The sequence below is a fragment of the Miscanthus floridulus genome, chromosome 1 (genome assembly GCF_019320115.1).
Source record: "Miscanthus floridulus cultivar M001 chromosome 1, ASM1932011v1, whole genome shotgun sequence".
Lineage (NCBI taxonomy): Eukaryota > Viridiplantae > Streptophyta > Magnoliopsida > Poales > Poaceae > Miscanthus > Miscanthus floridulus.
Window position 1 is genome coordinate 48769882 of NC_089580.1, and position 70066 is coordinate 48839947.

General features: G+C 43.0%; 6 protein-coding genes, 1 long non-coding RNA gene and 1 pseudogene across 13 annotated transcripts; 7 read left to right on the forward strand and 1 right to left on the reverse strand.

The window, feature by feature from the left end:
* Positions 1-3069: 3069 nt before the first annotated feature.
* On the forward strand, positions 3070-5422 carry LOC136456397 (uncharacterized). The gene is made up of 2 exons (XM_066456249.1): positions 3070-5283; positions 5333-5422. The coding sequence occupies exons 1-2, from the start codon at positions 3070-3072 to the stop codon at positions 5420-5422; spliced, it is 2304 nt and encodes a 767-aa protein (XP_066312346.1).
* LOC136514896 (DEK domain-containing chromatin-associated protein 4-like) lies at positions 5324-11011 on the forward strand. 4 transcript variants are annotated; one of them, XM_066508631.1, is made up of 11 exons: positions 5324-6008; positions 6095-6128; positions 6915-6991; positions 8137-8196; positions 8296-8406; positions 8489-8578; positions 8713-8793; positions 9054-9495; positions 10056-10168; positions 10536-10566; positions 10653-11011. In XM_066508631.1, the coding sequence occupies exons 1-11, from the start codon at positions 5448-5450 to the stop codon at positions 10748-10750; spliced, it is 1698 nt and encodes a 565-aa protein (XP_066364728.1). In that variant the 5' UTR covers positions 5324-5447; the 3' UTR covers positions 10751-11011. The 4 variants fall into 4 exon arrangements, with proteins under 4 accessions (XP_066364728.1, XP_066364782.1, XP_066364835.1 ...); XM_066508685.1 differs by having other exon boundaries at positions 8501-8578; XM_066508738.1 differs by having other exon boundaries at positions 8296-8391.
* Positions 11012-29248: 18237 nt separating this feature from the next.
* Positions 29249-31656, forward strand: LOC136483065 (uncharacterized). Of its 2 annotated transcripts, XR_010765299.1 has the most exons (4): positions 29249-29655; positions 29821-29935; positions 30024-31132; positions 31274-31656. It is a non-coding gene; the product is annotated as an uncharacterized lncRNA (long non-coding RNA). The 2 variants fall into 2 exon arrangements; XR_010765298.1 differs by having other exon boundaries at positions 30024-31656.
* Positions 31657-32120: 464 nt separating this feature from the next.
* LOC136483076 (large ribosomal subunit protein eL24-like) lies at positions 32121-35016 on the forward strand. Of its 2 annotated transcripts, none has more exons than XM_066480189.1 (6): positions 32121-32213; positions 33330-33371; positions 33546-33621; positions 33702-33803; positions 34351-34499; positions 34667-35016. In XM_066480189.1, the coding sequence occupies exons 2-6, from the start codon at positions 33361-33363 to the stop codon at positions 34812-34814; spliced, it is 486 nt and encodes a 161-aa protein (XP_066336286.1). In that variant the 5' UTR covers positions 32121-32213; positions 33330-33360; the 3' UTR covers positions 34815-35016. The 2 variants fall into 2 exon arrangements, with proteins under 2 accessions (XP_066336286.1, XP_066336291.1); XM_066480194.1 differs by having other exon boundaries at positions 32160-32217.
* Positions 35017-36420: 1404 nt separating this feature from the next.
* LOC136456405 (factor of DNA methylation 1-like) lies at positions 36421-40822 on the forward strand (annotated as a pseudogene).
* A 1038-nt stretch (positions 40823-41860) lies between these two features.
* On the forward strand, positions 41861-46209 carry LOC136483093 (acyl carrier protein 3, mitochondrial-like). Of its 2 annotated transcripts, XM_066480201.1 has the most exons (3): positions 41861-42230; positions 43316-43501; positions 45729-46209. In XM_066480201.1, the coding sequence occupies exons 1-3, from the start codon at positions 42003-42005 to the stop codon at positions 45924-45926; spliced, it is 612 nt and encodes a 203-aa protein (XP_066336298.1). In that variant the 5' UTR covers positions 41861-42002; the 3' UTR covers positions 45927-46209. The 2 variants fall into 2 exon arrangements, with proteins under 2 accessions (XP_066336298.1, XP_066336303.1); XM_066480206.1 differs by lacking the exon at positions 43316-43501.
* A 183-nt stretch (positions 46210-46392) lies between these two features.
* On the forward strand, positions 46393-47276 carry LOC136483110 (uncharacterized). The gene is made up of 3 exons (XM_066480214.1): positions 46393-46625; positions 46718-46784; positions 46866-47276. The coding sequence occupies exons 1-3, from the start codon at positions 46490-46492 to the stop codon at positions 47008-47010; spliced, it is 348 nt and encodes a 115-aa protein (XP_066336311.1). The 5' UTR covers positions 46393-46489; the 3' UTR covers positions 47011-47276.
* An 847-nt stretch (positions 47277-48123) lies between these two features.
* Positions 48124-49804, reverse strand: LOC136483121 (uncharacterized). Its single transcript, XM_066480221.1, has 3 exons — positions 49607-49804; positions 48675-48769; positions 48124-48532 (listed from the first exon to the last, which is right to left on the reverse strand). The coding sequence occupies exons 1-3, from the start codon at positions 49683-49685 to the stop codon at positions 48254-48256; spliced, it is 453 nt and encodes a 150-aa protein (XP_066336318.1). The 5' UTR covers positions 49686-49804; the 3' UTR covers positions 48124-48253.
* Positions 49805-70066: the final 20262 nt, after the last annotated feature.

The window sequence follows — 70066 nt, forward strand, 5'->3', positions numbered from 1 at the left end:
GTTTCTTTCTCATTTTAAATGAGTTTTTATATTTAAAGTATTCAATTATTTTTTTTAGTTTTATTAGTTTTAGTTTTTAGTCTAATTTTTTTTAGTTTTAGTTTTGAGTCACCCTTTTAAGTTCGAATGCATTCCAAAATTTTGCAATTTTTTTCGTTTTGTCGTCTTTTGTTTTCAGTTTCCATTTGTCGATTTTAGTTTTATTTATTGCTTATCAATTTTAGTTTTTTTTTTTCATTTTGTCTACTTTAGTTTTTATTTTTATTTTTTTATTTTAGTTTTCTGGTTGTCAATTTCATTTTTAGTTTTATGCTTCAGTTATTTCTTTTTCATTGTATCTACTTTATTTTTTAGTTTATATACCTCGTTGTTAATTTCAGTTTCAGTTTTATATTTTGTTTTTGTTTTTCATTGTGTCTACTTTAGTCTTAAGTTTCTTTCTCATTTTAAATGAGTTTTTTTATATTTTAAGTTTTCAGTCATTTTTTAGTTTTATTAGTTTTAGTTTTTAGTCTAATTTTTTTAGTTTTAGTTTTGAGTCACCCTTTTAAGTTCGAACGCATTCCAAAATCTTGCAAATTAGTTGTATAATAACTTACCTTCTAAGTTGGCACCTTATGCAATGTTTTTTTAATAATTTGCTCCTCATGGTGCATCTTATCTTATTTTGGGTCGCTAGTCTTGTCTTTTTAATAAATGTACCTTCAATTTGTCAGCCACTCATGGATTTTATAATAACTTGCCCCTCTAGTTGGCAGCTTATGAATGCTTGTTCTTGCAATGTGCCTCTAGGTTGCAGCTTGTCTTGTTTTATGCGGCTACCCTTGTTTTTTAATAAATGCCTTCAGTTGGCTGCAAGTCATGTTTTCTGACTTTTTCTAATGTGTTGTATAATATATGATTTGCCCCCCTAATTAGCGGCTTATGCAATGTTTATTTTAATAATTTGTCCCATCATGTTGCAGCTTGTCTTATTTTAGTCCGCTACTCTGTTTAGGGGTTAGTACATTTATATAAATACTATATAATAAATTTATTATATTTTGATAGTAACAATTGATGTGCATACCACGTAAAAACTTTAGTTTATTTTTAGAGTAGCAAGTTTAGTATTACACGGTAGCAACTTATTTTATAAATCTCCTAACATATTTTTACACATAAATTGCTATTAAAATAATATTTTTTGAAACATAGGTAAGTGTGGTCTAGTTTTATTCGCCTCGTCACGAACATACCAGTGCAAACCGAATTGAAAACGGATACGCCGTTCAAAAATTATAGCGATAAAAAAATATTTTGATTTTTTTGTTTTGCGTCAGACTGACGTCAGCATAGCAGGCTGGAAGTTGGTCCCGGGCGTGTGTGTGTGGCTGGGGCAACGGCGTGTGTCTGAAACTCTGAGTTGCGCGCGCGTGGCTTGGAGGTCGCAAGCTACGCCCCGTGCGCGACCGGTCGCGGGTTATCCGTGTCCATTTGGCTTGGGGGTAACGGTGGGGATGCTATGCTAGTAGAAACAAAAAGATCACGGTCTCGTTCGTTGTGACTGAAACTGGCTGAAAAATACTATTTCAGCTGAATCGTTGTGAGAGAAAAACACAGTTTCAACTGAAAAAGAAGCCGAACAAACCGAATATGGGATAAGCCGAACATGGCCCACGTGTTTCTCAAAAAACCTAACTTGAAAAATATTATATAGGTCTAAAAATATAGCCTGATGTCACAGCCCCCACAGATACCGGAGCAGTGGAGTCTCTCTAGAGCCCCATGAATTTTTAGGCAAAGTTCTATGGTATAGGTGAGGCTGAGACTTAAGATCGAGCAACAGTTGGAGGTATGTGAAGGATCAACCCCCTAAAATTTTTCATGGGTTTGGATTAGGGAGAGGGAGAGGGGCCTAGGATTAGGTATAGACCTTATTAATAAAAGAAATGCAACAAATGATTAGTTAGCATTTAAGCGTGTTTGGTTCCACGTCCATGTAGCTTTACCTACTGAGCAAATGTCGTAAGCCATTGAGTTTTGGTCGTCTGACTGTTAAGATTTCTCCGTGGGAGACAAGTCGTTTGGCAGGTCGCAAAGGCGCAAACTAAAAGCCCGAGTGGCTGTTTGATTTACGGCCTCCTAAATAAGCTCTCTGTCAGCCACATCAATTCGGATCCAGGTGTCTAAAATCAGACGTGTGTGAGTTTTTTTTTCAATCAGACGTGATACCTGTGCGTGCTTGTTAAATTTGCTCGGGGCAACCAAACAGCCCCTTGGGGCTTGTTTGCTTTGAGATAAACCTGGCTCGCGTCTGATTTTGGACGGGATCACGTGCCTGGCCGGCACCAACCAATGAACCAAAACACGCCCATGCCGGCTCCTGGCCAAGGCAAAGAACCCCCGAGCCCCGAGAAAACCCCGACTGCTCACCCCTGCCGTTTCGTTCCCCGTTCACCTCGCGGGAGGAGCGCGCGCTCGCTCTCTCGTCGCCGACAACCGGGGGACCGCCGCCTCAGCCCTACGGCAGGTGCCCTGGTCCGGGCGCTTTGCCGGCGACGAGCAGCCACCAGGTATCGGCACGGCACCACTTCTCTTCCCTTTCTACTGTGCGAAACCGAGCACCCGAACCCTAGCTTGAAGCTATCTGGATGCTTGTGTTCGGATCCGATCTAGTACTTACAAGCTTATGCATTCATTATTTCATTATGCTTACACGTACGATGGTGTTCGTGCTCAATGGTTTAGCCGATCTGTATCATGCATTAAAAAGTAATCAAGTTGTAAACTTTAGCCATTCATACTTACCTATCGGGGAGTCTGGTTAATCATTTGATGATTTTGGAAACATTTAGCATTCTTTGCGGTTAATCAAGACAATGCACGGCCTTTCTTATGGCTTTACACTCCTTATTATGTTTTACAGTATATATCTTTTTGTATTGGAGTTGTAACCCATACACAGTTGTTTTCTGTAAAGCTTTTTCTTTCCCCTTTTAACATTTGACAATGTGTGCCATTGCTTACACTTTTGATGACATTTTTCTGCATTTTCCTGGAGCAGATAGAGGATTGTGACCAATCAAGATGTCCGGGGAAAACCCAGCAACAGCAGCAGAGGATCCACCTCCATTGGCGAATGGAGAATCTGCTGCTTCAGATAAGAATGATGCTGAGAAGTATGGCTCTGAAGAGAGGAGGGAAGTGGCAGTGACTAGCAATGATGCCTATGAAGTGAAGAGTGGCTGTGAAATTGGCACAGAGCGCGCGGCAGATGAGGGCGCAAATATTGTGGAGACCGATGATACCAACGAAGCCAATTCAGGTTCTGCTAATGTGGTTGGCGCTGTGGATGTTAAAATGGTTGACACACGGCATGAAGCCATAATTGAAGCTGTGGATGTTAAAATGGTTGAGACACAGCGTGAAGCCAATATTGAAGCTGTGGATGTTAAAATGATCGAGACACAGCATGAAGCCAGTCTTGAAGCTGTGGATGTTAGAATTGTCGAGACACAGCATGAAGTCAGTATTGAAGCTGTGGATGTTAAAATGGTTGAGACACAGCATGAAGCAAATATTGAAGTTGTGGATGTTAAAATGGTCGAGACAAAGCATGAAGCCAATGTTGAAGCTGAGGATGTGAAAATGGTTGACACAAAACATGAAGCTGTTATTGACGTTGAGGTTGTGAAAATGGTTGATACGCAACACGAAGCCAACATTGAAGCTAAGGATGTGAAAATGGTTGACACACAGCATGAAGCCAATATTGATGCTGGGGAAGATGTGTGTCAAGTTAAGGAGGGACTGAATGGCGATAATCAGTATGCCAAGGCATCAGAAGGTGAGGACACCAAGATGATTGAAGCAAAGGCTGATACTAGGAATTCCGAGGCACAAGAAAATAGGAAGCCAGAAAAGGAAGGCAATGCAGAAGAGAAGACAAATCATGCCAATGGCATTGAAATGGCTGAGAAGGAAGATGTGTGTCAGAAGGAAGATAAGGAGGGAATGAATGAGGACAGTCAGGATGCCAATGTAGCTGAAGCTGATGAAATGAACATGGTCGAAGCAAAGGTTGATGCTAGAAATGCAGAGGCTCAAGGAAATGGGAAGAAGGAAGAAATGGAGGACAAGATGGAAGAGAAGGGAAACAATGCCAATGTTGAAGATGATGTGAAAACTTTTGGCAACGAAGATGCATTCCAGAAGAGAGTCAAGGAGGGAAATAATGAGGATAGGCAAGATGCCAGGGCATCAGAAGGTGATGAAATCAAGATGGTTGAAGCAAAGACTGATGGAAATGCTGAGGTAGAAGGAAATGAGAAGAAGGAAGACAAAGCTGGCCAGACTGAAGAGAAGAAAAATAATGCCGGTATTGAAACCGAGGAGTTAAAAGTGCCTGACAAGGAATATACATGTGAAGAGGAAGATAAAAATTTAAAGAATGAGAGTATTCAAGATGGCAAGGCAGCAGATGGTGAGGACATGAGGAGTGTTGAAGGAAAGACTGATGCTGAAATTGCAGAGGTAATAGAAAGTAGGAAAAATGGAGAAGTGGAGTTCAAGGCTGAACAGAAGAAAAATGATGCCAATATTGAAGCCGAGAATGTGATTATGGTTGACAGGGGAAATGCATGTCAGACAGAAGATAAGGTGAGAAAAAATGATGATAGTCAGGATGCCAACCCAGCAGAATGTGAGGACATCAAGACGGTTGAAGCAAAGAGTGATGCTGGAAATGCAGCGGTAAAGGAAAATGAGAGGAAGGAAACAAAGGAGGAGCATAATGAAGAAAAGGAAAATGTTGTCAATGTTCAAGCTGATGATGTGAAAATTGCCGACAAGGAAGATGCATGTCGGAAGGAAGACAAGGAAAGAAAGACTGAGGATAGTCACGGCGCCAAGGCAGCAGAAGGCGGGGAAACTATGATGGCTGAATCAAAGTCTGCGGCTGTACATGCAGAGGTTAAAGAAAATGGACAGAAGGAAGAAGGTGGGAACGAGACTGAAGAGAAACAAATCATATGCATGGAGAAACAAGACGAAGATAAGATGGCGCCAGCAGAAGTAGATAAACTAGAACTGGACAATAGAGAACAGATTGGCGTGGAAATGCAGGATGGGTGGAAAGAGGAAGAAAAAAGTGGTTTTGATAAGCATGAAGTGAGTGATAGAGAAGAAAGTGTTGAGGAGAGTCAGCAGGAATTTAAAGGGGAGGCAAAAGGTAATGTGGGCAAGCAAGAAGTGGATGATAGAGAACAAAATACCAAGGAGAAGCAGGACGGATTGGAAGAGGTAGAAAGAGTTCTTTCTGGCAAGGATGAGGCAGCAAAAAATGAACAAGAGGGAGCTGCTGAGGAGCAAGAGGGAGAGAAATGGGACGGAAATGTGGCTGCTGAGAAGAAAGAGGAAGAGAAACAAGATGCCAAGCTGACTGCTGTAGGAAAAGGACAAAACACATGATGGAAAAGTGGCTGCTGAGAAGGAAGGAAGAGGAAGAGGAAGAGGAAGAGGAAGTGAACGAAAACGTAACTTCTGAGAAGAATGAAGTGGGTGTGATCGAAAGGGGAGTTTCTGAGAAGGATGAGGAAATGGAAACAAAGGGAAACACTACTGCTGATAAACAAGAGGGAAAGAAAGATAATCAAATAGATGATATATGTAAACACGAGGGACAAAATAAAGGGACCAAACGAGCAAATGCTGACATAGAAGAGGCAGAAAATGGAAGCGTGTCTAATAAAAAAGAGAAGGATGGCGAGGCGACAGTGGAACAAGGTGGCGAGTCAGACAAGAACGTGGAAGAGAATAAGAATGGAGAACCAAAGAGCAAGAAGGCAAGGATTATTATAGAAAAGGACCATGGAAAGGATAAGAAACAAGATGGTTCTAAGTCTAGGGAAGCCAAGAACTTGCTGAGTACCCCAAGTCCTTATTCTCTTGATCGTCCGGTGCGTGCCAGGAAAACAGTGGAGAGGTTGGTTGAAGTGATTGAGAAGGAGCCGCTTATTGTTGAGAAGGTTATATCCTCACAGACATCTTTTCCTATTTGATTCCGTTGTCATACTGTGCCCTTTCATAATGCTTTTTAAACATGTCAATGCAGGGCCGTGGCACACCTTTGAAGAATATACCTGGCGGTGCGGAACTCTGTCGCAATATCTTTCTATTTTTGGTTTCGTAAACACTGCATTTTGCACCCTTACAATCTCACCTGAGGCATATAAATATGTTTTTGGTACATTAAACCTAAGATGACCTCATAATGCTATCTTTTTTTAACTATATATTGTGGTATAGTATGTTATGAAGTAATATGATTCTTGGCGAAACCAGTAGCCCTGTTAAAGTGTGTATCTCCAGGGGTTTCCATCTTCTATATTTTTTGGTGCCTGCTATTTTCTTAACAATTACAACTTCATGGCTTTAATCTGATTAGGAAACAAACGATTTTGTTCACATGGCATGGTAACCTATACTCCCTCCTGTCCTAACACAATCTCTAAGTATGCCTTTGACAGCCACCATCTTTTCAGAATATATGCGTAAAACCCAGGATGAGATTATGAAAGTATCTTTGAAGACAAATCTACACTTGTGACTTTCTTGTTTCCAAACTAATATAGAAGTTATTGATATCCTGATTTCAAAGTATTCGAGACTGGTGTGGTGTGACTCTTATATTTTTGTATCTTTGACTTCGATTGACTCTATATCAGTTTCCTGTTTTGAAACTGCACCTTGCGCTTTCTCAGAATTGAAGTTTCTATATTGTTAGTGCCCTGGCAGAATTTTTGCATGTTGCAGTGTTGCATTATCTCTATGTTGCAGTACTGATTCTGCAGTTCAATGACTTGCAACATCAATTCTTTCTACAAGTGTTGATCAGTATATACTCTGCTGATTCAGATTTGAATATTTTGCAGTTGCGAAGAGAATATCAGATAAACAACCTTCCGAGCTTAAGCTTCTCCATCAAATCCTTTTTGGGAGGTTGGGAAAGGTAATTTAAAATATAAATGTTGCGCTTTTAAAATGACTCATGCAGATTTCTGTTGTGGGATTTTTCTAGACTTCAGTTAATTATTTCATCTGGGACAGTTAAAAACATAGTAAAATCTCTGGCGAAGTCATGGTAGATCTTTGGAAAGAATATGTTCTTATATTGAACGATTCCATGTCTGTGGACCATGAATACATAATTCACCTGGCCTAAGTGACATTCTCAGTAACTTGTATAGTTCATGCTTTAGGACCAAGGCGCACATAATGAAAATATCTGCAGGAAATCTGGAACTTTGCTACGTTGATACACCTATTTGTAGGCTTTCACTTGAACTTAAAGCTTCCATAGGTTTAATCCTATGTAACAATCTGTTTTAGACTAGCATCTTACTTCCTTTGATAAGCTTAGTTTAAGCTGCTTTAAACTTTGGTGTTATGAAACCAAATAGAAGTTCTAGCCTGTCTAAACTGGTCTTGCTAATCAATGTTATCAAGTTGTCCGACTCACGATTAGTCAGGCTGACCAGTGACATGATGATCAGCTATGCACTACGATTAGTCATGATTAGTCGCGATTAATCACAATTAGTCACCATTAGCCGGGCTGATCGGTGCCATGGTGACTAGGATCGATTAGACGATTTGATAACATTGTTGCTAATAAAGGGAGTACTTTCAGGATGAACAAAATGATTAAACGTGTTTTTTTTTACTTTACATGTTGGCAGATACACCTTATTAGTCTTTTTTCTGGGGTTTGGTTTTGTCACTGGCTCACTGCTTCTGGCTTTTGACCGAAACACTTGTAAAATTTCAAGTTCTGAGGCTACCTTTGAAAATTGGAAGTCTGGGATATAAATTAGATGCAATTAGTAGCCTCTTGGTATACATTTTGTTAAAAAGAAGGTCCAGGCATGTGAACCAGCTGAACTGAAACTAGAGTCCCCAAAACCAGCTGAACTTAAACTAGAGTCCCAAAAACCAGTGTACATTTATATACAGAGGGATTACTTGCTTCAAGTTGAATTCTTGTGTTTTTCGTTTGTTGTTTTATCACAGTTGAACTCTGCACAAATTGTCATTGATGCCAAAGCTTCATTCCAAGATTCTTTTAAATATACTTATCCCGACAAATTGTTACAGGCTGTTGATTTCAAAAGCCATATACTTGAGTTCTCTGGATTTCTGTGGCATGAGAGTGATGTAAGCATCATTGTTTTTTTCCCCAAAATTTCAAAGATTGGTAGTTGCACTATTTATCTGAGATTATTATTTTAACTTTGGCGGCTCTCTTTCTTGTAGGAAAAGCATAGAGCCAAGGCCAAGGAGAAGCTTGACAAATGTTCGATAGAAACATTATTGGATCTCTGCAATCTGCTTGTTATTCCAGTTTCAAGGGTAAATAGTAGAAAGGTTGATGAATATCTTTTATCTTGCTTACTTAACTTGAATCCGAGTGCAGCATGATGCAATTTCGGTTTTTTCTGTAACTAAGTTACCCATGCAGGATGACATTGTGGCGAAGCTGCTGGATTTCATTGCTGAGCCCCGCGCTAAGGATGATTCTACACTTTCTGATGATCAGGTAAAATCTGTGGCATACAATGGGTATGCACTTTCTGAGATTTGTTTATGGATTACAACAACAATGAACAGAAAGTTTGCTTCAGTGTTTCTTCCTTTACTTATCTCCATGTTTTACACTTCTGTACTGTGCAGGGATCAAATTCTAGGAAGCGCAAACGAGAGGTGGGCAGTGCAACTAAGAATCCAGAAGGCACACACAAGAGATCTAGGAAGGTAACATCTTGTATTGGTCTGACACAATCTATCTAATCACAGTTCTTTGCCATTAACTTGAAACAAGCTTTAATATTTACCTTCTGTTAATTACTTAATTTCTATTTTGTTTCATATTGCATGGAAGTTTCACATGTGCAATTGCTGCTGTACAGCCAGATACTTGATAATTCCAAATTGTAATGATCACTGATATCTGTTACCATAGCTATCACCCTTTTTGTGACTCGCACTTATTTGCCTTTTTTGTGTGACACCAGAAACTTGATGATGAACATACATCACGTAAAAGGTGGCAAAAATATTCCGAGTCAGAATCTGATGAAGATGCTGAAGAAGGGCATGAAGAGGATGATCACATGAAGTCTGATAGTGAGGAAAACAAAGATGATGGTGAAGAAGTTGATAGTGAGCAGGAAGATAGATATGGCCGGCGAAAAGTAACGGCAGGTAAGAAGTCTGTAGATGGAAAAGGATCTACAGCTAAAACTAAAAGGAAGGCGATCACAGGGATTTCTCCAAATACAGCTCCTATAGCTACATTGAGCAAGTGTTCGAGCAGAGTTTCATCATCGCCGAAAAGTTCTAAGGATAAGCAGAGGTCTGCTGTGGATTTAAGCGTTGTCTCTAGGAAGAGTAAACCCATTACACCAAAGCACACAACAAATTCTGAAAAAGAGACCAATGAAAGAAGATCATCAGGTACGATTATCACTTCACTGATTAGTCCACTGTATGGTAATATCCATGATACCATAAATCGTGCTTTCCTTTGATACATTGCTTATAGATGCAATATTTCTGCTTGCTATTCTGAACTTTCTAATTGTTGTGTTATGATGAATTATGATCAAGAGCTATATGTTTTTCTGTATCTGTGAGAATACACAGTAGATTAATTGATATTTTTTGTCAGAAAGATGGTGAGACTAGTGATTTTTTATAATATAGTTTAAAATTTACCTTCTGGTTTTATTCTTACATCTATAACCTGCAGTTACTTTGGACATTCATCTTATGTGCTGTTTGTATCCTTTGTTGATTTGACATTCGAAGATTCATAAGTGGGACGGATATTTTGCTATATCATTCCCTGTTGTTACGTGGCATGTGTAACATGGAAATTGCGTTTTGTGAATACTTTCTGCTGGTATCATGTCATTCATTCAAATACATAAAACATGTTTGGAATAATATAAAAAACATAGGTTTCAGATTGTGGAATGACCCCCCCTAATGGTGTGCTCTACTGCTCTGTCTAGGCAAAGGATCAACAAGTAAAGGGAAATCAGCAGAAGCAGAACAAGCTCTTCCCAGCAAGGATGAACTGCAAAAAACTATTGTTCAACTTCTTAAGAAGGTCGACTTTGACAATGTGAGTTACAGTGTTTAGGCAGAGTAGCAATGTGTATTCAGCTATAATAGTATAATGGACTACATCTATTATAAATGAAATCAACCTTGGTTCATAAGAGAATTATAAGCTACTGTGAGTTGACTTAACTCTGAGTTGCATGTATAAAATGTATTTTCAGCCTGTGTTAGACTGGAACTTTGATTTACCTCTCTTTTCTGGTTTGTCTTCTTAGATCACCATTTGGAATGTAGATTTACATTGCTTTTGCTGACATATTCCTCTTACTAGTTCCACTTTTGTTGCTTGTTGCCATAACCTTGTACTATCTTTCTTATATAGAGTGTGATCCACATAGATCTAACTGGTTCGTTGATTCATTTTCCAGGTTACCTTCAGTGACATTCTTAAGATGCTCGGTAAGCCTCTTAATATGATGCATCAGGATTTGAATTAATTAGCCTAATGCTTAATGTTCTAAATTCTAGCAAACAAAATGTTACAGATAAGCGCTACAAGATGGACGTATCTTCAATGAAAGATACTGTGAAGTCCATAATTCTTGATGAGCTGGTCAAGTTAGCGGAGGCAGACGAGGACTAATTTGGAAATGAAGATGCTGGCAAGATGAAGTCAAAGCATCAAAGCATAGTATAGGATGAGGGCTGAGAAGCTCGAGCCCACTAGCTATAATGACTGTAACCATGTTAACTGTTGTTAACCGATGCCTTTGCTCAGTAACTTGCCCTATTTTGGGAATGTAGGGATGCTTTGCACCTCTGATCTAACCAATGGAGGTACTTAAACTGCTGTGGTTGCCTGCTGACGATTAGCTCCTGGTTCTTCTCTGAATGGATTCTGTTGGTTGCCGTTCTTTGTTCCTTGCATTCTACTTATTTGCAACTTTTTGAGTGAGGGTCATCTATGTGGTTAGTGGAGGCGCATATCTCAGCCTGATCTGCTGTGATGGTTGCACTTGCACTGCGAAGTACAATTCTTTGTTCCTCGGATGTGATATTGCAGCCTAATCTGGTGTGGTGGTTGCATCGCAAAGTGTTAATGTTTGCATAGCATAGGGTTTAAATTTGAAGTTTGTCAATTATGCTGACCCGGTCTTTGCAATGCGTGCTTCTGATTTGCATTAGTCCAAAAAAAAAAAAATCAGTAGACGCCACAAATTACAGTACACCGGCGCTGTAGAGTTGCTGGGAGGTACGTAATTGTAGGGTTACATCTGGATAGTGTTTTTATTCTATTTTTCAAAAAGGCAGAGAGCCCAAGTGCACAGTTGAACTGAATCGTTAGCCCGTGTTTAGTTGCCAGGCCAAGTTTCAAAAAAGTGCTACAGTATCCATCACATCAAATTTTACGATACGTGCATGGAGCATTAAATGTAGACGAAAAAAAACTAATTGCACAGTTTAGTTGGAAATCGCGAGACGAACGTTTTGAGTCTAATTAGACAATGATTGAACACTAATTGCCAAATAAAAACGAAAGATCCAAAATTCACCCAACTAAACACCCTCTTAGTTGCCAGGGTCAATTACATGACATCTATCTGCAACAATTCAGGCCTCGTACAAGAGCAAGTAAGCCTCCTCCTTTACCCATTTAATCCTTCTGCTTCTTATGAATTCGTCGAATTTCTTGTTCAGCTCACTGATCTCTAACCTGTCCAGCCCTTGAGCTGTTTCGCAGGTCGGTTCCTCGACATCAACAGTCTCCTCCAAGGTGCTGCTGCTGTCTTCTTCTTCACCAAGCCTGACCAGCTCCAGCTTCGATAGCTGCTCCTCATCATCTGGTAACGTGTTGGCAGACATTGTTGACATGTCTTCTTCACCTTCTTGTTCATCGTGGTCTACACTTTCTGAACATGAGACACTTAACAGCACAGCACATTGCTCCACCTGCACCTGCACCTGATGATGCCGTGCTTGTTTCTCCAGGACGACTCCACCAGGTTCACCGGAAGAAGCGGCATCGCCTGCGGATGCGGTGGCAGCGAAGCAGCAGCGGCAGTCGGCGGCCAGGAGGACGAAGATGACGTTGGAGAGCACGAACAGCGCCGTCTTGCTGGTGAAAATGCTGCCAGCAGCGAGGAGCCGAGCAGGTAGAGTGGATGAGTTTTGCGAGCTGGCCATGGAGAAGGACGACAAGAACAAGGCGAGGTAAGCGATGGCCGCAAGCGCTAAGGTGACAAGTGAGGCGTCGGCGCTCCTCGTGAACCTCGCAATGCCTCGGTTGCAGTGCTTCGCGCTGCTCTGGTGTTCTACTTGTACATGCAGTATGTGATCCATGCTCTCTGTTTGTTACAGGTTAGAGGGGGATGAAGGCTTTGGTCCGATGATAGAGACGGGTTGCTCCTGAGTTGCCGAGACCGAAGCTCGTTGAGGTATTTATACTTGCTTGGTTGACAGTATAACAACCCTGCGAGCAATGATACATACATATCATATGGCTGGTTGGTTTCTTGGGTGCAAACAGAGAGAAGTTTCAGACGCCTGCCGGTGTAGTTTCCCCCAGGCCCAGCTACAGAAAGCAGCACATTAGTATAATTTAAGCAGCGTTGCCACCTAATGAAGTGCCCTGTCAGCTGCCTGGTGACGAGGAAGGAAGTATCATGGAACTTGCTACTGCATGCTTAGTCATCAGGCAGCAACCAACAGACCGTGCGGTGCAGACAGGCAGATCTCTGGAAACTTAATTTGACGGCTGACAGCGACCCGGTGAAATTCACCGAGTTCGTTGGTTTAACTGAACGCCCACGGAGATCAGAATCGATGCTTTCCTGGCAATTAGCGCCGCCGTAGAATGTAGGGTTTCAGCGGGAGTGGTGTTCTTGCGTTCAGATCTGAAGCCTGCGTTCAGCGCAGTGAAACCACGACCTGTTGAAGAAGAAGAGCCACGACGAGATGAAACTCAAAGTGCAGGGAACATCCAGTCATCCAGACCAAGTAGACTCAGAACAAAGCAAACGTGTTACAGAAAACAAGTGTGTCTGTGTGTGATTCTCTGGTTGTTGAGAGTTGAGATCAAATCATCGTCGTCATCGAGCAGCCGCTTGTAAGAGACTGAAACGAGCACATGAGCTGCTGCCGCATCGGTCACAGTAGGAGCACTATCTTAGTCGCCTGGATCATGAGGCCACACAAGCTGTCGCCTAACAGCTCGCTACTGTACAATGCACTTGATGTGGGGTTCAAGTTTTGCTGGATCATTGCAATGGCCAATAGGCAGTGGTGGACACGCGGCGACGCGAGATCTGCCTCGGCCACGTGACCCCGAGACAGGCAGCAGCATCTCCGGTGACAACGCTAGACACTTTTTGGTTAGATATGTACTGTATAGAGTATGTTGTCGGTGTCTGATCATGGCGATAGAACAGCCGATGATCCTTTTTTTTGTTTTTGAGGGGAGCCGGACATAACAACTTTATTTTTGTTCAATTTCAGACATGAGTGGGCCTGTAAGGCATGAATTTTGGAGCTCAGCTCTGTATGATTTTCTGAAGACTTTCCATCCAATTTCTGATCCAAGGCCCAAACTCAGACCACCTTGCTAGGCGCACCATGCACTCATTTGAGGCCCTGCATACAAGGCTACAACATTTGGGCTGGGGCAAACCATCATCCACTGCAAAAGAACTGCAAACCTTTTAGTCCTGAGTTTGAGGTCTAACAGATGACGCTAGTAGAGAAACGACCTTTGATCCACTTTAAAATTTGGCTTTAGTCCCGGTATTTTTCGCGTCCGGGACTAGAGAAACCTTTAGTCCCGGTTAGTAGCTCTAACCAGGACTAAAGGACTCTGCCCAACGGCTACTGCGGCAGGCTTTTGCTGCAGGGGACCTTTAGTCCCGGTTGAAGCTACCAACCGGGACTAAAGGTTAACTTTTACTCCCGGTTGGTCCCTCCAACCGGGAGTAAAAGTCAAAGTGACCTTTAGTCCTGGTTGCTGTCTCCAACCGGGACTAAAGGTCCCCTCCTATATATCCCTTCTTCCTCCCCGAGCCCGAGCCACTTCGAGCTCAGTGTTCTTGCTTCATCACCGGCCTCTCTTCCTCATCACCGGTAATTACAAGATTTCTTCGATTCCTCCATCGATTCTTCGGTTCTAAAGGTTACCAACTTTATACTCTCATGTTTCATCAGTAGCATATCTCATTTTGTGGACTAGATATATGTGGTTTTTATGGTGCATTTTTTTATTTGTAAGTCATTTAAGCACAAAATCACTTTAAAGTTTGCATATTTGGATGAAGGAAGGTTAAAGTAGTTATTCAAAACTAGTATTCAGCTTTCATTTCTAGCATGCATAGCACACTTCATGGTTTAGAGATATAGAGAATTTTCAAGCTTTTTTTTTAATTTTATTTGTTTATAAAATGAGAAATTTATATTATATTAAAAATGAGTATAGAGAGTAGATGGCAACTGCTTCCGGGTCCTCGGCCTCTCATCGGGTTCCAAAGCGACTGAGACCGGACCTCCCTCTCATTGCATGCAAGTGTGAGGAGAAGATTGTGATGGAGTACCGGGTGAGGAAGGAGTGTCCCAACAAGGGCCGTATCTTCTACAAGTGTTTGGATCGCAATGTGAGTTATTTTGTTGCATTAGATGATTATGGTTAATTTATACTTATTTTCATGATGATTATGATTAGAGTTCTAATTTTTTGTTTTAATTTTAGTGGGATGGCACTGGATGTTCAGGCTGGTACTGGGAGAAAGAGTATGTTGAACACGTTGAAAGGTCCTAATGGCTAGAGGGGGGGGGTGAATAGCCTAATAACAATTTCTACACCAACACTTAACAAAATGGTTAGACAATTATAAGGCAAAGCAAGTGTTGCGCTAGCCTACTCAAAATGCAAGCCACCTACCACAATTCTAGTTTAGATAGTATCTATTCACACAATAGCTATGACACTACCCTATGTTGATGAGCTCTCAAAGGCTAACTAAAGAGCGACATCAACCAACCAACCAAGCAAGCTCTCAACTAGCTACACTAAAGAGCTTGTCAACTAGTTTGCGATAAAGTAAATAGAGTGATTAAGAAAATTATACCGCTGTGTAGATGAGTGAACCAATCAATCACAAGAATCAATATCAATGAAGACAAATCACCTCGGAATCAAAGGATGAACACAATGATTTTTTACCGAGGTTCACTTGCTTGCCGGCAAGCTAGTCCTCATTGTGGCGATTCACTCACTTGGAGGTTCACGAACTAATTGGCTTCACATGCCAAACCCTTAATAGGGTGCCGTACAACCAACATAAGATGAGGATCATACAAGCCACGAGCAATCCACTAGAGTACCTTTTGGCGCTCCACCAGGGAAAGGTCAAGAACCCCTCACAATCACCACGATCAGAGCCGGAGACAATCACCACCCTCCGCTCAACGATCCTCGTTGCTCCAAGCCGTCTAGGTGGCGGCAACCACCAAGAGTAACAAGCAAAATTCACAGCGAAACACGAACACCAAGTGCCTCTAGATGCAAATACTCAAGTAATGCACTTGGATTCACTCCCAATCTCACTATGATGATGAATCAATGATGAAGATGAGTGGGAGGGCTTTGGCTAAGCTCACAAGGTTGCTATGTCAATGAAAATGGCCAAAGGTTATGAGCTATAGCCGGCCATGGGGCTTAAATAGAAGCCCCCATGAAATAGAGCCATTACACCCCTTCACTGGGCATAACACGGGCTAACCAGACGCTCTGATCCAACTGACCGGACGCTGCTCCTCAGCGTCCGATCGCCCGATGGCGGCCACGTGTCTCTTGCGTTCAACTGTGAATGGTTGATCTCAACGGTCGACATGTTGACCGGACGCTCCGACAGAGTTGACTCAGCGTCCGGTCGTTTACAGTAAGGGTCCAAACTGAGTTTTTGCCGACCGGACGCGTCTGGTCATGCTTGACCGGACACAGCCCAACGTCCGGTGCTTAACCCTAATCACTATGCCGACCGACAACACGATCGGACGCAGCCCTTCAGCGTCCGGTCGCAGAGCGACCCAGCGTCCGATCGTTTGACCGACGCTAGTGTCTTCGCTGCTACACCTGATCGGACGCGCCAGTCCAACCGAGGCCAGCGTTCGGTCACTTCCAGTGACCTCTGTCTTTTCTGTCTAGGGCGCCGGTGGCACCGTTGGACTGTCCACACGGGCGAACACTCCGCCGGGGGAGTTTCTTACTCTTGCTCTCAAACTTCACCACCCTTGATCAAATGTGCCAACCACCAAGTGTATCACCTTGTGCACATGTGTTAGCATATTTTCACAAACTTTTTCAAGGGTGTGTTAGCACTCCACTAGATCCTAAATGCATATGCAATGAGTTATAGCATCTAGTGGCACTTTGATAACCGCATTTCGATACGAGTTTCACCCCTCTTAATAGTATGGCTATCAAACCTAAATGTGATCACACTCTCTAAGTGTTTTGATCACCAAAACAAAATAGCTCCTATGGTTTATACCTTTGCCTTGAGCTTTTTGTTTTTCTCTTTCTTCTTTCCAAGTCCAAGCACTTGATCATCATCATGGTATCACCATCATCATGCTATGATCTTTGTTTGCTTCACAACTTGGAGTGTGCTACCTATCTCATGATCACTTGATAAACTAGGTTAGCACTTAGGGTTTCATCAATTTACCAAAACCAAACTAGAGCTTTCACATGTGCAAAACTCTCTTGCACATGCGGGTACGGTGGCTGATAAGGCAGTGGTCCTATGAAAGAAGCCAATAGATGTTGAACAAAAGCATGATCTGTCTGTTTTAGTTGGGATTGGTCATAAAATCCTTATGCTGCTGAAGTGCATTTTAGCTTTAGTTTTTTAGTGGTAGTTGGGATTGTCTATATTGTAGCGAGACTTTCATAAATTAATACGTTGTGTGGTGCATGCATGTCGTATAATTAACTAATTATGTTCTAGGTTTTAATATGGTATGTATGTCATGTAATGCAGATGAGCTGGCATTGAATGTACAATGCTGATCGCCGCTCCCAAGAGTCTATTGAGGGCGTGCATTCTTTCTTAGTGTGGCCGAGGCAAACAAACACGATGGTTTCATGTGCTGCCCATGTGCCATATGTAAGAATTTGAAGGAATATGCTAGCTCAAGGAGTCTTCATTCACACTTGTTGAAGTCGGGTTCTATGCCAAACTATATTTGTTGGACGAAGCACGGAGAAACCGAGGTTGTAATGGAAGAAGGTGAAGAAGAACAATGGGACGATGATGACATTATTGCTGAATATGGTGCCTTCAATGATACTACAATGGGGGAGGCTAAAGAAGAGGTAGGGGTAGAAGATGAGCCCGCCGATGATCTTGGTCAGGCCATTCGTGACGCACAAAGAGAATGCAAAAGTGAAAAGAAGAAGATCAAGTTCAAGCGCATGCTAGAGGATCACAAGAAATTGCTATACCCAACTTGTGATGCGGGGTAGAAAAAGTTGGGTACCACACTAGAATTGCTACAATGGAAGGCAAAGAATGGTGTATCTGACAAGAGATTTGGGGAGTTACTAAAAATACAAAAGAAGATGCTTTCTAAGGATAACGAATTGCCCACCACTATGTACGAAGCAAAACTGGTAGTCTGCCCTTTAGGATTAGAAATCTAGAAGATACATGCATGTCCTAATGACTGCATTCTCTACCGTGGTGAGGAGTATGAGAAGTTAGATGCATGTCTGGTATGTCATGCATCGCGGTATAAGATTAGGCGAGATGACCCTAGTGATGTTGAGGGCGAACGTCCCACGAAGAAAATCCCTGCCAAGATTATGTGGTATGCTCCTCTAATACCACGCTTGAAACGTCTGTTTAGAAACAAAGACCATGCAAATTTGTTGCGATGGTACAAAGAAGATTGTAAGGTAGATAATATGTTGAAACACCCTACTGATGGGTCCTAGTGGAGAGCAATCGATAGATAATTCCTGGAGTTTGCAAATGACGCAAGAAACTTAAGGTTTGCTTTAAGTACGGATGGTATGAATCCTTTTAGGGAGTAGAGCAGTAGTCATAGCGCTTGGCCTGTTACTCTATGTATCTACAACCTTCCTCCCTGGTTATGCATGAAGCGTAAGTTTATTATAATGACAGTGCTTATCTAAGGCCCAAGGCAACCTGGCAACGACATCGATGTGTACCTGAGGCCACTAGTTGAAGAACTTCTACTTTTGTGGAACGAACCAGGTGTAGTGTGTGGGATGAGCACAAACAGGAGCACTTTGACCTACGGGCATTGTTGTTCGTATCAATCAATGATTAGCCTGCTCTAAGTAATCTTTTAGGACAATCAAACAGGGGATATAATGTATGCACGCACTGTTTCGATGACATTAAAGGTATATTCTTGAAAAAATGTTGAAAGGTCGTGTACCTTGGCCATCGTCGATTTCTTCCTACGAATCACCCCCTAAGAAAGAAAGACAAGCATTTTAAAGGTAAGGCAGATCACCAGACCAAGCTGGGCAACCGAACTGGTGATGATGTACTCAATATGGTCAAGGATGTGAAAGTAGTATTTGGAAAGGCACATGGCAGTGAACCTGTTCCGAACAACGTCGACGGTCACGCACCCATGTGGAAGAAGAAGTCAATATTTTGGGAGCTACCCTATTGACAAGTCCTAGAGGTCCGTAGCACGATCGACGTGATGCACCTGATAAATAATCTTTGTGTGAACCTGCTAGGCTTTATGGGTGTGTATGGGAAGCCTAAGGACACACTTGAAGCACAACAGGACCTACGGTGTTTGAAAGAACGAGATAACCTGCATCTAGAGAAGATAGATGATGGACACCATTAAGTCCTGCCAGCTACACTCTTAGCAAAGAAGAGAAGGAAAATATGTTTGAATGCCTAGCAAGCATCAAGGTACCATCTGGATTCTCCTCGAATATAAAGGGTATAATAAATGTGCTAGAGAAGAATTTCCTAAACTTAAAATCCCATGACTGCCATGTGCTTATGACGCAATTGCTTCTAGTTGCATTAAGAGGAATTCTACCTCCAAATGTATGTCTAGCCACCGTGAAGCTATGTGCATTTCTCAATGTAATTTCTTAGAAGGCAATTGATCCAATGGATCTAGCTAAACTATAGAATGATGTGGTTCAATGTCTTATCAGCTTTGAGTTGATGTTCCCTCCTTCTTTAATATCACGACACACCTCCTAGTTCACCTGGTCAAGGATATTAGCATTCTCGATCCTATGTTCCTGCACAACATGTTCCCCTTTGAGAGGTTCATGGGAGTCCTAAAGAAATATGTTCACAACCGTGCTTGGCCAGAAGGAAGCATCGTCAAGGGCTATGGAACAGAGGAGGTCATTGAGTTTTATGTTGACTTTATTTTTGACCTCGACCTGATTGGTGTTCTTGAATTGCGACATGAGGGGAGACTAAGTGGAAAGGGGACACTAGGGAAGAAAACATATATTGGTATGCAGGACAATTATTTTAATAAAGCACACTACATAGTTCTACAAAACTCCTTAGTGGATCCGTATATTGAGACACATAAAGAGTTGCTCCGATCCGAGTTTCTAGAGAAGTCTGAAGCTTGGATTACGCGTCAGCACATGGAAACTTTTAGTGACTGGTTACGAAAAGAATGTCAAGGTGATGAGAGTATTGATGAGCAACTGTATTTGTTGGCTAGGCAGCCATCGTGGCATATCCTCACATACAAAGGGTATGAGATAAATGGGAATATATTTTACATAGTAGCCCAAGATAAAAGGAGCACCAACCAAAATAGTGGTGTCCGCATAGATGCCACTGACCCTAATGGAAATAAGCAAACACATTATGGCCACATAGAGGAGATATGGGAACTAAACTATGCACCTACTTTTAAGGCACCTTTGTTCAAGTGTCAATGGGTAAAGGCGATTGGAGGCGGGGTAGCAGTCGACAACTAGTATGGAATGACAACCGTGGACCTCAACAATATTTGGTACAAAGACAAACCATTCGTCCTTGCTAAGGATGTGAATCAGGTGTTCTATGTCAAGGACATGTCTACAAAACCGAAGAGAGGGAAAAACAACAATGACCCAATCAATGAGCCAAAGCGCCACATAGTTCTTTTAGGGAAAAGAAACATCGTCGAAATTAAAGACAAGGCAGACATATCAGAAGATTATGAAAAGGATGACCAAATCCCACCCTTCACAGTGAACAAAGACCCAAGCATCTAGCTAAATGACGAGGACACTCTATGGTTACGGCGCGATCATAACCAAGGGATATATGTTAAGAAGAAGTTCACTACTGTGCCCGCTTGATATATATAGTGTATTCATATTTCTATCATGTATTCATATTTTATATGATTTAAATGAATTTTCTGCTTGATGGTGGATTTCCTATGGAGAATGTATGATGAAAAAATAAATGATCAACGTCAATAAGATGTGAAAACTAATTTCCTATCGAAAAACAATAGTTTTAATGATTTTAATTAAGTAGTATATTTTTGCATGGTGAAAATTATGATTATTATTTACACTATGTTAAATATTTATACGGTAAAATAAAAGAGTATAGGTTACAGATTTTTCTTATGTACAATAATGCAAAACCAGGTATCAGAATTCTTTTTGTAATTTTTTTGCTAATATTTTATTTACTAGGCAATTAACAACTCTCTGCATATTTATATAAAAGAAATATATAAAAAAGGAAAAAACTTCTAGAAACTAGCAGGAAGCCAAACTGCAACCCACCTTTACTCCCGGGTGGACCAACCACTTGGGACTAAAGACGGGCTACGTTTTCGTGGCCCGCCAAAATCACCTTTACTCCCGGGCCATGGCTACACCCGAGACTAAAGGTCAGACCTTTAGTCCCGGTTCTAACCATCACCCGGGACTAAAGAACCTTTAGTCCCAGTTCTAACCATCACCCGGGACTACATGTCCCCCTTTTATAAACCATGCCCTTCTCCCTTAGTTATCTTCCTCTCTGTCTCCGCCGCCTTTTTCTCCAACTGGATCCAGTAGCCGCCAAGCCTTCTTCTCCGTCGCCTCATCTTCTCCACCAGATCGATCCGATCCAGCAGCGCCGCCACCCTCAGGCGACCAACCTAGCCTTGCCACGTCACGCGTGCACGCTGTCACTGGCCCCATGCGCACGTGCGCTTCTTCTCTGGCCGGCCAGCGCACGCCTCGCGTCGTCCTCGTCCTTGGCCCACCTCGCTTGTCCTCACCGGAGCGTCGGCCCTTCACGCCCAAGGAGGACACCACCATCGTCCACGCCCACGCCGGCGCAGCTCCACCTCGAGGGCGCCGCTAGCGTGCCCAGCCTCTATAGCTCAGACCACGCCGATGCCATCACCAACAACGGCGCGCCGTGCTGCGACAATCCTGTCCTCGCCGAGACGGAGCGCATCAAGGCCGTCCTCCTCAACGACCAAGAAAAAGTCCCTCCTCCTCCTCACCTCTGCAACGTTCTACCGCCGCCATTTTTATCGCCGCTGGTTCCATTGGTAACTCGCACTGAATCTTCTCTACTCTCACATTGTTGCAGTCGGAGTCCGATCGAGTTGCTGGAGCTACTTCGGTGGCTGCAGGAGCTGGACCTTGCATTTGACACCTTAGATGTGAGCCACCGCCGCCACCATAATTCGTTTATGATGGATTAATTGCTCCAACCTTTTATAATCGGATGGATGCGTGTGCCGAGCTCTCGTGTCGGCAATCTTGTAATGCGATTTTGCACTGAGCCATCAAGCTCAGTGGAGCACGGGCGCTGCCCAGTGTCTATCGTTTCCTCCTTTTTGCACGGTAGCTTATGACGACGCCGGCCCCCAGATCTGAGACGTTCGACGGCGTCCGTGACGTTGTAGTAGCAGGGCACGTAGTTCTCATACTCGGGCGGGCATACCTCCACCTCCTTGGTGCGGACGCCGCCACCCGTGAGCTCGCCGATGTTGAGCAGGTCACTTAGAAATCATGCCTTTTATTTTTTAGAATTAATTTTTCCATGAAATGAAAAACTTAGAAAATAGTTAGAAAATTGTAGAAAATCCGTACTAGTTGAACTTGCAGACCGTGTTCATCTCGGCTAGCTTGTTCTCTACCGAGCGGTAACGGACGTTAAGGAGGAGATTTGATTCTACAAGGGAGAGTGGTAACGGTTGTGGAAGACCATATTCCCTTCCTCGTAGAATTAGAGCTCTTCTGTGGCCAAGTACGGTGTCGTCCGGTGGAGAAATGCCCGCCAAGATGATCACATAAGCAAGGTCAACTAGTATGGAAGCTTACGTGATCTTAGAAGATGTGTGATGTCATGAGAGCATGTATTTTTCTCAATTTTATCGAGCAGGTCACTTAGAATTAATTTTTCCATGAAATGCCCGAGAGCTCGCCGATGTCGAGCAGGTCACTTAGAATTAATTTTTCTATGAAATGAAATACTTAGAAATCATGCCTTTTATTTTTTAGAATTAATTTTTCTATGAAATGAAAAACTTAGAAAATAGTTAGAAAATTATAGAAAATCCATACTAGTTGAACTTACGGACCATGTTCATCTCGGCTAGCATGTTCTCTACCGAGCAGTAACGGACGTTAAGGAGGAGCTTTGATTCTACGAGGGAGAGCGGCAACGGTCGTGGAAGACCGTGTTCCCTTCCTCATAGAATCGGAGCTCTTTCGTGGCCAAGTACGGTGCCGTCCGGTGAAGAAATGCTCACCGAGATGATCACATAAGCAAGGTCAACTAGTACGCATGGTTATTTATTTAAACATGTTTTTGAGCTAGAATTTGATGGATATTTGATAACTTTAGACCTACAAATGTCATCTACAAATGTTACTATCCTCGAGGTGGCACGTCCTGTAGGAGTCCATTTTATAGACATAGTTTTTATTTTTATAGATAGATCTAGTGGTGTAAAAGCTAGATGGCTGCCCCGAGAGACAACATGGATGAAGAAATGATGGATATTATCAACACCGGTACTCAATTTGCCGATGGTGACCAGCAGGATGTAGATGATGGGAGTCAATACCTAGCTCTTGAAGATAACTAAGAAAATATTGTGCAAGAAAATACTGGCGAGGTATATATATTTATATATATATTTGAATATTATATATATATATTTGAATATCTATCATCTATTATGTGTACACATGATTTTTTTAAACGTAGCCCTCTGGATCGACGACCACAACGGCAAAAAGCAAAAATATTCGAGGCCCGAAAAAGCCATTGGAGGGGCATTACATAATATCGGAATTCAATATCGAGACAGGTGAACCACTTGGTCCACATGCAAGGAAATTCGTGCAACACTGTGGGTGCCTTGTAAGGGACAAACTTCCGATCAGTGCCCATGAATGGAAGCAAAAGATCAACGAGCCTCATGTTAGTTTTGTCTCTGATCTTGATAAGAATTTAATTTGGGATGATATCCTTCAACATTTCACGTTGCAAGCGGATGATTATGATGATATCAATGATGATGAATTGAAGGAGCTAGTTCGAAAGTGGGCTATGAAGAAGATGGCCACACAATTCTAGACTTGAAAGAAATCCCTATACACGAAATACATCAAGAAGAGCCTAACGCCCAATTTCAATACTAGTGGCCCGCTCACGAAGTTGAGGTCCTACTGAAATGATTTTGTATAGTACAAGATATCGGAAGAGGGTGAGGAACGGGTGAGAAGGAACCAAGAGAATGCCCGATAGAAGGTATACCACCATGGCACGGGATCAGGTGGCTACGCGATTGCCATTCCCAAGTGGGAAAAAATAGAAGCGGACATTCTTGCCAAGGGTATCACACCAGAATCACTCAATTGGCCTAAACGTGCGAAGAATTGGTTTTTTGCTCATGGGAGAAGACTGGACCTAGAGATCGGGAAGCTGGTTCATGGCCCAAAACTCAAAAGAGCAACACAAAGATTTCTTATGCTCTACAAGCTAAAGCTATTGGTGCGTTTAGGCCCAATAGAGAGAAGGGTGAACTGACGTATGCCATCGGGACTGCTGAACATAGTGGCCGAACGAGAGGTTTAGGACGAAACATTTCTTGGGAGCATGGTTTCCCTAACGATAGAGATACCTATAGAAGCCGACAGAGAAGGAAGGATGATGAAGCAGCGTGGATCAGCAGGTTGGAGGAATATGTTTGTGAGTCACGGGAGGCGTTGCTTCAAGCACAGGAGGGCGAAAAGACATGCAAGCTAGAATGCAGGACAAAATTATAAAGCAAGTGCAAATAGCAATGAGTGCCCAAAGGCAGGCATCAGAGCCAGGAATCAACATTAATATTAGCCCCCTGATTAGTTGAAAAGCAGTTGCGCTTCCACGGAGTTGCCAAATCAAGATGATGCAATGCTATGTTTCCCTGTGGATGACATCACTGCACCGTTTACATCATGTGAGCTACATATTCCAAAAGGAAATGCCATAATCATGGTGGCTCTCGATGTTTTTTCTCCTCCAGATCCTACCAAGACACTAAGAATCCATGAGACAATAAAACCACCTAGATATGTTAACATCTTAGTGGATAGAGTTAACAAAGGTTTTAGTGATCTAGCTCTTGACATTCCAGGAGGTGATGGGGAGAAGACTCTAGGAGAAGCAGAGAAGACATTCATACTATAGCGCAAGCGCTACATCATTATTCCCGAGGTCTCTAGTCCACCGCCGCTTTCTCAACTGCCAGACAATAGGTGCGATCAAAAGTGAACGAAATAATTTTTTTCACTAATTTTCTATTGACATGCATAATTAATAATAACAATTTCTTATACCTAATTATTCTTTTTTGTAGTCACACAGCAGGGCCTCCGCCAACCTAAGTCCAATTATTCAATCTCCAGATCATTATAGTACTCCGAATAATGATTATGCAACGCCATCACCGCCAAGGAGGTCTCCAACGCCTCCAAGGAGGTCTCCAACGGCTGCCCCGCCTCCCTTCATGACCAAGAAGCAACCAGTTCCTAAGAGGTCTGTCCCGTAAACGAAGTCGTTGGCTCACCAGTCGACAAAGAAGAAAGCCTCCTCTAATTCAGTTATTTCCCAAAAACTAGCTTACGAGAAAAGTGAAAAGGAATTAAATGCTGCAGTACAAAAAGATGTGAGCAGTTTCTTTGAAAAAGTAAGAAAGCAACGAGAAGCAAGGGAGAACCCAGAGAAACCGTACTTCTACCTACCTCCAGATCTTCTAAGAAAGAAGGTGGACCAGAAAAAGCGAGAATCTCAAAAGACCCTGCCAAAATTAGACTACGACCGCTCTCTCACCAAGTCATTTGAGGTGGCGCAGAAAAAGACTAGAGCAGGGAAATATGTTGCACAACTCGGACAACAATCACAACAATTAGTCCCCCCTCTTGTCATTCTTAATGAATATGGTTCAAACTTAGACGTACTGGACGTCGATTTTGAGGACCTGGCTCGGTTTTACGAGGATACCGGTTTGGACCTTGCCCAAGTGCTCGCTGAAGGACCATCTACTCTAAAAGTGAATCCTTGGAAGAAATTTGAACATAGAAAGAGTCTATACAACCCTGAGGCCTTAGGTGAACTAGGTACGCAAATGTACTTGCTAAACAAGTGGTACATGGCGGCGTGTGAACGGGGAGAGAACTTTGTTTCTATTAGAGTTAGAAACCAACATTACTTCCGTGGCGATGACGTTATATATGTTGAGTTTTTAGAATTACACCAACTATGCCACTAGACTCTCTCGACAAAAGTCTCATTAGCTGCTATTGTCTATAAGTGTGATTATTTTCTACTATTAAAGTGTATATATATAAAGCTATATGTATATATAAATTATGTATCCTCACACTATATTTTTATATATGCAGATATGAGATGTCAGAACTCAAAAAGAGAAAGGATAATGATGTTGGTTTCGTTGATCCAAATGTCGTATTCAAACACCCTAATCCCCCGCCTCAATGGAAAGCTGAACTCGAAAAAAATCTCATGAGGTTCTTAGTGAACCAACAAAACAAGGACATACTCTTCTCCTACAACTTCAAGTGAGTGTTAAATAATTAATGTCGATCATATGGATATTTGTTCAATTATTTGCTTACTAGCTAAGCTATCTCCCATATATATATATGTTGACTCTAGTTAATGTCGATCATATTTGTATATAAAAACATATGCATCAATCACTGAATATTGATGGTCATCGATATGACCAATAGTCGGTTGAGCATCTTAGACTCGTTAAGAAAAGAGCAAACAGAGTACCAAGACATGATAGATATTATCCAAGGGTAATTTGGTATCTCTAGCAACTATATATACCCCAATCTCTTAACTACAACAATTATTAAAGGCCAAATTAATTTTTTATTTTATTGGGCGCAGTGTTTGGAAAAGTTTTATTGAGGAACACCACATGAAATATTGCAAAGCGCCACTGGATATAATCGCACACAAGGAAGTACTAGCTATATATATATATATATATATATATATAATTCAATTAACACCATGCATGCTTTCAATTCACCGGATCTTTTTTCTCGTAAAAGTGGGTTCCGAGGCAAGAACATAGGAACAACTACTGCGGATACTATGTTTGCGAGTTCATCATGGCGTACGCAAAAAGAACTCCTGAAGAGACCCTCAAAGTACGTTATATAAATATATTCATATATTCATAATTTCTTTTATTGCTCATATATATAAGTAATCACGTGACCAACATATATATATATATATATATATATATATATATATATATATATATATATATATATATATATATATATAAATACTTATTGAAGACTCTATGGTTGAAGTAAAAAGTCATACGACGTGATCAACTGAAAGCAATTCAAGAGACCATAGCAGGATTTCTTAATGACCAGGTCTTAAACCCCGTCGACGAGTTCTACAATGACGTGAACGAAACATGGAAGCCAAACGAGATGGAGTGAATTTGTTATCCCAAAGATGTGATAGAATATACAATACAAGCTTTATTTGTAATATATATATATACATATTATATGTACATAAAATAACGTACAATATATGTATATGCATGTAATATATACGTTAGTTTCATACTTTAGTTTGTACAAAATGTTCGGACGTTATAAGCGTGTAGAATACGTATATTATTAGCAGCGTAGAATGCGTATTCAAAAACCTATTTGAAAACCAAAACGAATTATCAATTGAAAATAGAAACAAAAATAAAGAAAAAAAAGAGAAAACCTTTAGTCCTGGTTGGTATTGAAAATAGAAAAAAAAGAAAAAAAAAGAGAAAACCTTTAGTCCCGGTTGGTAATACCAACCGGGACTAAAGGGCTGGCCCACGTGGCCAGGCCGGGAGGCCTCTTTAGTCCCGGTTGGTAATACCAACCGGGACTAAAGGGCCGGCCCACGTGGTCAGACCGGGAGGCCTCTTTAGTCCCGGTTGGTATTACCAACCGGGACTAAAGGTGGACCTTTAGTTCCGGGCGAGAAACCAGGACTAAAGGAGGGGCCCTTTAGTCCCGAATTCGTGCTCTCAGTTGAAAAAACCGGGACTGAAGGTGTTTTCCAACGGAGAGTAAAACCTGTTTCTGTACTAGTGTGAGCAGCTCCATAGACTATCTTTAAGTTCTGACGTGGTTCCAAGGGGTGGTCTACTCCCTCCATCACATACCATATAGTACTTATAGCATTTAAGTTTTGTTCCAAATTATCTTTAAGTTCTGGCATGGTTCCAAGGGCTGGTCTGTGGTCTCTCAAAAATACCCATACTCATTTTCCTTCTCAAAAATGCAAATTCAAATATCATAGGATACTCAAACAAATATGCAGAATTCTTTTCAAAATTTGTTGGCATGCAAAACATATGGCAATTGGCAAGGAGTGCTGACCACTACGCTCCATGATTGTTGTGATGAGCAGGATGGAATGCCTAGTATGTCATGTCAAATCACGCTGGAATGTCGATGGGTGAACGGATGCAAGCGTTGTATGGGCTGTATAGGTTGGTCCAAGACAGAGTTTCGTGGACAACACAGGCCACTGGCAAATATTGACAATCTGATATTTTTCAACAACTTGATTGAATCAAATGGTAAGGATTCGTAGTAGCAGTAGATGCTCAGCAATCAACGCTAATTTTTGTAACAAAATAACTCGGGTGTATCAACAGTAAACAACCACGACCCCATAGTTAGGTAATTATGCGGGGAAAAACTCCATTTTATGTGGTACAATTTTCCTCCTTGAACTCTAAAATTAGACATCTTATTCCCTCAATTCTCAAATCAGTTGATATTATCTTTATGTCTCGGTTAGAAGTGGTTTTCAAGACAATTTGATCTTCTTTAGTTTGAAATTTTTGGTAAATACTTGGCAAGTTTTTAAACCAAAAAAATGTCTCTAAGATTCTAAAAATCCTGAGAAAAATCCTAATGCTAAAAAGTATTTAGTTCTCATAAAAGTATCTATAAAACATTCCAAAAATTATATTTAACTCTAGAAAACAGAAAATATATAAAAAATCTAGAAAATTCCCAAAACATTTTAATCAATGTATAAACACATTTCAAAAAAAATTCACAATAAAAAATGAGATGCAATCATAATGACTATATTCAAAATTAAATGTATGTTGTATTTTTTTCATGGTTTCATCTCATATTTTTGTTGTGAAAAGTTTTAGAACACATTTAGACATCAATTATAATGTTTGGTGAATCTTTCTAGATATTTTCCATTTTTGTAGAGACAAGTCTACTTTTTGAAAGCTTCTAGGGATATTTCCATGAGTTCTAAATATTTTATTTTGGTTTAGCTTATCCTAATATATATCTTTAACTTTTCTCAAAAATTTTATAAACGTTTAGACATTTTTTCGTGGTTAAAAATATATCAGCTATTTACAAAATCGCCTTGAAAACCATTTCTAAACGAGCTTTTTACCTGTATGGCCTAGAAATAAATACCTCTTCTTTGTATTGCCTGTTTTTGTTTTGAACGGGCTTCGAAACGAAATTACGCGTTCCGTCATATATGTAAGGCTGTTCGGTTAGGTTTCCACTGGTTGAGACGCGAAATGACTGAAATGCCCATCTTTCTTTCTTCGTATCCGTTCCGCCGCACCCGACCAGGACCGAGCGGGTTCGAAAGAAACGAAGACGCCGCTCGGTTAGGGAAGATGGCCGCCGCCGCCGCAAGGACCTCCGGCCAGGGGCCACCGCCGGCCCTTCTGCCACCAGATCTGCCGAATCCAGGGCCGCCCGGTCCCCCTCCCATCGTCGACCGGCGAGCTCCGCGTGGAGGAGGCGCCGCCGCCCGACTGGTAGCGTGAGCGCGGCCGGGGCAGGTCCGGCGCGGCCAGCCCGGCGCCCCATCAGGTGGCCCCTCCCGCGTCATGTCCGGAGCGGCCGGCCCCTCCAGCGGCAAGCCCGGCGAGCCACCAGGCAGCCCCTCCCACGGCCGGTCAGCAGCGAGCGGCCCCTCCAGCGGCTAGGTCTGTGCATGTGATCTTTACTAATTCGAAAGAGGATAAGAATCTTGTCCTGGTTTGAATCTCTGCTTCTCTAGAAATCAACAGCATTATGTACAATCTATAAAAACAATAAGATATAAAAAACCACAACTTATTTAAAGTCCATTTTCTCCGACTCACTTGCAGATGGATATCCAGAAATTAGAAGATGAACAAAACTTTAAATTCCGTGGATTTCGAGAAGTTATTGATCTACTATCATCTTCACAGAAGCCAATCATATCGTACAATTGCTTGAATGGTAGGTTGACACATAACGAACTCGCACAATTATATGGCTTGTTAACCTCTTGATATGTTCACATGTCATTTTTTTTCTTCTTTCTCAGATATGACAATGCTGCACACCAAATTCATTGCACCTCTTCCGCCAAACATGCATGAATTTATGTGTTCTCTAAAAATGGTCTTCTCTAATGTTGTTGATATCAGCCACCTGTGGAGGCAAATTGGCCCTTTGAGAAAAGCGAAGAATATACAAGCCGCTCTCAGTTACTTACAAAGACAGTACTGTGTGCCAATTGAAATAGAAATACCACAGCAAGGTATAATTCCAGCTAACATTATTCATACATCTTGTTTCTTAGTAAACCATGCCTTACGGTCTCCCTCATACTTTACGAAATAGAATGTAGAGTATGTTATTGGTAATTAGTAACACGAGCATCAAAATGTTATCTATATATTCATAGTGCTTCCTCACTAGCCGCTCGCTAAATAGATTCTTCTCAGAAGGTCTGAAAGCTGCAGGTTTTGAAGTGTACAGAAAGGTCTGCAGGTTAGGACTTTGGGATTCAGATTTAGCGGAGGTCCTCGAGGATGTTTCATCTGAGCTAGGTGTTCCGACACTCGGATCTCAGGCTAGTTTACATATTTAATTTCTTGCAAATGGAGTCCTGAACTAGCCGCAGCTTGTGAAGTATGGAAGGCGATCAAATTTGAGTTCAAGCCAAGCCGGTGGATACCATAGATTAAGTAGATAAAACTAGATATAAAGAAGGTCTAAATAAAATAAAAAAGAAGAAAAATAGAAAGATAAAAAATAAGTTACGAAATGAAGTAATTCTTCTTTATTCTTCTAATTGAGCCGAATTTAAATAGATCTTGATACGATCATGATACTTTACAAATATAGATTGTGTGGGTGTTCAGTCACCCAATCTCAGTTTCTTAATTATTATAGGAAGAGTAGTAGGTTGATGGGAAGCTGTAATTGCTTAGCCAATTGCATAAGCATCCGGAGTTGCACCAGTTAGATAGGAGAAAATGGAATAGGAAACAGGAGTCTTTCCTGCCTCTCAGATATACTGGAATAGTGCATTGATGCTGGATCTGAAGGAGTATCTGGAAAGCTAGAACACTATGTAGCCCCTAATATCTTTTACCAGGTTCTAAGATTAATGAGAGCTCCCCTCAAGAAACAGCAGCCCCACATCAGGTGAGTGAAACCAGAGGTGAAGCTTGCATTTTTCAGGACATTTGATATTCAATTTGGGTCAAACTTGATTTTTGGCATTGCCATTATGCAAGATATCAGCAAGGTTTTCAACATAATGGTTGGCCTATCTTTGAACTGCAGGCACCTTCATGTGCAGACATGGTTATTTCGCACTTCAGATGGATCGACCTGCTCAAGGTAAAAGGAAGCCAAAACCCATCAAGAAGCTAGGCCTTCCAAAGAAAAAAGGCGTAGACATTCCGAAGGTGCCACTAGACAGCCCATCGATGGGTACAAGAAGCAAGACATGACTTCCTAGCAGCCCTGCCATGAGCACGCGAAGCAAAAGAAGGCTCAACCTTTGATTTATGATATGCATATTGAATTCGTTGTACGTGAGACCAATGTATGTTTGAAATCGCACTTTTGTGTGACCTTATTTATGTGAGACCTTATTTATGTGAGACTCAAACTATGGTAAATTTGTGAACAATTTATGTGTTTGAATTTGTGAACAATTTATGTGAGACCAATGCATTTGTGCAATTTTTTATGCTTTTGATAAGCTCATTTTATTGTTGTAATAATACTGTAAATGTACATCAGAAAAATTGTGATGATTTACAGTTGTCAAGATTTGATAAGCTCATTTTAATGCTGTAATATTACGGTAAAGTCTGCACTTTTTCGGCAGGGGTAAAATGGTTATTTTACCCTTTAATACCGTCGAGTGCCCAAAACTGACGGAAGGAAATTTCGTTTTGGGGTAAAATAAAGGCCATACCATAGGCATTTTTTCTTGGGCTATAGCCTATACAGCTAAAAAACTCTTTCTAAACCGGTAGGAAGGTAGTTTAAACCATTGTTAAAGGGCCTGGGTTGATTGTTATGCCTAAAGCCCACAATGAGATTTTGGGCCCAAAAGCGCCCACTTCTCAGAACCCAGTCAGCCAGCCCACGCATGAGCTAATATAAGATGGCCATATAAGAAACCCTAGTGGAGCCACCAACACACTCGCCTCCTTCCTCCGCCGCCGCCACCGTCGCCTCGCGGCCGCCTGCGGCTCCGCTCCTCCGCTCGGTAGGTGTGGCAACCATGGAAGCCTTCTTCCTTCGTTCCTGCCTTAGACTAGCTCTTGCGCTCGCCTTATCTCGTGTGGTTGTCGCTATAACCGCCCCTAATTCCATTCCCGTGATCTGGTTTTGGTCATTTGATGGTTTTATTTGTTGCACCTGTAGGTGATTCTGTGTAGTCACTGTCGTGCAGGTAGATAAGCATCGGGAGGTGTACGTTCAGTTGAGTTTTGAGTTGTTTGTGTTCGAGATTTTAGCTTTCCCTTCCTAGGGACGGATCGAAGCACCGCACTGAGGGTCTGAGGCGCTATAGCTGTTGCAATCGCGTAGTTATCTATTTTTTTATGCGTGCTATATGGATCAGGGAACCCTCTTTGCAGCAGAGATTTGAAGCTGTTGGTTCTTTAGCTGTTTGGGAGATCCTTTTGAGTCGAAAGCACAAGCACTCTGGTGTTATGGTTTTTGGCATTTCATAGTTTCATTGATGTGCGACATGCACCATGGTAGTAGCCTCTTTTCAGGTGTTGTACTTCATAGTTACATCGTTATCTGGTTTCTATTGCACTTGTGGCAGATTGTTTCCTTTCCCCTGGAAGGATCAGGGCACATGTACTGTGGCGATATAGCTGTTTCAATAGCGTAGTTGCCAAACTTTTTGTGTGTGCTATATGGACCAGGGAACCCGCTTTGCAGCAGTGATTTGTTCTGTGTTTCTGCTGCCAGTAGTCACCCGACAGCTAAATTGTTTGAGTTCTGAATTCCATTGGCCCTTTAGGTGTTTGTGTCACCCTTTCGAATTGAAAGCCCATGCACTCAGTTGCTATGGCCTTAAGCATTGCATAGTTGCCTATTTCACTGATGTGTGAGATGCACCAGGATAGAACCCTTTAGGAACATACTTTTGGTTGTGTTTCTGCTGCCCGTCAAATTGTGTGGCTGTAACCTTACCTGGTTTATGCTGCCTGTCAAATCCTGTTATTTGTGTGGCTGAAAACTTATCTTGTTGCTTAATAGTTAATACATCATTACTGATTTCTCAGGTTTTGTACTTGCATTGTTGCATTGTCCATTGTACATATCATTAATTCTGATCATCTTTCTTTGTTTTGTGTAAAATATGTAGTTGTTGGTGAAGGTTTCTTGAAGCTGAGAAGATGGTGCTGAAGTAAGTTTATACTTTTATTGCAATTGAAATATGTTAATAGGTCTGGTTAGTCAATGCCTTTTTTCTGCATGACTAGGATATTTTCTGTGATTGATTAATAATGACTGTCGAACTAATGTTTTAGTAAGAGTTACGGATCTTGAAATTATTCTAAGTACAATCATCTCCTTGTAGGACGGAACTTTGCCGCTTCAGCGGTCAGAAGATTTATCCTGGGAAGGGCATCCGATTTATTCGTGCTGATTCTCAGGTTACTAGCTGTTATATTTTTGTAAGAGATTTCTAAACTTATATAAAATGTTCTTATGGAAAGGGATTACATCTGTTCAGGTTTTCCTGTTTGCCAACTCAAAATGCAAGCGGTACTTCCACAACCGTCTGAAGCCTGCAAAGCTTACCTGGACAGCAATGTACAGGAAGCAGCACAAGAAGGTATGTGATATTACCCAGTCATTTATTTCTCATATGATTCCATGATTTTTGGTTATAGATTAGTTACAGCTTTCTTGTACTAGCTAAATATTTCAACCTTCTCGGTTGAGCCGGGATGATATGCTCAAAGTTCGATAGTTGTTGATTTTAATTTTTTTTTGAATGAAAGGATTTTAGTGATTTTTTCAAGTCTTATTAAACTAGGACCAGGATTCCAATAAACCTTGGCTTTGTACAATTTCTCGCCATTCTGGATTATGATTGATATGTTAACTTCTGTACTTATACGCAGCACTGATATATAACATTAACTAGCTTACCTACCAGTGTTAATGTACAGTTAATGTTAGGTAATATAGTTAGCTGTCTTCTGAATCATGTGATTTTTGCATCCTTTGTAGTATTATCCTTAATCATTGTCTTTGTATCAATCTATTTGATGCACGGCATCGAACGAACTTTTGCAACAACCATTATTTCTGCCATGCTCATAATGTTGCTAGAAGTCAAGATCCTCTTGCATGTAATTTGCCATTTCTGCCTGTAGGATATCCATGCTGAAGCTGTCAAGAAGAGGCGCCGCACCACCAAGAAGCCCTACTCCAGGTCAATTGTGGGTGCTTCCCTGGAAGTGATCCAGAAGAAGAGAGCGGAGAAGCCTGAGGTTCGCGATGCTGCTAGGGAAGCTGCTCTTCGGTATGTTTGTCGGCTGTATATAATAAAGCCACCATTTATGCCTATGACAGTGCTAACTGTTTGTTGGTATAAGCAATAAAATCCTCTCAAGTGATATTTAACAGAAATGCGATAGATGCTGATGCTCAATACCTCTGGACTCATTTGAACTGTCACTGACCTTGCAGCGAGATCAAGGAGCGCATCAAGAAGACCAAGGATGAGAAGAAGGCAAAGAAGGCGGAGGTGACCAAGTCCCAGAAGGCGCAGTCGAAGGGCGCAGTCCAGAAGGGTTCCAAGGGCCCCAAGCTGGGCGGTGGTGGTGGCAAGCGCTGAAAGAACTGAAAATGTCATTTGCTGACCTTGCAATCCCTCCTCATTAGCCTACCCTGCTTGCACCAGAGCCAGTTTTGTAGTACCTGTACCCGTGTTAAATTTACAGTTCCTATCAGCGTTGCTTGTGGGTGTTAAATACCGTGTGCGTGACAAGGGAATGGATTTATCTTTATGTTGGAAAAAATGATGGTCGTTCATATGATTTCCCCGTCGTTGGATGATGGCCTGATTTGGTTTCTCAGATCCAGACCATCCTGGCTCGGTGCCTTTGGTACCGAATATACCTGGTACAGGATTTTGGTTGGGGACTCTCCTGTAGCAACCTCGCTCGACGTAGGAAATCCGTTTCCCGGCAGGAACTGTCTATTCTCCCCGTAGATTGAGGATGGATGCGCACCGGCCCTCCGCTTACCGGTCCTGTGCTGCCGCCCGGACCTCTCGGCCTCCGAGCAAGTCAGCAAGAGCTCGACTGCCGGAGGAAGGTGGAGTTGCAAAAGGCTTCAGCGCTGGGAGCCAGGCAAGACGTCTACTAGATTAAAATTCGTTGGACGCATGCGATTGATCCAACGGCCACTGGTTTGGACCCAGCGGCTAATCGTTCTCAGTCGCGTGCGGCTCGGCTCCAGTGGCTTTCCACGTCCTTGTTTCCACGCGTCTGACGCAACGGGATCGGCTGCCGGCACGTCGAGCACGGCTGGCCCGACACACCCGTCGCGTTCATTGGGTTTCTGTTACACAAGAGTCACGTACGAGGTACGACGGCGCACCGGAACAGCGGCAGCGTATCACGGTTGAGCAAGACGGAGACGAAGAAAGGCATCGTCCAAGGCCAGTGCGTGGGATCAGCCACATCTGACATCTCCATAGCCTGCTAGCACGGCGGGCATCAGGTCAGGGCATGGCAGGCCCAACTCCGTCCGTCACGTTCGTCGGTTTCGGCCGAGAGAGAGAGAGAGAGAGAGGGGGGGGGAGGGGAGGAATCTTAAGAGAAAAAGCATGTTTGGCTTGTGCTGATAGTACGATCGTGGATTATTACTGCTGGCTGGTTTGGTGTAAGAGAAAAATACGGTTTTAATTAGAAATTTACGATCGTTTACGACCGAGCGAACAGGCTCAGAAAAAAGGTCATGAAAGTTTGGTTGGGAGTATTTTTATTTAGCAAGTGGGGCCACGCTCATTTATTTTCCAATCCAACCAGGCTCAACCTTGTACAACAACGAAAATAAGGCCCTGTTTGGTTTCCATAAGTCAGATGACTTATTAAGTCAGGTGACTGAAAACCAGTGACTTATAAGTCATGCATGTTTAGTTGTAGATGACTTATAAGCTCATGCCTGTTAAGTGAAAGGTGTGGGCCCCACGTGAAAAAATGTGGCTTATAAGTTTTAAGCAAGGGTGAACCAGCCTAAAACTTATAAGCAGGGGTGACTTATAAGTTGGTGTGTTTGACAAAATCAGTCACTTATTTCACTTTTTAACCTATAAGTAGGTGACTTATTTAGATCCAAACTGGCTATAAACAATGACTACAGGGCTCTACCCACGTTGCTCGTGCCCTTAAATGCCCTCCATCAACTACAAGGACCCCGGCCGATCAGTTCTTCCCCCCAGGCCCCAACTTGCGCGGTCTCTCTGCTCCTCCCTCTCGGCGACGACTACGCCAGGTGTCCAGGTCGCTGCCGCCCTACTCACAGGTTTCTTCGGGCCCTTCGCCGGCGAGGACCACCACCAGGTCCGCCCACCCCTTCGTCTTCCCTTTCCTGCTGTGCGAAACCGATCCCCAAACCCTAAGTCCCTAACTTAACTTACTCTTTGCACTCGCGTCTGATCTAGTTACAAGTGAGCCACCCTAGGGGCGGGGCGGGGCGGCCGCCCCAGCTACCGGCGAGCTCGCTCCAGACCCCCCGCTTCTTCCCTAACCCCGGTCCCCGGCGGTGAGGAGTACGTAGCGAGCAGCCGAGCAGAGCGACAGCGGCGCTGGAGCATCGAAGAAGAAGAAACCACGGGATATAGGCTTTTTTCCTTGACTTTGTTTAGCAGGGTGAGAGGCCCGTCAAAGCCCACCATCGTAGATTCCTCCTTCCCGACTATCTCAATATAATATCATACAAAATACGAGACCTATTTTTATGTTTTGGTAGCGTAAAGTGTTCGATACTTATTTCTTGTTTTCTCTAATAATAAGATTAAAAAAAAAATTCTACAAATGAGTCTAGAAGTGAGGATACAATTTTGCTGCAATCTCAAATAAGTCTCGCATATAGGTCTGTTGAAGGCTGAGCTCGAGAACCCATTTTGTGTCTGGGTGTCTCATCCGTTGCAGACAGCCTTAGCCCAACTGGTAGTCTGGCAACCGGTGGAATTTTCCCCAATCTCTGAATCGACGACGCGCCAGACGCCCTAGGCGAGGAGCTGGAGGCGCCGCGCCGACCGCTCGCCGCCACTCGCCCTCCGCCCCCCCCGCCCGCCCCCCGCAGCCGCGCCCCCGCCCGGCACCCGCTTCCCACCGCTGCATCAGCGGCCGGCCACCACCCGCCAGAGGCCGGAGCGCAACCCGCGAGTAGAGCAACAGAGCAGCGGCGGCGGCGGCGCGGCCGGGTAGCTGGCCACGCTACACGCTAGCAACGAGCCCATGGTCACGCACTAGCCGCGAAGCGATGCAGCGAGCAAGAGTAGCCCCTAGGGGGTCAGGCCGGCCGGCCAAAATCTACGAGCGGTGAGCCCTGGCTCTGCCACTGTTTTTTATTTAGCTTGTGCGTAGAGTTCGCCCCAGCTTAAAAAAAGTTCTCCACTTTCTGAGCAGTTAAACAACTTTTTAATCCTTTAAAGGATGCGTGTCCAAATCACCAAAGTTTAAACCATACAAAGAAGTAGGGAGTTGATTGGTCTAAGAAGAAAATAAACGAAACTTCTCCTTAGTGTTGCTGGATCCAGTTGCAAAGTTCCTGCAGTAGCGTTTCATGTCCAACTAGCAGTGTTATATTTGTCTGTTATATTACTATTGTTTAATCAGTAGTTAATGCCGCCTGCTTTTCCATGTGTTCATCCTCAGAATTTTCTCCCACTGCTCCAGTTCCAATGGAACATAGCTCTGCAGAAGATTCAGACATTAGCGATTCAGAGATCACTGAGCACAAGGAGGAGATTTGTGCCCAAATCCGAGCCGGAAAACTGAAAGTGAAGCGTGGTGAGGCCTTCCACTGCCCTTTCTGCCCTGGCAGGAAGAGGCAGGACTACAACCTGAAGGATCTATTGCAGCATGCCACAGGAATAGGGGCTGCTTCTAAGCGCAGTGCCAAGGTGAGGGCATCACACCTGGGGCTTGCTATGTTCTTGGAGAAGGATATAGCCAGCTCGTTGGAGAAACCATTGCAAATTGTTCCCTACAAGCCAAAAACTCCAAAGGATGAAGAGATTTTTGTGTGGCCATGGATGGGCATCGTGGTTAATTTACAGTGTGAGTTGAAAGGCGAAGAATTTTCCAGGGAAAGTGAAGAAAGGCTAACAGCACAGCTCTCGCGGTTCAGACCCCTCCAAGCCACAATTCTTGGGGGTGAGAAGGACCAACCATTTTGCGCTATCATCAAGTTTGCTAAGGACTGGAGTGGATTTAAGGATGCAGTGGCCTTTGAAAACCATTTCGTACTCGAGCACTATAGCAAGCTTGATGGGAAAGAAAGGAATCGCAGAAAGGACGATCTTTATGGATGGCTTGCAAAAAACAGATGATTACAACTCTCCTGGGCCAATTGGGGAGTATCTAAGGAAAAATGGAAATCTTAAAAGTGTTGCTGACCTGGAACGAGAGGGGCTGAAAGAAACTGGCGAGCGTGTAGCTCATTATGCTCCCCAAATTGAGGACACAAATACATACATGCTTGAACTGGAGGAGAAGAATGTGAATGCCATGATGATGGGATAAGTCTATGTGTTGGCGTCTTTGTGGGGCTGCAGCATCCTTGTGGCTGCATGGTGGTCTTGCTGCTCAAGGACAGCATCAAGGACAGCATCCTTAACTGGTTAGGACAGCATCTTAGCATTTAGGACAACACCTTAGCATCTAGGATAGCATCTTAGCATCTAGGATAGCATCTGTTTTAACATCTTGGCATATGCTTGGCTGGCTAGCAGCCTATAAATATGTATCCCCAACCCCTCAGGTTGGCATGACATTTGTGTGAGAAATAAACCAGAAAATTGCCCCAACTCCTAGTGTCATCATCTCTCGATGAGAGTAAGAATTCTGCTACTACCAAGAGTAAGAATTCAGCGACTAACAACTTGTATCAAAGCCATACTATCTTGTAGCCTGAGCATCTCCTGCTCATCTCCTTTTCCAGCCGCGCAACAGCCCCAGCTGGGAGCAGCAGCAGCTCCGGCCGCTCCTGCTCACTTCCTCTCCCTCTGCGCTCGTCTGAAGCAGCCCTCTCCCCACGCAGCAGCCTCCCGGTAGTGCGTCATGTCCGCAGGGCAGTCTCAGCGCTCGGTCGCCTCGAGCACGCGACGTCGACAGGAGGCCGAACTTGCCGCGGCAGAGGAACGCGAGTGAGCGGCGGCAGAGACCGTTGCGACTGCGGCAAGGGCGTCGAGGCTGGCAGCAGCCATAGCGGAGGCGGAAGATGCAGCGCGTGCGGCGGCAGCAGAGGTCGAGGCTCTGCGCGGCAGCATCAGCAGCTCCGTTTCTGCTGACGACAGCGCCGACGCGGACCTCGAGCTGCAGGGGAGGGAGGCAGCGCGAGCGCGGGTGGCGCAGTGGGCAGCCGCGCACGCCCACGAGTGCGGCGGCAGCCCAAACAGGCGCGAACGCGCCGGCGGTGCTCCTGGAGGAGGCGCGCACTGCGGTGGCGGTCCTGAACGAGGCGCGCACGGCAACGGTGGCGCTCCAGGAGGAGGCGCGCACGGCAACGGTGGCGGACGGGTCGATGGAGAGCGCGGCCTTCACTGATTTGTAAAGAACATTTTCAGTTTTGTAATTCAGGAAGAAAACCGATTTGTAAACAAAGATGCTGAAAGCTTGAAATGGTTTCACTGGAGCCAACTGTTACTGCACTACCTTGAGAATTTTATTATCCATCTGTTCTCGATTTAATTTAACTGAGCTATATCCAAAATAAGTTTACTTTCAGTTTTTACCATGTGTGCATTGAGTCACTTTTAGATTGCCCAGATAGTAGCTAAGTCAGTGTTTTTAGCATTTTCTTTGTGCTTCTGGCATCCAACTTGTCAACATTAGTACTTCCTACAATTAGCATTACAGCATTTTACTTTTCCAAGAACGTGGTGTGAGACCACTTCTGTTTGACACTTACACTGAAATTGAATACAAGTTCCGCAGGAAATAGAAAAAAAAATAATTTGTAAATCCCTTCAGAAGCTGAAGCTGACTTTAGCTTGAAATGCTCATTATTTCAGCTAACCTGTGTTGAAGCATGCTTGCAGTGTCTAAACACTCACTCGATGGTGCAGGAAATAATTATGGAGGATGATGAGAAGCTGCAAGCTTTGAAGGCTGAACTGGGTGTGAAGGCACACGATGTGGTGGTCAAGGCCCTCCTTGAGATGAACGAGTATAATCCAAGCGGCAGGTACCCCATACCAGAGCTGTGGAACTTCAGGGAGGACCAGAGAGCACCAATGGGCGAGGGCGAGGCAGTAGCCTACATAGTGAAGCGGTGGAAGGCGAACAAGAAGAAGCACACCTACTACTGATGAAGAAGCGCCTGATGGCCCTTGGCTTGCTGAACCGCGTTGTGCCATTTGTTCCTGGGTGGCTGGGTCGATGTCTCTGAGAGCTGGGAGCCTGAGACCTTCTACTGATGAAACCTAGTACCAGTAGTACTATTAAATTTGTCCGATCTCTTGGACGGTTAGATTTGCTATGCAATGGTCTGTGGCACCTAGTACACAGATCTATATGGATAAAAAAACATAGTGTTTAATAATTGGACTTTACTAGAGCGTGCGCGTGCAGGAAATCCAATTTCCGGCGGCACACTCCAATTTGAGAAAGAAACTATTTTGGTTGCCAAAAAAGGAAAAAAAAATAGACCAGATCTAGGGTTCGCCGACTCGCGACGCCCTCGCCCCGCCGCGGGTGCTCGGCGAACTCTAGCGCCCGCGGCGGCCGCCCTCTTCCCCTTCCCCCACCGCCGCCATCTTCTCTAGCTTTGGCGAGCTCGCTGGCCGCCATCTTCTCTAGCTCCGGTGAGCCTCCCCCGTCCCAACCTGGCCTGACTGCCCCTGTCGCCCCCAGCTCTCCTAAGCCGCCCATCGACCATCCCCACCGCCTGCTCTACCTGCCTCCCTAAACCTCCTTCCCTTTCTAAGCCTGCTAGAGTTGGGGAAGAGAAGTGGAGAGCCCGTCGAAACCCTACATAGCAGATCCATGAGGAGGCCTACCTGCCGCCGGATCCAGTGGCGCCGCCGCCGCATCTGCCTTGGCCGTGTGCGTGGGAGACGATGCGGACGCGAGGAGGTGGCGGGACGCGGGCGCGGATTCGTCGCGCCGCCTCATGGTTGCCAGAGAGAGAGAGAGAGAGAGAGAGAGGGGGGGGGGGGGGGGGGGGGGGGGGGCTGAAGCTGGGCGGAGAGAGAGAGAGAGCACGAGCAGGTATGCGGGCTGAGGCCGGGCGGGGTAAGGTGTGCATCCGCACACCCGAAAAGTAGCATTTTCGTTAATAATTTTATCATAACTAGACAAAGATTATAGAACATTTATATACATGTTGTGTTGGAAAATGACTTCTACTGATGAAGCCTACTAGTAGTAGTACTAGTACCATTACGGATTTACGGCTTCCGGCGTGTCTCTACAACATTTTTTTTTGGGAGCAGAAGCGGTGCCTCTACAACATGCCTCTTTCGAATTCGACGATATCTCTGATGAGGTCCAAAGCGTTGAGCTTCTGAAGCGGGGAATCCAAAAGTAGGCCCAAAATAACAATTTCGCCAAGAAGGCCCAAACCGGCGAAACCCAGCCCGGCCTGCTGCTGGCGTCACCACCGGCACCCAGGCATTCCCAACCGCAACGCCAGCCGCACCCGCACGGGAGAATCCGGAGCCGCCGCCCTGCCTTCCGCTGACGCAGCCCGCAGCTTCCAAATTCTTCTTGCTCAGCTCAGTCACCTGACCTCCACCGTTCCTTCGTCGTCGCTCTCGGTCTCGGTCCACCTAGCGAAGGAGCGCGACATGCAGACGGTACGAAGTGTGGTGCTGCAGCACCTCCGCCTCCGCGCGGCGCCTGCCATTGCTGCACGTGGAGGCAGCGGGAGGCCGGCGCTGTACGGGTTCGCTCGGGGGATGAGCGCGCCGGCGGGCCAGGAGGACAGTAAGGGAAGCAACTCCGACTCCGAGAGGGACATCAGGACGCGCGTCGTCAACCTGGTCAAGAAGTTCGACAAGATCGACGCCGACAACGTGGGTTCTTGCTTCGGCCATCTATTCTCTTCCTCCCCCTTTCCTCTTCCATTCTTCGTTCTTTGTTCGTGAGAGCCTGTGCTCTTGGTTGTTCGAATGGAAGTGGTTGGATTTTACCAGCTCAATGTCAAACTCTCACGAGCTTGGATGAATCCTGTCGATAATGGATGACAGCCTAAAATAGGATTGCCGTAAAAATTTCCCTATCTAGTGCCGTTCTCATTTGGAGATGATAATGCTTGTGCCTTTTATCTCTTGGATGTTGCTATTTTCTGCTTAGATAGGCTGAAGGATGTAATGGCCACGGTAGGGCTGAGTCTGTTAGAATGTTAGCCGAAATGGACTCATAGCTAACAAGATAGCAGACAATCTGGAACCAGAAGTCCGCAACTATTGTGCATAATGATATTCTAACATCCTTTTCAGTTCACGAAAAATATCTCTGGCATCCTCACAAAGATATGCTTCTTTTAATAGGAAATGTAACCTGATCCATAAAACAAACCATAACAGGCAGGGTGCAATTCAAGAAATTGTGTCTTTAGCGAATCTGTCACGTAAAGATTTTGTTAGAATGGGACCATGAAACGAAATTTTTTAGGACCAAATAATCTGTTACAGCAATTTTGTATTGATGAAAACAAACTTTCACTGTTTCACCTATGCCTCTTTGGAACTAGGGCATGTTTGGTTGGCACAACTGTTTTCCAAGAATTTGAGACTGTCAGAATCACTGCTGAAATGATCAGGGACACCAGTATTATCTATTAATGCATATTCTAGTCCACATTGATATGTTGTCCTGTAGCAAGTCCAGCGAAATAACTCCGTCTAGCTTAATAACGATGATTCAAAGGGTAGTTTCATATACGACATATTTTTTCTCAATTTTCACCATAACTTGGTACCTGAAAACCGATAGATGTCCCCTAAATATTTATCTCCCACTGTAAGAAAAAGGGAATTATCTCCTTGAGAAGGATATTTCCTTTCCACAACTTGTCCCCCACATCTTGAGTTAGCTCCTCTTTAGAGATGTTATCTCTGTAGGCTATTGATCTGATGTGTTTTAATATTGTCTGAAGGATGTGTTGAGAAATTTTGAGTTACATTGTTCAATGTGTGAACTGCACACAATTAAGGGCGTACCCAGTGCAGAGAGCTCCCGCTCTGTGCGGGGTCTGGGGAAGGGTGTCAGTAGCAAGCCTTACCCTCGCCTGTGCAATGCGAGGAGACTGCGACTCGAACCCGGGACCTTCCGGTCACAGGCGGTAAGACTCTACCGCTTGCACCAGGCCCGCCCTTCATGAACTGCACACAATTGGATTGCATTATTTTTTCACATATTACTTCCATCATGTCATGCTTGGGTAATCTTTCTGTAATTTCCTGACCACTAAAACAACATGTTAAAATTCTGAAAACTTATAGTATTGGCATTCACATTTTCTTTTAATAAAGCTGTTTATTTTTCAAGGTTAAAAAGAGTATCTATCGGTGATATGGCTAACTGGTTTGGTTGATAGGCTAATTGGCGATGGTGTACTTTCCCTCACAAGGAGGCTCTTAGTGACCCTTTAGTGGATTGAGCTTAACTCTGCTCTGATTAGAAATGACTCTGCTGGGGTTCTATAAGTAGATGCGGCTCAAATCTACTACTTTCTCTCTAATCCCTCAAAGCTAGGAACTAACTGAAACAAACTCTGAATAAGACAAAAACAAACTAGGACCAACTTGTGGACGATGGTTGTTTCTTGCATCACACGTGGGTTATGTCGGTGAAAGGGTCCACAGCAGTGGGATTATTTTTTTGTATGGAGTGCATTTGAGATTCTTAACTTGAGAAAGTAACTGATGATGACTGATCCTTCTTCGGCGAGGTCATTAATAGGAGGTCAACCGGTTTAACTCCAATACCTAAATTGAGAAGGGAGCAAGAACTGAACTCTGAGCCAATGGGGTTTGATCTCTTCACACATTTATGTTGATGAGAGATTGTGTAGGATTGTAGGACCAAGAGGAGCACATGAGGTCAATGATGACAGGTAAGAGGAGGGGTATTAGTAGTGCAATGACCAACAAGGCAACTGTGATGGAGCCTGTTGGAATTTAAGTTTAATGGAATCATTTGATATATATCTTTTAGGTCTGGTTTCATGGAAAGACTACACAGCGAACACAAATACAGCTGTATATGGCAATTATTTTGACATACTGCATCTTGTTGTAACTGATAAAATAGTGTACAGTAAGTCAGCAATGTGTGGCTGCCAGGACAAGATGTAATAAACAATGGGGTTAGAACAGATCGCTTGAAATTCAATTGGTAATTGTAGCTATGAATTTTCACCACATTGGTTGTTAACGTTTTGTCACAAATATGCAAAGGATAACCTTTTTATGAAGAACATGACAATTAATGCCTGGCATTACAGATTAGATTATGTATAGGAGAAGTAAAAAATTTGTGATAGGAAAATTGCCAATGACAAAGCTGTGACCCTTCTGAAAATTAATAAGACCTGCAAGCTTATTTGCTTGATAGCACTAACTTTGGGCATTTACTATCCCCATAAGTTGCCAACCTGAGTAAATAGACATGTTAGAGAACTAAATAGTGGAGAAACATGGTACTTCCAGGCTTCCAGCTGATTTGACAACTATTTATGTCAAAGTACTGTCTGACATAGCCGCTAACTCATGAAATGGATATTTTTATTGAAAAAGTGGGGAAAATATAATGTTTCTGCTGTGTGGGCAGAATTTGTTAATAGTTGATGATTTCTAATTAATTTTATATATGAATTGGACATTCTGGTGCGGTCAAATCAAATGGCATCATTTATGCCTTATTCAAATACAACCTGTTACGTCTTGAGGCTAGTAGAAGCAAACCCAAACAATTTAGTAAGACATTCATTGAACACTTTCAGAAGGGCTAAAATCAAAGATATAAAAATTGCTGATACAATTATATCACTGTTATTTCGAGTTAATAAAATTTACAGTTTTCCTAAAAAAAAAGGAATACTGTTACACTTCCGGAGAATCTTAAAGTTGTTAATGTTGCATGGAAAAAAAGTAAGATGCTAAATTAAGTACACAATAGTGACCCAATATGCATTGGGACCTAGCATTTGTATGAAATGATTGGCATTGTTGAGGTGCGTCACAGCTGAGGGAGGTCATGTGAGACTTAGAAGTGAAAGCATTGTGGCGGCTACGATTCATCATAGCAGTAGCTTAATTGTTTTTATGTTACTGGTTCCAAAGTTAAAAAAAACCTACTGAACTTGGAGTAACATTTTAATGAGTATGCTATTTGTTAGCGCTACATACTATGGATCCTAATTCCTTTTTATATGAGTGCAAATTCCCCATAACATGTTATTAATATGGCCCAATTCTAGTAGCTGCTTATTGAGTAGCTTTATAAATTGTACATGAAGCGGTTTGCATCTGATCTTTGGTCCATGTTTACCATCTAAATGCTTGCAGGTGACTGAGACTGCAGACTTCCAAAAGGACCTGAGCTTGGACAGCTTAGACCGAGTGGAACTTGTTATGGCTTTTGAACAAGAGTTCTCCGTTGAGATTCCTGATGATAAGGCTGACAAGCTAACCTGCTGTGCTGATGTTGCAAAATACATCATATCGGAATCTCAAATCAGTGATAGAAGTGGTGGTGGCTCCTGAGGGGCAGATGAAAGCGAGTGCAATGTTTCTTTTTGTGCTTAAACGAGTCTTGGTTTAGAAAGGGCGATTTATGTGCAGGGTTTCTTTTTACTTTTTCCAGTATGGAAGGAAATGCTCTTCCAATGCCTTATATGGTGTATTAATGTGAAAATATGTCTACCTCGGTTGTTTGTTACAAGGGAAGGTTTTTATGTCGATCATGGTTGATGTTCATGACTTCTTACAATACTGAATTCTATCAGCATAGCCAATGCTATGCGTTTTCTTTAAACTGATTTTTTTCCTGCAATGGATATTTTGGTTCTTTTAACTGGTGCTGTCCAGAATATTTCCGACCTGTGATATCAATTGACAACCACCAAATGGTTGGCATGCGACGTGGTGCCATATGACTGGACCACGTCACTGCAACTCGTGACCCCTCATGCTATGGAAGAGAACGAGCCAGGGTAGCACTCGCCTTATCCACCACTTCTGTTCCTGAACACCGTCACAGGTACTACTACCATATCATGTGATGTGCATGAGGTTGTGATGCTTTGCTTCTCCACACCAACCCAGCCATGGCCAAGGTAACTCCTCTCCTCGCCGCCGGGAGCTGCACTGCGATCACAGCCCCACCATCGTCGAGGAAAGGTACTGCCGGTTTGTTCTGCAGTCGCATCGTCAGCAAGCGCGCCAGGATAACAACGAAGCTTGGTATGAATCCTCAATCTTCTCCAGTTCTGTTTCTTCAGTTCGTTGGGGCTCCTTGAAACGAGACAAGATTGGTCAAAAACTGATCCACGCAGGAGGAGATGGCGAGCTGAAGCCTCCAGGCAAGAAGAAGTTCATCACCAGGGAAGAGGAGCCAGAACAGTAAGCAGTGAACCTCATCTCATCATCTCCTCATAGCAGCCTGTGACTTCGATCCACTTCGCGTGGGATGATGGAATGCAGGTACTGGCAGACCGCAGGGGAGAGGGAGGGCGAGAACCCCATGATGACACCCCTGCCTTACATCATCATCTTTGGTATGTCCACCCCCTTCGTCATCCTCGCCATCGCCTTCGCCAATGGCTGGATCAAGGTCCCTGTGCGATGAGCTCTTAACGATGACCATGACGCAGTTGCGTGATCAACCAATCAGATCATGGATGTTGATTGCCCTGCATCTTATCCAGCGAGAGTCCTGCGAGTTTGTACCTTCATATATAGAGACAAGAATTCTTATTTGTGTAAGCATAATTGCATGATCATATGGTGTATGTTAGTATGTAACCCAAAAAAACTTTCGGAGCTCTCAAGTGTTTACCTTTTTGCAATATAACTTCAGTCTTCAGGCATTCCTCCGATTCAGTGTCCTGTATCAATCTTCAGTTATTCGCTTGCACAAGAGAAGATTTGTACCATCAGCATTTTTTTTTGAAAAGTCATATATATATATATCAAAGCATCAAAACCAGAGTACAGATATTAGAGATAAGAATCCCCAAAGTACATGGGATCAGCCACCTAGGAGCTGATAAATCCTCAACTGCTCTTAAGGAGAGTATCCATAGAATAGAGCATGACATTATGGATTTGAGTAAGATCTTTGATGTCAAATCCTGCAAAAGTGTCAGAAAGTCTCTAATATGTCCCACTGGAAACACAACGAACACTATCGCCGGGCAATGGAGACAAAGACCTTCAAAAGCCTCTTTTGAGCACTGCGGCGTTGGAGGTGGAAAATTCATCAAACCCAAACCTTTGCAGAGATAAGAATCCGAAGCTGGCATTGAAGATTCTAAGATCTGCTCAGTTGGTGTAGAATCACCACGGGCAGAACTACAACTTGCTTTTTTGGTAGACCTCACAACAGGTTCTGGTAGAATTAAAAAAAAGGGGGTCCTGCTACAAAAATGGATTAATGTGCAGCCAATGCTGTCAATGAATCGATCAATCTGCAGCTGGTGTAACAGAGGGTTCAGATGGTAACATGACATGAGCACAAAGACGAAGAACACATTCAAGTGTGGTTTTGTGAATCTATTGAAAATATTAGGAACAGATTTCCGTGTGTGCTCGGCATCACATGTCACAGATATTACATATTAGCTTTGCAACAGCCGCTTGTTTCCATATTTTTTCCGTTGCAAATCATGAATGCAACGACACACCCACAATTGGAATTCAAGTATTTAAGCAACATGGGGGACAGTAGAGCTCGGATAAATTACACCACAGGAAACCATTTTGTTTTGTTTCATCTATTAATCAACCATAAGTATCTATTATTGGCAAATAACACCCATGCCAGTATTACAGTGTATCAACCTTTAGGTAAACGCCGCATCATTTGCCAGTCACCTAGTTGGTTTTCTGTCGAATTCAGATTCATGGCAGTGCGGGTCGAGCCAATCACGAAGGGAGCTCTTTGGCATGCTGGTACCACTTGCTCTAGCACCCATGAGCTCCCTTAGGCTCTCCACCTTGTTCTCTTGAGCATTGCCAGTGAATTTCCTATCTGCTTCCTTCAGCTTGTTCCGGAAACGCTGCTTACGGCCAACAGTATTCAGCTCCTGCTGCTTTGCTTGAGATGGTGGAGCTCCATGAGGTCCCAGGTATATTTTCTCATCCTTTGCCTGCTCAAGTATGAATACACATCTCCATGAAGCAATGAACACCAATGAACCAGTAGTTCATAAAGGTGAAACATTGTTTTTTTTTTAAAAAAAAAAACAAAAACAAAAAGGGGGCATACAAGAAAAGAATTCCAAAACATACCTGTAGAGGTTCAGGATCTTTTTCTTTGGGGACACTAGGCTCAGTCACATCACTATCTTGAGTGGGCAAATTAGGAATAACATATCCGTCAGCATCTGTGATTGCACCATCAACATTAGAAGGATGTGTAAAATAGCAGCAGTGAAGAACACATGGAGCTCAGCATGGTATGCAATTCATAGAACATGTTCAAGTCTGACAGAGAAATCTGTCAAAATCAAAGACTGCAATGACTAAATTGTAGTTATATATGTCGCAATCAACAACACCAAGTCACATGTAGGTAGATTTATACTGTTCCCTTCCACTCAAAGAGGTTTACCATTTACCTGAGCTGGCTCATGACCACGTCATATATCTCTGAAATGGAGAATGCATCTTAATGATATTTTGTTTCATCAGCTAACAACCTTTGGTTTTGTCTGGAACTACCCCGTCTCATCAAATGAAGGCATGTGTTCTGCTAACATGTTCATGTAACCTTGACTAACTCGACCAAGAACGGAAATTCGGGGTGAAGGTAAAATTCACAATTTCGTTTCTCGAAACTGGCAGAAGTTCTCGCAGTTTATAGAACCCTTGGTAAGTACTAGGTCACTACCATGTTGCGCTCTTACACCTGAAAATCGTCGCGGTTCCTTCAGCATAGGCGCTAGAACAGCCCCTAGTCGGATTCTACACCCCAGTAACCCAAACTTCCTGGACTACTATCAATAGGTTCTAAACCTGTTCCCCAGGCAACGAGCATGCTTTGCACAACTCGAGCAATTCCTGAATGAACAACAACAGAATCACAGGCACCAGTAGGAGGCCAGGGAACCACCTACAGCATCCGTTCCTCAAAGCATCTCTACTCATGTCACGCCTAAATTAAACAACTGAAGCTAGCAGCTGTCGGTAAGCAAGAAACGAGTGCGCGCAGGTTTACTCACCCCACTCGTCTTCCTCGGCGGCGGCGGCGGCCTCAAGCGGTGGGGCCGCCTCCACCGGCGAGGGGGAAGGGGCGGCCATCGTGGTCCGCGAGGCCACGAGCCGGAGCCGCCTCGACTCGCCGGAGATGGATCCCTCTCGTCCTGGGCCCCTTTGGATTTCTCGCGTGGTCCCTCTCTCGCGCTGGAAGCCTGGAATCGATTCCGTGACGTCTGGCTGGTAGGAGTAGATCCCAATTCCAAGGCCGAAACCGCGCAAACAGAGAGGTTTCGTGTGGGCTTCTGGGCCTACTCAAGCAGCCCTCCAGAGATGAGATGGGATGTCCTGTGGGAAAGAGGGCCCATTCAGTTTTTTCAGTCTATATATTGTTTTCCTGTTTCCCTATCTTCTCCTTTTTCTTGTTCCATACAGATAATTCAGTGTATGACATTATTTTCTCTTATTAGCTCTAAAAAAAAATTATAGAAACTTGGGGCAGAATTTGGTTAAACTAAAATAAACATTTTTGTGCAAATAAATGCCCAACATTTTATATGTGATTTGTTGAGATAGCATATTGGAATTATTGATGTACTATTTTCATTTGTTTTTAGATTTTTCGTATATAATGTTAGTGGTGTGATCTAGTCCTACACCAATCTTGTAGAAAGGTCCTAGTTGTAAGCGCTATGTGTAATTTATAAACTAAGAGCAACTTCATTGGATTAAGAAAACTCAATACCCCCTAAATCAGGTTAAAATGGATTGAGACCCTAGGTTATAGGAGAGATGTCCTCCAATAGAAATCATAATCCCTTTTATATGTGAGGTACACCTATCAGTTGGGAAAATATCTTTCTTCTCCTCCCATCTGTCTTCTTGCTCGTCCATGGTTGCCCACTTCTTTTCTTACTTGGCCACTTGAAACAACGGTGTGGTGGCTCAACTGCCTGGATCAAGGAGCAGCGCAGCATCCAGCTTGGACACTTCCTCACATGCTCGAAGTGATGGCACGGTAGCTCGGTAGCTCGATCTCCCAGAGGAGCAGCGCGATGTCCCTCTTGGTCACTTTCCTACACACTCGGAGCGATGACACGGTAGCTCAACCACTTGGAGGAGCGTCGTGACATCCCACATGGCCGCTGGAAGAGTGGTGCGACGTCCCTCTAAATCGCTTTAATTTCCTGTGCACTTGGAGCGATTAGTGATGGCATGGTGGCTTAGCCTCCTAGAGGAGCGTCGAAGCATCCCACATGGATGCCTAGAAGAACGACATGGCATTTAGCTCGCCATTGCGGTCGGTAGTTGGTCCGCTCACAAGCTAAAAGGGTCTAAATGGCTAGAGGGGGGGGGTGTGAATAGCCTATAAAAATTTCTAGCAAAGACACTAGAGAAAAGATGATTAGACAATAAGGGGGCGCTTTATGCAAATTGCTATAGCTCTAAGTCACCACAAGCAAGCCTCCTACTCAAGCTAGTACCAAAGATCACTAAGGTTGAAATCACTCAAGCAAACAATGTAGCAACTAAACTAGAGAGCTACCACAACTAGAGCTACTAAACAAGCTACAAGAACAACTAGCTCTAATATTACAACTAAGCTACACAAGCAAGCAAACAAGCCCTACACAAGTATGCTATGGAATGTAAGAACAAGTGTAGTAGGACAAACTAAACCGGGCAAGAGACGGTTGACAATCAATTGAATACCGAGATTTATCCCCGTGGTTCGGTTGCTTGCCGGCAACCTATGTCCATGTTGTGGCGAGTCCAAACTAGGTGGCTCACACGCTAATAGGCATTACACACCTAACCCAACACTTGGGCGCTGTAAGAACCACGCTAGAGAGCACTACCCAAGCCACGATTCCACTAGAGTTGCCTTTTGCGAATCTCCCACGGGGAATAGGCACAAGAACCCCTCATAATCAACGATCGGAGCCGGAAACAGTCACCACCTTCTGCTCAATGATCCACCGCTGTTCCAAGCCGTCTAGTTGGCGGTAACCACCAAGAGTAACAAGAAATCCCGCAGCGAACTCGATCACAAGTGCCACTAGATGCCTCAACTCAATGTAAATGCTCTTTGGATCACTCCCAATCTCACTTAGATGATGAACAAGTGAAGGAGATGAGTGGGAGAGGTTTGGCTCAGCTCAATAGGGTGTATCATACGTGAAAATGGCCAAGAGAGCCCCAAGCCGGCCAAGCCCTTTAAATAGAGCCCCCAAGGCTCCAGTAGTCGTTGGTTGTTAAACCAACCGTCAGACTCTCGGTATGGGGGCGTCGGACCGTCCGAAGCTAGGGCCCGACGCCTTTGATGCATGCCACGCATCGCTAGCCATTGCGGAATTGAACATTGCGCTCAAATGGTCATGTTCACGGTTCGACTCATCAGAGTCCGTCGACCATTGGACCAGTGCACGTGCACGGTATGATGAACACCATAGAGCTCTCGAGAGCACTAAAACCGTCGGACCTTGGTTCGGCCGAGGCCGTTGGACCGGTTGCCAGGGTCCGATGCCCCTGTGACTAGCGCGGCTCACTGCATGTAGGGTGTGATTGGTTTGCTGTATGTAGCCCAATCGTACTGGTGGGATGCGAGTTTCTTAATAGACTAGTGGGATGTATGTTTCTATTGTTTGGTATCTTGTGCCTTCTAGGTCTGGCTCGTAGGATGTAAAAGAGTCCACTCAGCCTGGCTCTATAGATATGCAAATTTTGGGCAGTTTTGGGGACGCTCGATGCAGGTGCTTATTTAGGTAATGATGTTATTAGTGTACAATTAGTACATATCAAGTGATATTAATGTCTTTTAAAGAAGTTTAAGACGTAATAAGATTAAATACAAACTTTAAAGATATACTTGTACAAAATAAAAAACCATCACCATAACATTGCATTAACTTTATCTCATGCGACATATCTTCATACAGTCATTCAAGCCAGGCTAAGTAGATACACGCAACCAAACAAGATAGTGTTATATGCGTTCAACGTGTCCCACGGGGCATGGCTCCCAGATACAAGCTAGGCTTGACTCATACGTGAACTAGTCACCCCATTAGCATCTTCAAGAAGTGAGCTTTAGTGGGAAGTGATAAAAAAATGACTTATCAATGAAGTTCCTAAAAACTAACCGGATCCAAACCAGGTCTTTTGAAGGGAGGAAATAAGTATGTTCTTTTTATTGTTATTGCTATAAAAAATTATACATGTTGATTTATTTCTATTTTTATAGTGAGAAGTGGTAAATAGTTTATTTGCAATGTTTATTTGGCTAGGATTCACGGTTTAGTTTTAGAAATACTATTCAATCTCCTCTTGTCGCCTTCCTTGATCCGATCCTTTCACCTACCGCTGGACTATTCGGGTGCGGTCTAGAGAGCTTCTAGACCCACCAGAATACTCTGGTGACCCCACTGGAGGATTCCAGAGCCGCTTTTAAACTTCGCGTGCTCTGCAACCATCACCGATTTGTAGCACCTGGTTTTAAGGACAAAACCAGATACACACCATATGTGAGCCCAGGAAGTCAAATCTCACATATAGCTACAAATAAGGGTAATATCAATAGACAATGCTTAAATACATAATGTATTAGTATAAAGAATATAACCTCAGAGTATAGACAGCGGAAAGACAACTCCGATCTTTAGGCGAAGACTCCAAATCCACAGGGACAACTGACTGGTTGACCACAAGCCTAATTCCTCCAAACTCTAGCAATCTGGTACCCATCCGGGATTTTTTCCAAAGATTTAAAAAGTAAAGCAAGCGTAAGTACATGTCGTACTCAACAAATATAACATGTGATTCATGAGGCTCAAAAGGCTGACACTGGTTCAACTACGATTAGCTTTTAATGAGTCATCTTTTAGCGATTGGGTGGCAACAAGTATATCCACGAGCCCATATAAACACATGATCAGGTAAATATGAATAATAAATAGCATAAACAGTAATCATTAGTGAGCATCTTTATCATCAGTATCATCAGTGTTCATCATCTATTCCGTAAGGGTTCCAAGGCCACTCGTGACCGTGAGCACGGCTGATATACCAGATTTACACTCTGCAGAGGATGTACACTTTCACTATGGGTCATGATTTACCTTTTCGCCCAAGGTTGCGAGCCTCTTGACCCATTACTAAGGAAGGTCGGCAGGGTTCACTATGAAGCATTTCAAAGGTTCGTATAACAAGTTAGGGCCGCTAAGGTCTCCCCATCAATAACCATGAACCCCCCTCCAAGGAGTGACTAACAAAATACAAAGAAACCAAAGTGCATCCTCTTGGCAGGCCGAGATCATACAAATCAGAGCCCCTCTTACGCCGTAAAGGTAACCACTAACAAGCTAGAAAATGTCCTCATACTGAGCTAAAGCTAGAGCTATATAGCCCTCACAGCTGTACTGTAAGTCCCAGATATTCACTTATAAATAAGTCCTTAGGGAGAGGAATCTAGAGCACCATAAAACAACTCAATGCTCTAGCCCCCTTGCTCCATGTTGCTAAAAAGCATCTTTTAATGTTTATTGCATATACCATTAGTCAAGTTATAAGATCATGGCTTTAGTTGAGCACTAGCAAAGCTACCCAATGCAATACCCCATAGGTATCAAGGTACAAGATATCAAATATCTAGGATATCCTTACTGGCAACAAGGTAGACATATGCAATATGAATTAAGTGATTAAAGGTGAATAGATAACAAGGATGGTCCCATGCTATACTTGCCTTAAACTTAGATCCTTCTTCAAGTCCAAAACTGCAAAGATCTGCTTCTTGATCAACACGTAAAGCTCACCGACTGGACATGATCATAAAGCACCACACAAGCATCCATGCAATCATACATGAAGTAAACAATAGATCTAAATTAGAACAGTACACCAATCATAGAAAAATAAGTAAAAGAGTTTGAAACATGATTCTACGCATCGCTACGAAGACATAGTCGCAAGAAGCACTCTAATCGGAGTTACGATAAAAAGGATACATCTACCGATAAATTTGCTTTATACGTGGAAAAGAAAACTATAGGCTTCATTTATTTTAACTATAAATCATATATAAAAGATATTTTATAAATAATATAAATTGAATTAATTCAATTTTTTATTTGAATTATAAAACTAAAGTAAAACAAATCATATTTTATTTTTAAAATCCAGTTGCATAATTATTAATCAAATTAGAGTTTAAACCATGAAATTCTAGAAATAGTAATATGGTAAACATTGTTACCAATGCATAGTTTATGTTATTACGAATCCAACGCAACTTGAATGGGCTAAAACAGAGTTGAAACATAGAAGTTATAAATTAAATAAGATTTCCTTTATTAAAATAATAGATTAAATCTAACCTTGAATTTTAAAAGTTGAAAACTTATCTAACAGTAGTATGAACACGTAGAATATGAAATTACAAATCTAACGCAAGTTGAATGGGTCAAATCAGAGTTAAAAGAGAGATGTTATGGCCTAAAGAAAGTAGTGACAAATCTGTAAATAAGTGAAAACGTATTTTGGATCTAAACCGAAGAAACTATGCTTTTCAAAGAAGAAGACGTAATTTGTGATTGCGCTTTGGACCATGGGTTAAGATTCAATTAATTGTAAGGGGATTTTTGCAAAAGCGCCAGCAAAGGGGTACGTTCTAATCTGAGCTCTTGATCTCTAGATGGACGACCGAGAGCGGAGAGAGGGAGATGGGGGTCGCCGGCGTGCTGCTTCAGGCGGCGGCACCATGGCTGGCGTTGAGAAGCTTGGCGGCGAGCATAGGAAAATAGCAACGGGCCACGAGAGATCAAATTGGAACACGGGGAGAAGGGGAAGGAGATGGTGAACTCACCTAGGGCAACTACATGGCCGGAGACGGCTCAGAGATGGCGTGCGGCTTGGCGGGCGGACGACGTCGAGCTCGGCGAGATCTCGTTCGGTGGAAGGCGTGGAGCTAGGGCTAGGAGCGGCCTAGAGATAATATTGGAACGTGGCAGGGCCCTCGGGCTTTATAGGAGCGGAAACAGCGTGGCACGCAAGGCAATGACACGGGGTGGCACGAGCGCGGACTCACTGATGACGGAGTCCGTCTCGAGTACGAGCGGAAGGAGAGGGACAGAGTTGACAGGGATGGCCCACCTGTCAGCGTCAATGAGGGCGAGGGCCATCAGTCAAAGAGAGAAGAGGCGTGCGGCTGCTGCCTTCGGATAGGCTCGTTGATGCGGGCCGCGAGGTGAAAACAGGGCGGCCCTAGAGGAGAGGGAAGCGGCCCATGGAGGAATGCGAGTGCGGACTGGCCTGCCGGGCTAAGCGAGAGGGAGCACATTGGCAGGCTCAGCCCATGCAGAGAAAAACTGAGGAGACGAAGTAGTGGCCTAGGAAGGAAAAAGGAATGGAGAGCTGGGCCGACTCAACAAAGAGAAGAAGCAGGCCAACAGCAGGCTTTGGGCCGAATAGGGGGAAAGAGTAATGAAAAATACTTTTTTCCAAATTTTCTTTTCTTAATTCAAAACAAATTCAAATATGAACCAAATCAAGTATAAATATGATTTAAAATACACTTTTGAATTTAATTCAAAATGAACAATTTTGGTAGGCTTTCAAAAATAATTTTTACAACTTTTTAAATGCTTCTATTTTCTATTTTTTCTTTTCTTTTACTTCAAAATCAATTTCAAAAGCATTTTAAATTTATTTTGAATTTTGGATTCAACCACTCATTGCAATAAATCAAATGCACCGGCATGTATGCACAACCATGATGCTAAGCCCTATGATAAATTTTAAAATAATGGAAGTTATTATTTTCCTATGTTTCATGAGCACAAAAATACGAAATTAAATTAATTTAACTACATTTCGAAAAGAGCAAATTTTAGGGTGTTACAATTCTACCCCCTTAAGATGAATCTCGTCCTCGAGATTCAGAAGATAGTGATAAAAGAGATATGAATACTTTGCCTTTATTCGATCCTCATTTTTCCAAGTTACATCTTTCATTAAGAGCCATTCTAAGATCCTGGTTGGCTAATCTGCATAAGCATGATCGTCTCTCGTATTGAGATCCTCCAACAGTGTTTGCTCCTTCACACTAACATATGAAAACTCATAGTCCACATTACTATCCTCATAGGATGCATCTTCTAATAGGTCATTCTCATATTCCTCAGGTGCAGGTTGAATACCCTCATACTTAATTCTTTCTCCTGACGGTGTGGTTAGAAGCACCGAACACTGGGCATACTTAATCACTCCTTTGCAAGCAGATAACCATCCATTTCCAAGGATAACATCAATGTCTATTAACTCCAAGACTATAAGGTTTGCCTTGAAGTTCTTCCCTTTTATGTTAAGACTATCTTTTGGGCATAAGCGGTTTGCCTTCTTTTCTCCTCCTAGAGAGTTAACTATTAGGGGTTTCCTCATCGAAAGCATAGTTATCTTATGTTCTTCCATATATTCCCTAGATATGAATGAATGTGACACACTGGGGTCAAATAACACAATAGTAGTGTCTGAGCTTACTGCAATCAAACCATAAACGACCTCCTTTGCTCCATGAGTGGTAATCAGATCCACATTGTTCAACTAGCCTTGAATGTAGTTTCACTTTAACTTATTACCTTGCACCTGCTCCTTATGGATGTTCTGTTCTGACTCCTACTACTATTGATTCTGGCTTGATTACTCTCATCAAACTTCTGAAAACAAACTTTCTTATAGTGTTCAATCTCACCACAATCATAACCTTCCTTACTAGTAGAAATATTTGTCGTTATCAAGGTGATAGTGGGAGATGACAGATATGGCTCTTGAGAACTAAAATGCTGCACTTCATCATTAGGTTGATGATACTGATCTTGATCATTACTTACAAGCAGATTCATAGGGTGTGATTGATATTCTGGTTGTGTAGAAAAATGGAGACGAGTATTTCTTAACTGGCGTTGAAGGTCACACTTTCTCTTCTTCTCTTCCATCTCTCAATGCTTGTTCTCAATTACAATTGCTTTGTCCACCAATGTTTGATAGTCGGCATACACCACGGTCATCAGCTGTAGTTGCAAACCATCATTCAGTCCTTTCAAAAAGCGTTTTTGCTTTTAAGCATCACTATCCACCTCTTTTGGAGCATAACATGACAATTGAGTGAACTAGTTACGATACTCACACACTAACATAGATCCTTGCTTCAAATTGAGGAACTCTTCTTGCTTAAGTTCTACCTCACCTAACGAGACATGGTAGGACCTAAAATTCTCCTTAAATTCCTGCCAGGTGATAGTATAAGCATTGTTGGGACGCCCATACTCAAATGACTCCCACCAATCTTGGGCAGTTCCTTGCAGTTGACCAAAAGCATAAAGCACCTTTTCATGGTCGTCACACTGAGCTATGTCCAATTATCGCTCCACAGCTCTAAGCCAGTCATCAACTTCTAGTGGTTTGCTTATATGAGAGAATGTCGGTAGGTGTCCCTTCATAAATTCACTATGCTTGTCAATAGGTGGTGCTTGATGCGGGTTGTTCAACACACATTGGGCAATAGTCTATAATAACTGAGTCTGCGTCATCAAAGCTTGCTCTATAGATGGGGAATTGGATGACGGTGGATTAGAACTGGTAGGATTCCTTCCAGCACCTTGTGAAGCACTTCTCCTAGTAGAAACCATCTGTTTTCAACATGTATGAATTAGAACTCAGTCATTCATAACATCCTTAATTGTAGCTTCAAGAGATGACATGATAGGATTGATGGCAATTGAGACAAGAGAACACCAAACCCTAGAGATAACTAATACTTCCAAACAAAGCGCTAGAATGTAAGAAACTTCATCTTACAAATCCCTCAACTTAGCTACCCCCTTAAGAAAAGATTAACTAGGGGACACAAAAAAGGTAGCTTGGACCTTATTCTAGATGATCTAACTAGTATCAAGACGTTCTGACATCCCAATGATACTCTTGTGCATGAGCAAGAACAAGAAATCTAAAATTTCTCACGAGCAAAAAAACAATAGCACAGTAAAACAGATGTAAGTCTCATTCTATTAATCCAATGAAGTTGTAACTTATATCATTGGAAATCTTATCAAATTCTCCACAACTTCCTTATAGAACATTTTTCCAAATTCTACAGTTAACTTGGTCAAAAATAGTGTACAATAGAAACTACTCCAGATTCCAAACAGCACAGATGCATCACCTTGTGATTTTCGTATCTCGATAACCAAAATAGCTATCAGGCTGATTCTTACACTCAGAGAAAGATATTGAAGTCTACTATTGTCCAAAATTTTCTCATGATTTATGATTGTCCAAAATCAGAGATATAAACCAAAGAGTGCAGGCTGCTCCAAAAAGATAGGATAGAGGACACAGAAGAAAACCATAACCCAACTAGTTATTGCACTAATCCTTATGCCTTAGGTCTATAAACTAAATGAAATTATGGGAACACCCAACAAGATCATTGCATTCATTACAAAGATTCAAAATAGTTAGAAGCACAATAACAATTCAACAAAACACTAAAGGTGCACAATTCAATCATTGACTCAACTTGCGATACTATCGTCCTCATTATACTAGGGGTAACATTCCTAAGGCTCATATTCAGATTACGCAAGAAGGTGATAAGGAGTAGTTCTAAAAGCATATCAAATCAAGGAGTGTAGATGAGAACAAAGACTTTAAAATAAGAGCCAAGGTAGAGATGAGTAACAAGGGTAGAGATATAGTAGAAAAGAAAATATCAAGGTTCAAAGAGCAAGGGTTTTTGTAGCAACTTCTAAACCTTAAAATGATAAGTTTCTACTAGGCTTACGTCCTACAGTCAATATTGCTCTGATACCACTTTGTAGCACCCGGTTTTAAGAACAAAACCTGATACACACCATATGTGAGCCAGGAAGTCAAATCTCACATATAGCTACAAATAAGGTTAATATCAATAGACAATGCTTAAATACATAATGTATTAGTATAAAGAATATAACCTCAGAGTATAAATAACGGAAAAACAACTCTAATCTTTAGGCAAAGACTCCAAATCCATAGGGACAACTGACTGGTTGATCACAATCCTAATTTATGGCAGAACCACCTAATCTAATGTCTTCTAGGAGTACTCATCTTCCATTAGACACTAAGTACTCGTGGGAGGACACTAAATCACGCGGTTCCATCGAGCACACCTCGAAGGAGAACCCAAAAATCCACATTTTCCGTTAGGATCACAAATAAGAGAATAAATCTGACATCATTCTTAACCATTTCTTACATCACTTTTAATACAACATCAGAGTATAATATTTATCGTTATAACAGCAAAATATAATCATATTATCAGAGTTATGAATAATTTAATTGAACAGCGGAATATAAACATGTGAACAGAGTTACAGCGGAATTAAACATCTATTTATGATGTGATGAAATATTGATATATAAACTAAGACAATAGATTATAAAACTTCCATTTAATTAAATATTTGGTGAGAGTTATAAATGAAAACTATGATAACAGCGTAAAGGAAATCCTCTCTGAGCCCACTAGGAGGAATCCACACATAAAGGTCAGCTTTAGCATCCACCTGTCACATGCAATAGGGGAAAATAAAACCCTGAGTACTCAATTATACTCAGCAAGACTTACCCGATAGGAAAAAAGAAAAGACTCCAAGGATATGCAAGGCTATCTGGCTTGTGGGTTTATTGCATCTGTAGGAGCATTACTAAAAGTGCGTGCTTATATTTGAATTTTCTTAGCAGTGCATTAGTTCATTAACTAACCATTCTATGTAAGCACCTATGCTACTTTAAAGCAGGTGGTAAGCAATTAGATTTCCTTTTACCATCTATCATCTTCCAGTTCGTACTATGGTGCTAGGCCATAGACAAGCCGTACCAGATTGCCCGGCGATTCACGAATCAATGCCCCAACTAGGTACACCAAAAACACATGCCCTGCTTATACCCTAGACACAAGCAGAACCAACCCACTACCCTCCTATCACGGGGTCTAGGTCCCCATTCAAACTGGGACTCCAAGCCCCCACCCATGAGTCCCAAACTCAGTGCGGTGCAAGGACCTCCTTACCTAAAAACCACCCTGACAGTCGGTCCAGAAAGAGCCAAAACCTACGACAAGAGAGTAACAAGTCTTCCAAACGCCCATACCCAAGTATGTGCTCGAGATAATAAGTCTGACTTGCCTAGAGTCTTATGCAATGGCCGGTCCTTAATCGACACAGATAGGGAAAGCAGTGTAACCAAGTCATGCCCCGTTGGCTGCATGACACAACCTCTTACACCCACCAATACCCAAACCATATCCCTGTCCAGTCACCATTTTTCCTTTCCACCATATATACTTTCCAAGTGATATTAATACAGTAATATATTTCCTATATCTCGCGAGTGACAAGCAATCACTTGACTTCTATCGGAGTCCTGTAGCATAGCAATCTACACGATCCTATCATACCAGTAAGACTCATAGGATAAAGATATATATATGCAGGTGGGTTTCATTCAATTCCTTAAAACTTAATGCACAAATATAATGTAAAGTGCAGAAAAGTAGGGGTTATGCACCGGGCTTGCCTAGGTAAAATATATAACCAAAAGTTAGTATTTGCATCTTCAGATCATCCACCATCATCTGAATAGAAAGCCCATTGCATCATCTGTAGATTCTCACTCATCCTTCACTTGATCCGTTGATCCATCATCGTACCTATATGATATGCAATGCGATGCAGTGCAAAGACGTAATTAATCGACTGCAATTGGAACTCGTAAAATACGATTTACGTCTCTCAAATTAATGAGCTAGTTCTAACGACGACCGTACTTGGGCTACATATCCATGTTGTCGAATAAGGCCTTATTTCCCAACAAATATTTTAGTTATACAATTCCAGGGTGTTTCTTTATTTTATCCTATCGATTTAATCTTTATTCAAAATTGGATATCATTACCTACCTAGCAAACTAATTATTCTAGAGCTACAAAACTTATAGTGAGCTACTATTAATAGTAGGGATTTATTGTAAAATTTTAGAGTTAATACTATCACCAATTTATCACAGAAATTCCTACCAGTTCACCTTTTAACAATATTAAGCATGCTAAAATAATTAGAGCAACCCTAAAAACATACCGAACCTATGTGAACAAAATACACTATTAGGTAGATCATGAATTTAAAAACTCAACAAAACTAGTTTCATAATTTTTGGACTCCTAAATGATTTTATATTGTTTTACAAGTTTATTCCCAAAACTAAATTAGCAAGTGCCTTAGAAAACAAAAGGGGATAGCGGCCACCAAAACGGCACAGCAGCCCATGGTAACGGCACGGTAGCCCGGTGCATAGCATGCATACTCGGCCGAGCGTAGGTGGCACCAGTCTGGCCTAGGCTGGCGTAGGGCACGCGCGCAGCCACAGAGGAGGCCGGTGGCCCACGCGGATGGCGAGCACGACCCAATGCGAAACGCGGCACGAGCGGCCCAGCAACCGGAAGCACCCAGCCCATGGGGGGGGGGGGGAAAGCCCAGCGACAGTGACCCAAATTGCTCCGAGGCCCTTGTACTTTTACCTAATCCACCCTCAGGACAATAGCACTATTTATTTAAGTCATGTATTTCACAACTAGGCCCCCGAAAAGGTTTCTTTTAACACATTCTCACCTTCTCTTCTTCTACGAATGGAGGAGCAGAGGAGCACCAGTCGGCGGTCAATCCTGGCCGGGTAGGGCGCGGCGACAATGGAAAATTGGCCATGGGGTAGCGGCAGACCTAGACGCGCATGGGCATGGCCAAGGCAATCCCTACCGTGGCTTGCAGAGGCATGGCCGCATGCAGCGGCAGGCGCGACAGCCAACGGCAGGTGGCAGCGGTGGTGGTGCCACTGCAGGGCGTGGTGGCTAGTGTAGGCAAACTCCTCGGCACCAGGTGGACAAGGTGCCCCTAGCTAGCCCCCACACGTGCTGGGGTAGGGCACAGCGGCCCAAGCAGGGGCCATAGTGGCGCTGGGGCATCGGTGGGCACGGCCACGGCGCCGTAGCACAGAGGTGGAGCGGCGTGGGAAGGTAGCACTGTGGAGCCACCGGTCCAGCATAGAGCCAAGGGACTCATGTGTGCACATGCTCCCCCACGAGGTTGGCCAGCGACGGTGGGTGCTGCTACAGGGGGAACGAGGCACGGGACAACGCGAGGCTCAGGAGGGGTAGTGCAAGGGATGGTGGTCCATCGCGGATCGGTGCAGGCACTACGTCCACACGCAGAGGAACCTACGCTATGGAGCACAGTGGGGCTTGGGAGGAGCCACGGGTGCGGGGAGGAGCGAGGTGAGGTGGAGCCACGAGCGGACACCATTGAGCTATGGCGTGCAACAGAAGGAGCACGAGGAGAGGGAGCAGCAGGGCACAATAGCGGCAGCGGCCACGATGATGGCATGGACCGAGGTGGAGGAGGTGCCTAGGAGGGGCGGCGTCGAGGGGCAGAGCAGCGGGTCCAGCACAGTAGTGGGACACGGCAACATGGGTGGCACAGCACCGACACCGGCGTGCATGATAGCAGCGTGAGACCATGAGGGTAGCAGCCTGCTACAGTGGCCTAAAGCTGGGGCATCTCCTCGGTAGCAAAAAAATAGAGGGAGGGGGAGCAGCGCGAGGCTCGATAGAGTTAGATAGAAACAAGTAAAGCAGGCAGAGACAAGCAAGGCAGGCAATGAAGGCAAGACACGAGGCATTCATGGTGCAGCAGAGATGTTGCGATGAAGAGGGCAGATGGACGGTGGCATTTAGGGGGGCGTGGGCATGATAGAGCCATGTGCTCCCATTAAAAATTTAGACAAGATGCTAGCGAGGGAGAGAAAGACAATGGCGCAGGCAAACCGACACGTCGGGGTGCAGAGCCACGACGGGAGATGGGGCGATGCATAATTACAAAGCAAGGCGAGTACGCTATATGCCACGCCAGGAAAAGTAAATGAAGCTGTTGTGCTATCTCTCATCTGTTATGTGCTTTCACACCAATCCCATTAAATTTATGAGGAAAAAAAAGGCAGCTGTCGTGGGTATGTTACCAACTTATCATAGGGACTAAAATGGGTCTATACGTAAAAACATGTGACTAGACCAAGGCTTTTTCAACTGAGCGTGTGTTGGGTTTATAAACCCGGGGTCCCTCATGGACTGGCTTCCCAACAAAGGCTTAGCCTAGCAGACAACATCGTGAACAACGCGCAACTCATAGGTTGGCTCAAAAAACCTAATGACAGGCCAGAAGTGCGATCCAGTCTCCAACCAGAGGGCCTGGCCAAAGATGGCAACGCTCGCTCACCTCCGACTCTGGCCCACCTCTCCGGCCGAAAGGCCTAGCTTTCGACTCTGACCTGCCTCTCTGACCGAATGGCCTGGCCTAGGAGGAACAACGCCCGCTTATGACTCCAAACCGCATCTTCGACCGGGGATACGCCAAACCTCTACTTACAGCTCTTCTCTGATTGGCATGGTCGGAGCCCACTAGGACCAACCGACCGGGGACGCCCTCTCGATCAGGACCAGAAAACGGGCAGCGCAAGTAAAGCAGGACGCTTAAGTCAAACAGCAATACCGAGGACTGTACCCTATACACCTATAGGACAGTACCGATAGGGCATGTCAGAAGGGTACCCTGCAACCTTCCAGGCAAGTCAGAACCTAAGTAGTGTTGTAGGCACCGATGTTTTGCCCTATAGTGTTATGGGCGCCATCAATTCTCATACCAGGCGAACATGGTAAGACACCCCACATGCCTCTAGGCATCAACAGTGTTGTGGGCACCATCATTTACCATACATGGTGAATGCGGTAAAAACGTTCCACATGCATCTGACAACAATAGTGTTTTGGGCGCCTACCATCGTCTTGTACCCGACGGCATGAGCAACAAGACTTAGTAGCATACATACTCTCTCTCTTGTAAAGCCGTCCCCTTCATCTATAAAAGGGGATGTGCTCTCTCCCAATAAAAAAAGACCAATCAGTTCACTTACATCGATTCACCCTCTGCTAGCTTTAGATACTCTAAAGCTACACAGAGCGCACGCTCGAACACTTAGCACATAGCAAAGTTTCTATCACTCTTGGCCCTTCAGACTAGAGTCCGACCGGACCTCTTGCACCCTCCATCTTTCTCCTCCTCATTTGTAACCCCACTGCAAACTTTGAGCACCTAGGCTCAGGAATAAAGTCACTGACTGACTCAAACTAGACGTAGGGCACGTTGCCTGAACCAGTATAAACCCTGTGTCATTGAGTGCTAGGTCATATCCGATCACAACATACGATAAAACTACAAATATTTATGTGTTGGTCACTTTCTACACTAACATTGTGCTTCTCAAAATAAGCACGTGAGTATATATATACGTATGTATGTATATATATACTATAGATATTTCTATCGGTTTACTAATTTAGACAATTAGCAACATCTAGGCACAAAGAAATTTTCAACAAAGCTCGAATTTAAATTAGATTCAAAAGCTATATATATAGTGTTCTATTTATTAATGGATTTTATTTTATTTATAACAATTGCTTTTCATGCTTAATCTAATAGAACAAACCATTTGCTATTTATTTGCTAGAATTGTCGTTCGACATTCCTAAATATCTTTACACACTGAATATTTTAACTTGGATGTTTATATGAGTCCACAAAAGTGAGTCACATAGGATCCACTTATCACATCAAGTACATTTTAAATAAAAAAAATCCAAGAAACTCGTTTCAAAAAATTTTCTTAGGCCTAAATCACGGTGCTAAACAAGCTGGTAACACCAGAGGTGTTACATAATTCCTCCAAACTCTAGCAATCTAGTACCCATCTAGTATTTTTCCAAAGATTTAAAAAGTAAAGCAAGCATAAGTACATGTCATCCTCAATAAATATAACATGAGGTTCATGAGGCTCAAAAGGCTGACACTGGTTCAACTGTGATTAGCTTTTAATGAGTCATCTTTTAGCGATTGAGTGGCAACAAGTTTATCCATGAGCCCATATAAACATAGCATAAACAATAATCATTAGTGAACATCTTTATCATCAATATCATCAGTGTTTATCATCTATTCCGTAAGGGTTCCAAGGCCGCTCGTGACCATGAGCACGACTGATATACTAGTTTTACACTCTGCAGAGGTTGTACACTTTCACTGTGAGTCAGGATTTACCCTTTTGCCCGAGGTCGCGAACCTCTTGACCCACTACAAAGGAAGGTTGGCAAGGTTCACCATGAAGCCTTTCAAAGGTTCGTCTAACAAGTTAGGGCCGCTAAGATTTCTCCATCAATAAGCACGAACCCCCTCCAAGGAGTGACTAATAAAATACAAAGAAACCAAAGTGCACCCTCTTGGCAGGCCAAGATCATATAAATTAGAGCCCCTCTTACGCCATAAAGGTAACCACTAACAAGCTAGAAAAGGTCCTCATACTGAGCTAAAGCCAGAGGCATATAGCCCTCATAGCTGTACTGTAAGTCTCGGATATTCACTTACAGATAAGTCATTAGGAAGAGGAATCTAGAGCACCATAAAACAGCCCAATGCTCTAGCCCCCTTGTTCCATGTTGCTAAAAAGCATCTTTTAATATTTATTGCATATACCATTAGTCAAGTTACAAGATCATGGCTTTAGTTGAGCGCTAGCAAAGCTACCTAATGCAATACCCCATAGGTATCAAGGTACAAGATATCAAATATCTAGGATATCCTTACTGGCAACAAGGTAGACACATGCAATATGAATTAAGTGATTAAAGGTGAATAGGTAACAAGGATGGTCCCATGCTATACTTGCATTAAACTTAGATCCTTCTTCAAGTCCAAAACTGCAAAGATCTGCTTCTTGATCAACACATAAAGCTCACCGACTGGACATGATCATAAAGCACCACACAAGCATCCATGCAATCATACATGAAGTAAACAATAGATCTAAATTAGAACAGTACACCAATCATAGAAAAATAAGTAAAAGAGTTTGAAACATGATTCTACGCATCGCTACGAAGACATAGTCGCAAGAAGCACTCTAATCGGAGTTACGATAAAAAGGATATATCTACCGATAAATTTGCTTTATACGTGGAAAATAAAACTATAAGCTTCATTTATTTTAACTATAAATCATATATAAAAGATATTTTATAAATAATATAAATTGAATTAATTCAATTTTTTATTTGAATTATAAAACTAAAGTAAAACAAATCATATTTTATTTTTAAAATCCAGTTGCATAATTATTAATCAAATTAGAGTTTAAACTATGAAATTCCAGAAATAGTAATATGGTAAACATTGTTACCAATGCATAGTTTATGTTATTGCGAATTCAACGCAACTTGAATGGGCTAAAACAGAGTTGAAACATAGAAGTTATAAATTAAATAAGATTTCCTTTATTAAAATAATAGATTAAATCTAACCTTGAATTTTAAAATTTGAAAACTTATCTAACAGTAGTATGAACACGTAGATTATGAAATTACAAACCTAACGCAAGTTGAATGGGTCAAATCAGAGTTAAAAGAGAGATGTTATGGCCTAAAGAAAGTAGTGGCAAATCTGTAAATAAGTGAAAACGTATTTTGGATCTAAACTGAAGAAACTATGCTTTTCAAAGAAGAAGACGTAATTTGTGATTGCGCTTTGGACCACGGGTTAAGATTCAATTAATTGTAAGGGGATTTATGCAAAAGCGCCAGCGAAGGGGTACGTTCTAATCTAAGCTCTTGATCTCTAGATGGACGACCGAGAGCGGAGAGAGGGAGATGGGGGTCGCCGGCGTGCTGCTTCAGGCGGCGGCACCATGGCTGGTGTTGAGAAGCTTGGCGGCGAGCATAGGAAAATAGCAACGGGCCATGGGAGATCAAACTAGAACACGGGGAGAAGGGGAAGGAGATGGTGAACTCACCTAGGGCAACTACATGGCCGGAGATGGCTCGGAGATGGCGTGTGGCTTGGCGGGCAGACGACGTCGAGCTCAGCGAGATCCCGTTCGGTGGAAGGCGTGGAGCTAGGGCTAGGAGCGGCCTAGAGACAATATTGGAACGCGGCAGGGCCCTCGGGCTTTATAGGAGCGAAAACAGCGTGGCGCGCAAGGCAATGACACGGGGTGGCACGAGCGCGGACTCACTGACGACGGAGTCCATCTCGAGTACGAGCGGAAGGAGAGGGACGGAGTTGACAGGGATGGCCCACCTGTCAGCGTCAATGAGGGCGAGGGCCATCAGTCAAAGAGAGAAGAGGTGTGCGGCTGCTGCCTTCGGACAGGCTCGTTGACGCGGGCCGCGAGGTGAAAATAGGGCGGCCCAAGAGGAGAGGGAAGCAGCCCATGGAGGAATGCGAGTGCGGACTGGCCTGCCGGGCTAAGCGAGAGGGAGCACTTTGGCTGGCTCGGCCCATGTAGAGAAAAACTGAGGAGATGAAGTAGTGGCCTGGGAAGGAAAAAGGAATGGAGAGCTGGGCCGACTCAACAAAGAGAAGAAGCAGGCCAACAGCAGGCTTTGGGCCGAATAGGGGGCAAGAGTAATGAAAAATACTTTTTCCAAATTTCCTTTTCTTAATTCAAAACAAATTCAAATATGAACCAAATCAAGTATAAATATGATTTAAAATACACTTTTGAATTTAATTCAAAATGAACAATTTTGGTAGGCTTTCAAAAATAAATTTTACAACTTTTTAAATGCTTCTATTTTCTAATCTTTCTTTTCTTTTACTTCAAAATCAATTTCAAAAGCATTTTAAATTTATTTGGAATTTTGGATTCAACCACTCATTACAATAAATCAAAAGCACCGGCATGTATGCACAACCATGATGCTAAGCCCTATGATAAATTTTAAAATAATGGAAGTTATTATTTTCCTATGTTTCATGAGCACAAAAATACAAAATTAAATTAATTTAACTACATTTTGAAAAGAGCAAATTTTAGGGTGTTACAATTCTACCCCCTTAAGATGAATCTCGTCCTCAAGATTCAGAAGATAGTGATAAAAGAGATATGAATACTCTGCCTTTATTCGATCCTCATTTTTCCAAGTTACATCTTTCATTAAGAGCCATTCTAAGATCCTGGTTGGCTAATCTGCATAAGCATGATCGTCTCTCGTATTGAGATCCTCCAATGGTGTTTGCTCCTTCACACTAACATATGAGAACTCATAGTCCACATTACTATCCTCATAGGATGCATCTTCTAATAGGTCATTCTCATATTCCTCAGGTGCAGGTTGAATACCCTCATACTTAATTCTTTCTCCTAACGGTGTGGTTAGAAGCACCAAACGCTGGGCATTCTTAATCACTCCTTTGCAAGCAGATAACCATCCATTTCCAAGAATAACATCAATGTCTATTAACTCCAAGACTATAAGGTTTGCCTTGAAGTTCTTCCCTTTTATGTTAAGACTATCTTTTGGGCATAAGCGGTTTGCCTTCTTTTCTCCTCCTAGAGAGTTAACTATTAGGGGTTTCCTCATCGAAAGCATAGTTATCTTATGTTCTTTCATATATTCCCAAGAGATGAATGAATGTGACACACTGGGGTCAAATAACACCATAGTAGTGTCTGAGCTTACTGCAATCAAACCATAAATGACCTCCTTTGCTCCATGAGTGGTAATCAGATCCACATTGTTCAACCAGCCTTGAATGTAGTTTCGCTTTAACTTATTACCTTGCACCTGCTCCTTATGGATGTTCTGTTCTGACTCCTACTACTGTTGATTCTGGCTTTGATTACTCTCATCAAACTTCTGAAAACAAACTTTCTTATAGTGTTCAATCTCACCACAATCATAACCTTCCTTACTAGTAGAAATATTTGTCGTTATCAAGGTGATAGTGGGAGATGACAGATATGGCTCTTGAGAACTAAAATGCTGCACTTCATCATTAGGTTGATGATACTGATCTTGATCATTACTTACAAGCAGATTCATAGGGTGTGACTGATATTCTGGTTGTGTAGAAAAATGGAGACAAGTATTTCATAACTGGCGTTGAGGGTCACACTTTCTCTTCTTCTCTTCCATCTCTCAACGCTTGTTCTCAATTACAATTGCTTTGTCCACCAATGTTTGATAGTCAGCATACACCACGGTCATCAGCTGTAGTTGCAAACCATCATTCAGTCCGTTCAAAAAGTGTTTTTGCTTTTTAGCATCACTATCCACCTCTTTTGGAGCATAACATGACAATTGAGTGAACTAGTTATGATACTCACACACTAACATAGATCCTTGCTTCAAATTGAGGAACTCTTCTTGCTTAAGTTCTACCTCACCTAACGGGACATGGTAGGACCTAAAATTCTCCTTGAATTCCTGCCAGGTGATAGTATAAGCATTGTTGGGATGCCCATACTCAAATGACTCCCACCAATCTTGGGTAGTTCCTTGTAGT

Coding starts and splice junctions, on each gene's coding strand:
- LOC136483121 (XM_066480221.1), bottom strand. CDS start 49,685: ATGGCCGCCCCTTCCCCCTCGCCGGTGGAGGCGGCCCCACCGCTTGAG. Junction 48,770..49,606: donor CGCCGAGGAAGACGAGTGGG/GTGAGTAAACCT, acceptor GTGCAATCACAG/ATGCTGACGGATATGTTATT. Junction 48,533..48,674: donor AAGATCCTGAACCTCTACAG/GTATGTTTTGGA, acceptor ATACTTGAGCAG/GCAAAGGATGAGAAAATATA.
- LOC136483076 (XM_066480189.1), top strand. Junction 33,804..34,350: donor ACAGGAAGCAGCACAAGAAG/GTATGTGATATT, acceptor TTCTGCCTGTAG/GATATCCATGCTGAAGCTGT. Junction 34,500..34,666: donor GCTAGGGAAGCTGCTCTTCG/GTATGTTTGTCG, acceptor CTGACCTTGCAG/CGAGATCAAGGAGCGCATCA.
- LOC136514896 (XM_066508631.1), top strand. CDS start 5,448: ATGATGGAAAAGTGGCTGCTGAGAAGGAAGGAAGAGGAAGAGGAAGAG. Junction 6,992..8,136: donor TTTTTGGGAGGTTGGGAAAG/GTAATTTAAAAT, acceptor AAATTGTTACAG/GCTGTTGATTTCAAAAGCCA. Junction 10,169..10,535: donor AGAAGGTCGACTTTGACAAT/GTGAGTTACAGT, acceptor TTCATTTTCCAG/GTTACCTTCAGTGACATTCT.
- LOC136483110 (XM_066480214.1), top strand. CDS start 46,490: ATGGCCAAGGTAACTCCTCTCCTCGCCGCCGGGAGCTGCACTGCGATC. Junction 46,626..46,717: donor CAGGATAACAACGAAGCTTG/GTATGAATCCTC, acceptor TGATCCACGCAG/GAGGAGATGGCGAGCTGAAG. Junction 46,785..46,865: donor AGGGAAGAGGAGCCAGAACA/GTAAGCAGTGAA, acceptor GATGGAATGCAG/GTACTGGCAGACCGCAGGGG.
- LOC136483093 (XM_066480201.1), top strand. CDS start 42,003: ATGCAGACGGTACGAAGTGTGGTGCTGCAGCACCTCCGCCTCCGCGCG. Junction 42,231..43,315: donor ACAAGATCGACGCCGACAAC/GTGGGTTCTTGC, acceptor TATTGTCTGAAG/GATGTGTTGAGAAATTTTGA. Junction 43,502..45,728: donor GGACCTTCCGGTCACAGGCG/GTAAGACTCTAC, acceptor AAATGCTTGCAG/GTGACTGAGACTGCAGACTT.
- LOC136456397 (XM_066456249.1), top strand. CDS start 3,070: ATGTCCGGGGAAAACCCAGCAACAGCAGCAGAGGATCCACCTCCATTG. Junction 5,284..5,332: donor AGCAGGACGGATTGGAAGAG/GTAGAAAGAGTT, acceptor AAAATGAACAAG/AGGGAGCTGCTGAGGAGCAA.